Source organism: Vipera berus (genome assembly GCF_964194415.1).
Source record: "Vipera berus genome assembly, chromosome: 1".
Lineage (NCBI taxonomy): Eukaryota > Metazoa > Chordata > Lepidosauria > Squamata > Viperidae > Vipera > Vipera berus.
This window is the reverse complement of record NC_138202.1, coordinates 28,918,995-28,991,083: the sequence shown is the minus strand read 5'-3', so window position 1 is coordinate 28,991,083 and position 72,089 is coordinate 28,918,995. Positions and strand designations below refer to the sequence as shown.

General features: G+C 39.5%; 2 protein-coding genes across 3 annotated transcripts in view; both read right to left on the bottom strand.

The window, feature by feature from the left end:
* The window catches only part of SNAPC1 (small nuclear RNA activating complex polypeptide 1), a 14,072-nt gene extending 8,058 nt beyond the window's left edge, over positions 1 to 6,014 (bottom strand). Inside the window, exons 1-7 of the mRNA XM_081314257.1 lie at positions 5,847 to 6,014; positions 4,088 to 4,247; positions 2,927 to 3,067; positions 2,196 to 2,303; positions 1,475 to 1,633; positions 922 to 975; positions 509 to 571 (exon numbers count right to left, since the gene is read on the bottom strand). Of these exons, the coding sequence (XP_081170383.1) occupies positions 509 to 571; positions 922 to 975; positions 1,475 to 1,633; positions 2,196 to 2,303; positions 2,927 to 3,067; positions 4,088 to 4,247; positions 5,847 to 5,974 (813 nt within the window). The 5' untranslated portion in view covers positions 5,975 to 6,014. The remainder of the gene's footprint in view (positions 1 to 508; positions 572 to 921; positions 976 to 1,474; positions 1,634 to 2,195; positions 2,304 to 2,926; positions 3,068 to 4,087; positions 4,248 to 5,846) is intronic.
* A 6,144-nt stretch (positions 6,015 to 12,158) lies between these two features.
* Positions 12,159 to 66,094, bottom strand: HIF1A (hypoxia inducible factor 1 subunit alpha). Of its 2 annotated transcripts, XM_081317687.1 has the most exons (16): positions 65,887 to 66,091; positions 49,326 to 49,402; positions 40,505 to 40,695; positions 40,025 to 40,170; positions 39,290 to 39,374; positions 37,077 to 37,189; positions 34,071 to 34,273; positions 32,318 to 32,424; positions 31,087 to 31,234; positions 28,477 to 28,697; positions 28,024 to 28,301; positions 26,920 to 27,042; positions 22,802 to 23,211; positions 21,323 to 21,431; positions 16,949 to 17,075; positions 12,159 to 14,210 (listed from the first exon to the last, which is right to left on the bottom strand). In XM_081317687.1, the coding sequence occupies exons 2-16, from the start codon at positions 49,379 to 49,381 to the stop codon at positions 14,059 to 14,061; spliced, it is 2,469 nt and encodes an 822-aa protein (XP_081173813.1). In that variant the 5' UTR covers positions 49,382 to 49,402; positions 65,887 to 66,091; the 3' UTR covers positions 12,159 to 14,058. The 2 variants fall into 2 exon arrangements, with proteins under 2 accessions (XP_081173813.1, XP_081173814.1); XM_081317688.1 differs by lacking the exon at positions 49,326 to 49,402 and having other exon boundaries at positions 65,887 to 66,094.
* Between the last annotated feature and the right edge of the window lie 5,995 nt (positions 66,095 to 72,089).

The window sequence follows — 72,089 nt, the reverse complement described above, 5'->3', positions numbered from 1 at the left end:
TCCCATCAGGACAAGATTCAGCAGTCCATCTGCATTTAAAAGACAAAGGCCACATTTTGGGAAGAGAGGACCGTTGGTTTGAAAGAGGGGTCAAAGAGGCCATGTCAAAATTGGAACAGCTTTCTTTCAGCAGAGGGGGAGGGATACGACATCATCTATCTTCAATCTACAACACAGTCCTTTCAACAGTTCCGAGAAGGCTCCACACCCATTTGCACTACTGAGATGACCCTGACAACACAGATAAGCCTCCAGGTGGCATCAATGACTCTCTAAAAGAATACAAATGACCAGCTGTCTGCAAGGAACATAAATCCTTCCATTCCCACCATCCACTCAGAGCTGAAGAAGCTGCTTGGACGAGAAGCGAAATGTCTTCAAAGAGTAAAAAAGAAAGTCCAGTTGCCTCGTTAAAAAGCACTTCCGGGACTTGCAAAGAAAACTACAGGGATATGTCCAGGGACACAACACACACCCCCCCAAAAAAACCAAGCCTTTACTTACTTACCTGAGCAACTGAAGAATATGACCTGGATTTGATGTCATCTAATGTTTTAGCTCTGCCAGATCCCTGAAAAGAGAAGAATGCCAATACAATTTGCATTACCTTTTTTCTTTCTTGACTTTAATGTTTTATAATTAACCATATCATGCACAAAAAAATTGAAATAAATGGTAGAAATTTATCATTTTTCTTTGTAAATAAATTGCTGTTTCAAATATCTAAGCTCTGGGGGCAACAAGGATAGTAACCCAGTGATAATCCATCTCCACCCCACCCATCCGTCTCTTCTTGTATTTTTGGTTCTGTACTAAAGAGCTGAATTAGAAATGACTGCAAAGGACTTTTATAATTATATCCTACTAGGAATTCCTATAAAGAAATTAAATATTCCACCATGATGATGATGATTTCCTTACTTCAGACTCTTTTCCATTCCTCATTTCGTCACCCACAGTAGATAAGGGTGATTCCTGGAAAAATATAAATACTATTTAGATTCCAGAATGCATTGATACACATCAAATTTGTACATTTAAATCATCATACAGATGAAAGGTGGCTTTCCTCTCCCAGCAATATGACAACAGGACACACGCATGTGCTCTAAAAGCTAGTGAATTGTTACTCCATTTAAATGGAAAACTAGTTCCAACATCATCCACCAGAAATTTCTTGCCTTATGAAGCAAGATTATGTCTGCCTCTTTCAACATGTCTTTGCAACAAGTCTTTAAATATTAACAGTTTTGAGTTGCATCTATCTCAAAATCCTTCAGAGACCTTGAAGACAGATTTTTTTCACAGCACAGTACCTGTGCATTTGGTTTTTCTTACCTAAATGTAGAACCTGACTTTTTTCACCGTTGAATGTCATTTTGTTAGATAACATCCACTGTTCGAGTCTGTCAAGATCCTTCTGTATTTAAGCCTATTTATAGACCAATTTATAAAGAAAAATGAAATTATGTACCATTTTCTTTTTCTGCCACTGCTGATAATCCAGAATGATATCTTGGAACTTGGTTATGAAGTCATCTTTAATCAAACTGATAGCCTTATCTGGCTGACTTTGGTCCATAGAGATCAGACATTTCATTCTTTGGTAGTGCTCATGAATGTTTTTTGTTTCCTTATAAGTAAAGCAGATAAAAAACAAAATTTCTTAATAACTCCATCAGTAAAAATTGAGACTGTTGTACTTCCTGCTCTTAATGTTTCATCCAAACAGAAAACATGATCAGTTCTGCATTCATATTGGAAATATATGCTGGTAAGACTAAGTTAAAGATTTGGATATGTCAGATCACAGCAGAATTGTTAGAAAAGAACTTGTTAACCAGAAGGTGTAGGTTATGAAATGTGCCTTTAGGAATTAAAAGAGATTGTAATATCTTTTTATATAAAAAGGGATCTCTTGTTTTTATGTTCTTTGGCTTTTGATCTCCTGGGGAAAATCAGATGGAGTTGGAGGTCTCCCAAAATTCAGCAAACAACTTGAGGGTCAATCACCAGATATAATCCATACAAACTCTGGATTACATCCACAGGAAGATATTCGGATTATAAGTGGTGTGTTTTTGAAAAAAAAGTTACATTTCTCTGTCATGTTGAATATAGATAACATTGTTACAGTGATCCTGAATAGGACATAAACCAAAAATTATCATATTAGAGCAAGCTGTTAAGTATACCTCCAAGAAATTTTCATGGCAAAGCATAGCAACACGATCAGTAGGATCTCTGAATTCCCTTTTCATCTCAGTATTTTGATGCATGTTCTTTTTAGTCCTAAATGAGAGCTAAGAAAGAGACAGTCATATCAGAATCAAAACAATAGGAAAAGCATTATCTGAATCACCCAGCGTGCATTAATTGAAATTTCAAGCCTTGTTTATGCCACAATAGCAGTAATTCTCAACAAATAACAGCATTAACCAAGGAGCTTCTTAATGAGGAGAAAACCGAGTGGAGCCAAGAAAAATTATCACATTCAAAGCAACATCCAAACTCTGTTACAATTACCTATAATCCAAAGAACCATAGAAGACTTTTCTATCAGAATTAGATCTCACCAACAGAGCACCAAATATTTAGGTTCAGTTTTGCAGCAAGCAAGCATTATGAGAAAAGCCAATCACTGTGGAAACAAGCATTATAAACCAGCTTGTCAACTCAACCTTTCTAATACAGTATATTAACTGAAGAAACATTTCTATCAGAAAGGAAACAGGATATGTGCTAGAAAATCTGCATTTTTCTCATTCTCCTGTGATGCTTTGATATTTCAGGATAGAGAATAGCAAGTAGGATACCATACTGAAACAAACACAAGTTTGTTAGCTGAATGATAAGATCACCCATTCAGCAAGATAAGAGAGAGGGTACAATGAGTACTTCTGTTAATATGGTTTTAATAACTCACAAATTTGGGCATTGCTGTGAAATAGAATGCTTTGTCCATCCGAAGGTTTCTGAAGATATACGCTGCATCATAGTGCTGTGCATCTAAAAGTTCCTGCTTGAATTTACTGACTTCAGCCCAATCTTTAAGTGCAACCCTAATCTGAAATGCAAAAACAAACAAAAGTGTCTTCAAACAAGTCAGCAACATACCCTGAAGTGTGAAGTAATTAAACAGCCTATGTGGCTAACTAAATAGATATTACAAAAGATGTTAGCACAATTGGATACCTAAATCACCTAGCTCTAACTGAAGCAAGAAACTGGAATGCTTTAGTTTATTCAGAATGCAGGGAGTGGGGATTTACATATGGCCTTCTTACAATTAATTCCCAGAATATTTAACAGTAGGAGATAGAAAATTATTTCTAGACTTCATTGTTAACATGATAGTTTTCAGGTTAAAAGGAAAAAAATATCTCCCTTGAGTTTGACTCCTGACAATTACAAAAACACATCCATGTTATTTTCTTGGCAACCATACAGAAGTAATTTGCAGTGCCTTCTTATGGGATTTTTAAAAAGTCTCATACACTAGGCTAGCCTATGGCCTCGGGTGGTTTGCTGGTGGTTTCCTGTCAGTAACAGCTCTAAAGTATCTCAATAGCTTTTAAATTAATGATAGTTTGTATGTACACATTTCTACATGCTGCTTTTGAAGCTTATCTAATATGTTTAATGTATATTGCCACTCTTTAACACATAAAGAAGCCCATTTTTAATCCTATATAACACAGACAGCTCTGAGATACTATTTACTAGGCTACTGTTCACCGTTCACCTTCATACCTTTTATATTAAATAAAATTTCAACTCCCCAATACTGAAGAACAAGGTTGACTCAGCCTTCCATCCTTCCGAGGTAGGTAAAATGAGGACCCAGATTGTTGGGGGCAATGAGCTGACTTTGTAATAATGCCGCTTGGGGGTGTGTGTGTGAAAGCCCTAATAAGCAGGCATATACATAGAATGAAGGCTACTGCTAAGCTTGTAAGCCGCCCTGAGTCTTCGGAGAAGGGCGGGATATAAATGGAATTAAAATAAAAAATAAAATAAAATCAGTTACAGCATAAGATCACTGGACAATGTAGAGGACAATGAATTAAAAGCAGTATAAGTTTACCTTTTGTTTTGGTTTACATAGTTGTGTGTTGTACAAACCATACAGAAGATAAAGAGCACCAACTCGGATCTGGAAAGTGTAAGGAGGCAAAAAGTAGGGCCATACCAAAGCTAAAGCTTCCTTAGTGAACTTGATTTGTTCTGGAGTCCTTATTTTACCACTAGACAAAAGATCAACACAAAAATATAAAAATACAATATTTATCAACCTCAACCAAAATGTCAGATCTTAGTCCCAGAAGAAATTAATTATTCATCTACATCAAGGGGAAAAGATTGAAATATTTTTTTCTATCAAATCTGCACAAGTTCTGTTATAACTGTTATTCACTTGTTTATTGCATTCACAACTGGACCATTTATAGAATAAGAAGTAGCACAGATTACATTTCTCTATACAAGATGCTTGGAACAGGTAATCACTTTATTTGAACTTCTTAATCAAGCATTATTTAAAGCAGGAGTGTACTTTTTAAGAATAATTGTTTTTTCTTCAGTCATAACTATCTGTAGAAGTCTGTATCTGTCCTGTTTAGTTGTACCAAACCAGGAACCAAACTATCCACCTATTCTCTCCTGTTTTCTATATGCAATACTCTAACATATCTAAATAATAGAATATTAAAAATTTAAGTATATAAATATAATTCTATTAAAATAAAATTGTATCAAGACATGATAGCAATATTTGAGGGGCTGTCACAGAGAGGAGGGGGATGAACCTATTTTCAAAGCACCTGAAGGCCAGATAAGTAATAACAGATGGAAAGTGATCAAGGAGAGATTCAAACTGGAAATAAGGAGAAATTTTATGACAGTGAGAACAATCAATAAATGGAACAGTTTGCTTCCAGATGTAGTGGGAGTTTCATCATTGGAGGCTTCCAAGAAGACACTGGACTGCCATCTGTCAGAAATGGTGTAGGGCAGAGATCCCCAACCTTTTGGGCACCGGGGATCGGTTCCGTGGAGACAGGTTTTTCTGCGGACCAGAGGGGTGGTGGTGGTTTTGTGTGCTGCCTTTGCTTGTTTGTGCAGACGGGTTGTTGGCATACCGTGGCCAGTACCAGTCCATGGACCGGAGGTTGGGGACCCCTGGTGTAGGGTCCCCTGCTTTGGCAGGGGGGGGGTTGGACTAGATCAAGGGTCCCCAACCCCCGGGTCCGTGGACCAGTACTGGTCCATGGCATGCCAGCAACCGGTCTGCACAAACAAGCGAAGTTCCATCTGCGGGATGCAGGCAGCATACAAAACCATGCACCCTCTAGTCTACGGAAAAACCTATCTCCATGGATCTGGTCCCTGGTGCCCAAAAGGTTGGGGAACTCTGGACTTGATGACGGTTTTGTGTGCTGCCTACAAGGTCCCTTCCAACTTTGATATTCTATTCTAAGATATATATTAACACACAAAAAAAGAAAAAAATGTGGAAATATGGAAAAAAATAAACCTGCAGAGGACTAAACTGCCAGAATGCCAAACCAACATCCAACATTTCAGGAAGTTTTCCAAATTTGCATCCCAATGCATCTAAATGGAGGGCTGCTCCAAACATATAACCTTTTCCATCCCTCCAAACATATAACAACTTTTCTCATCCCTAACCAGCATTTTCAGTGACCAGGGAATGTGCAACTAAAACCATATTTTAAAAAGTGCAGGAAGATTTCCCAAATATTTTCCTACAGTGAATAAGAAGAACACAAAGGCGGAGCGAGGGACCTGAAACCACGAAGGGGTGACAACCAGCAGTTACTCACTAAAAAATGGTGTGAAAACGGTTCTGCCTCCAGAGCAAAGCGAAATCTTCAAAGCGGACGCTCTCGGCTTGCTGGAACCGAGTAAGCAACGCCTCGCAGTCCGTCCTCAGCCCGGGCCACCCGTTCATGATCCACGACGATCTGCCGCGGCGAAGAACCCCGCGTACGACCACCGCGTACGACTGCGCACGCGCAAACAACTATGCCTTGCCGAATGGGCGGGATTCTACTTAACCCGTTCTCCGGCCGAGGTAAGAAAACTTCGAATCTGCTCGACACGGACTCGCAACGCGCCGCCTTCGAAAGACTTCCTACAATTTGGGGGCGGAGGAAAAGAATCAGACCAATCCCAGGCTACTTTGGGTTCTTCGCCCCGCTTTTTTCAAAGGCTGACGTCACCATCCGGGAAGGCGGAGCGAGCGTCGTTTTATTTATTTATTTTTGTCTTGGAATCGGAAAGAACGAAGGGTCCCGGGGAGATATCAATTGCTGGTTTTTCCTGCTGCAATGTTATTCATTTATTTAAGATTTATTTATTTTACCGATAAAAGAATATTTATAGCTCAGGGTTGAAATGAGGGGGGGGTCCTTGATGCTTTGAGCTTGGTCCGTCTTCTTGCAGACGTTTCATTACCCACAGCAACAACCAAGCTCAGAGCACCAAGGACCCCTCCTATATTTATATCTTCGTACCGCTGTAATGGTGGTCTTCTAATATTGTGTGAAAGCATCGGGCTCTCTCCTTCCTGCTTCTCGCGCATCGGTAATTATTTGTCTGGTCCAGGCTGTACATGTAGCAAAGCTGAATAACCAATGTCCAATGATAAGAAATCCACCCACCCACCCAGTAATAAAAGAGAAACAAGAGAGAAGCACTACCTGAACATTACTCGTGTTTCTCCAGTCCTCTGACTGGTCTGTGTTTTGCCAAACTAGAATTTGAACTGTCAGCGGAGGGAGGGGAAGTGCATTTGTGTTTGGGCGTGTGCATGCACACAAAACCACTGGTAAGTTATTTTCTGAAGGGGTGGGAAAACAACCTAAGTAGGGCAATACCGGGGGTGGGTGGGTTGTTAAGCGTCTAAACGCAAAAGGAATAATTATTTCTCTTTCCACTCTGTTTGGAAATCTATTTTGATTGGATTTGTAGTCATTAGAAAATTGTTATGGTCTTTTTTTAATTATATGCCACAAAGACGTGGGCAATTTCTCATCAAGTGTAATAAATCAGGTTGGAAGTCCTCACATATTATTTAATCGACCGCTTAATGATTTCCTTAATAAGTGTCGAACCACCTATTAAAAAAACTGTAATTCTACATCTTCACAATAATTTCATTCACATAACTTGCTATAACCAAACAGTATATAATAAATATTAATTAAATATATTGATTATCTGTTCTCTTACTAGTATGGAATGAGTAATAGTTATACTTTGCTCTCATTTGTTCAGAATAGTATTTACAAACTTATCACAGAATGATTTAACAGTAACCTTAAATAAAAGTTACATAACAACATTACTTTTCATAAGCTCACCTTTTACTTCTTTATATCCTAAATATCCCTCTCCCCCCCCCTTCTCTGTCTTTCTTCTTCTTATATCTCTTCAGGTTATTAGCTTTTTGTCTTTCTTTTTTGTAAAATTATCCATAAATACCTTACCTCCTAACATCTAATCACATATTGTTTCTATGACAGTCCTTCAAAAATTAATGTAAAGCATTCTGCCTAATAGAAAATTATAGATTGGGTTCAGTCTGCAATACCAATAAATCCTGAACAAGCTCAGTTAGTAAGAGAATACTCTGTCCTTCTTCATTCTATACAGCGCAGCTTGCCGAAAAATAAAATAGCTTAGGCAAGAACTGTCTTTTCTGATACAAAGTGGGAGGGTGGGAAATACCTCCTGGCTCTGTCTAGAGTGCTGAGCTGCACGTAGAGTGGGCGTGGCCCCGCTGAGCGGATTGGCTGGGAGCATCCGGAACATTCTCTCATTTGCATTTCCTTTCCGCATCTGGGAGAAGCATCCTCAGCTGAAACTAGACCAGCACAGCACAGCAATTTCCAATAGACATTGTGATGTGAATTATTTAAGAGAACGTTTTGGGCAAACTGGTAAGTATAATGGATTATTGGAGATTGGAAATGCTTCGACAATAGTGAAGTACTGAAAATTGGAAAGTTTGTGGTTTTTTTAATAACTACATATAAGTGGCTTTAGGAAGTCTAGCATTGATAAAAAGCGGGAGATAATTGCATGAGGCATAAAGCTATTGATTGTTAATCATTATGAAAGTTGAAGGAAACCTTCAAGAGATAAATCCAGTTGGCCTCCCCATCCCCCTCTTCTTCTTCCTCCTCTTCTTCCTCTTCCTCCTCGCACTTTTATCCATCTATTTTTCCCAAGAACCTGAGATAGGCAGATGTTGTTAAAGATATTATTGCAAGATGTAAGCTGTTCTGAGTAAAACTGCCTTCTGCAATTGATTGATTTTTTTAATGTCTATGGTATTCAAATGGTGCTCTAATTGTTTTGGGGTGCACCCAAAACAATTTGGTTTGTTACTTTGTTTTCTTTTGTCACTCTCATTCTGTTGGCTCCATGTACTGCCATATCCACAATCCAGACTTTTTGTCTTTATCAACATTCCTTAACTTCGGGATGTTATGTGGCAGGTGCTTGTCTGTTTGAATTCTAAAGTCCCAGAGCACTTTAGTGTCTTCATTATCCATTATTTTGTCTATTTTGTGATCTCGCCAATTCTCACTTGCAGGCAAATGGTATATCTTTGCAGATATTCCAATGCACTATTATTACTACTTTGTCATTCTGTTGTTTGTAGTCAATCTGTGCAATCTTGCATCAGCTAACTAGGTGGTTCTGTTTTTTGAGCTTCTTTGCAGAGGTGGCATTTGCTATCTTCTCAATTCTGACTTTGTACGCATTTGTTCTTAAGCTTGGTCTTGTATTATTATTTTCAACTCAAGATGGGAAACATACCTAGTATTCCTGCATCTTGCTTTCCTGGGTTTGATTGGCAAGATGTAGAACCAAATTGCTATATTAAATTTCCTTTTGTCTGACCAAGCATGTCTTATAATTTGCCTCCCCTCCATCCCCATCCTAATTCAGCTTTTGTACATACTACAAGGATCCTATTCAGTGCTTTTTTTGTAAAAGAAAAAGGTGCCGGAACTCACACATGTCATACAACCCACCTTGCCTACCCTACAAGGTTCCATCCAAAAAAGGTGCTGGAACTCCGTTCTGAGCATTCTATGAGAAAAAAGCCCTGATCCTATTACATTGCCCCTCTACCACTGAAGCACTATGCACAGAGGAACAGGTATTTGTAGGGATTAGTAGCAGTAGAATGTACTGAAAAGCACCAATACTTCTGTTCTCTTTTACATCTGGACATCTTCTCTAGGTGAGGGAACCAATCTTTTTTCATTTCAACAGTTTTAAATTTTAGCTATTATTATTGCCTTTGATGGTAGCATTAGACAAGTTCCTCTGCTGTCTTGAATTAAAACTGCAGTTTTCATGTAGTGTTTCTCAAAGTTTAATAGAAAATCTGTATTTGGAGATGAAGGGAATAATAAAATACTGTGTCAATTGATGGTTTGTGAGTTCATTAAAGAATAAAGATGGCATTTCTAGATAAAATCATTTTAAAAAGAAATATGTTCCATATTGTTTACAAATTACACAGGGTAAGACATTCCTATGATATCAAACTGTATACTTTTCAGAAGGGAAAAAAAACATTTAAAATATGTTAACATTTAAAAGCAGCCGCCGCTGCCAAAAGCAGCAGCAGCAGCAGCAGCCTCACAAATACTGGAATGCTGCTATCCTTCCCCCCTATTTCTTCTTTTCTTTAGACTGGCCATATCCAAGTCCTGAAGCCGTTCTTCACGTTTTAGTCTCCAGGCCTTGGATCATCTTAGTTGCTCTTCTCTGAACTTTTTCCAAGGCCTCATGTAGTTCAGGTTTGACCTGTAGAATCCTTGGCGCTCTCTGAACTTGGTTGTTTGTTGCAGATGTTTCATTACCCAACTAGGTAACATAATCAGTGCAAATGAGTGTGGGGTTTGCTCCCCACTTAAATACAGTAGCTTGCTCTGCCAGTGTTGGGACTGGGATTGATTGATTGGGTTTTCTCCTTCATACTTCCTTGATTAGAATATTATTTTTGTTTGTCTGTTTATCTGGGTGTAGGTATTAAAGACAATGTGTTCTAGTCTGTTTCCTTTCTAGGTTTTTTTAGTGTCATTTGAATGGTGTGTAAATGTGGTTTATTTCTATGTGTGTATTGACGGCTGATAGATCTGAATATCAAGCTTCCAGGGATTACCTAGCATTTTGGATTTAACTTGTCTATGATACTCAGTTTCCAGTTGAAACTATGGTTGGGTCTGTTTATGTGTTGTGAGATTAAGTTTTCATCTAGTTGGTGTTCAACTCCTGCTTCAGCTTCTATGATTCAAATAGATGGCTGTCCAACCTGGTTGAAGATTTCCAGTATTCTCCATGGCTACTTCATATGTCAGCCTATACTGATTTATAGCTCTTACCATCAGGAAATTCTTCTAAATGCTTATCCTTAATTGATTTCCCTGTAGTTTCAACACAGCAATTCTGGTTCTATCCTCCAGGGTGACAAAACAAGTCCACTTCTTTCTCTATTTGACAGCCCTTTATCATATTTCCTCTAAGTCACCTCTTTTACAAATGAAGCATAACCAGTTCCTTTAACTGCTCCTCTTAGAACATGGTTACTGCCTTCCTCACTATCGTGATAACCACATTGATGTCATTTTTAGACTATAGCACAGAAAACTGAATGTAATACTCTAAACAGGGCCTGACCAAGTAGAATAGAACAAGTACTTCCTGTAATCTGGATACTAAATCCCTTTTAATACACCCCCAAAAGAGTTTTTGTTTTGGCAACTAACCCTATTAGTTGATGTTCAGCTTGTGATTCACTAGAACATCCAGCTATTTTTTCACTTATACTACTTCAAGCCAAAACTTCCCCATTCCAAAATGTGCCTGCCTTTTTTCTGCAGAGGTATAATTTTTAGTTTTCCCTACCAAATTCCGTCTTGTTCCTTTTGGCTCATTGTTTGTTTGTTTTTTAATCTTCCCTTTTAACCATTCCTTCTAGTTCTGCATAACCTGCAAATTTTACAATCTCCTCCAGCCCCTTAAGAGTATTAATAAAAACATTGAACAGTATAGTGCCTGAGGAAGAGCCTTGTGACACTGTACTCAATACTATCTTCAAAGTGATATAGAGTAATTTATGAGTATTTGGGGGGGGCATTCAACCAATTATGAATCCATCTATCAATCTCATCCTATGGCCATTATTCTACCATTTTATTAATAGATAAGTAAGGATACTTTGTTGAGGTCATGATACGCTATGCCTGAGGAAAAGAAATCGTTTCCCTCTTAGGAAAGCACCCTCAAGCTTCAAAAACTACAAGAGAGATTGTATTCAAAAGACAGACCTTTATAACAAGATTGTAAGGGACTAATGGTTATAGCCCTGGACATAGTACCATTGGGCCATTTTTCACTTCAGATCAACTCCATGGCCTCATCTAACATTCAAGTACCAGATTATCACAAGATCCATTCATGTGCACCTGTTCCACCAAAGTAAAGAGATCCTCACATAGATGATTAGTTTTGGCTAATCTGGCTAGGGAAAAGCTACTCAGAGAACTGATCAGGTGATCACAGGTATCAGGTTTATACTTTGGAGACCAGATTTGCTTGTCTAAGGATGACTTAACACTGCCTATCAATCAGCTAGGGTTAAGAGCAGTGCACCAGCTGTAACTGCACTAGAGCTCCTGGTGAAGCGTTGGTATATATTAATATGAATGGACAAAGTTTACATCAACAATCAGGGTGAGTAAGATTGAAAGGCCATCAAAAGGCTACAATATGTTCACGTTATTAATTTTAAAATATTTTTTTCAAGTTCTGATTAACAAGACACTACTTCATAGAAAAGACTATGACATAGGGATGTTCAACATCAGATCTGAAACTGAAAAGATGCTTCAGAGTGGGAATGGACACATATTTGTCAGCATGCTGTTGAAATAGACATGTTCAGGATTGCACTATAAAAAACATACATGCCTTGTATCTTCTGGGGAGAACATGTGCATATCAGAGCTGTACCACCCATCCTTACAGTACTGCTCGACATACTATCAAAAATTTCATGGCATGATGAATTTGATTTCTGAGCAAAAAATTACAGTAGACACTAGAAATTCACTATCATCTGCAGATATAATCCTCTGTTACAGGCCTGGTCCACATAGTTTATTGATGTTATAAAACAATACAGTTAGTGTCATATCCAATCACAAAAAGAAAAAGAAAAACAAGTTAGGTGGAATTTATTGTACAGCATGTAGAAAGAAAGAAAGATGCTTTGTGACTTATTTCCTAAATTAAAAAAATCTAAAGTATATTCAGCATTACTGAAAGCTATGTTTAATGGGAAAATGTTAATAGCAACAAGGTACTTAAAATCCAAAACACTGAATTATTAGCCAGCAACTTAATGATGAAACTAGATACTAAAAAAGCAAAATGGTTTATGATTTTGTCTGAAATATTACCTCTACCAAACAGAGAAATGGAAACATTTAAGTTAAGTATATACTATTAGCATATACTTTCACAGCTATGAGCTAGGGAGAATTTTGACTTGGCCAAAAACTTCAACATCGAAAATGGACTGTCTTTCAAATGAAAGAAAATTTCTTCATATAAATAACAAGTTGCCCTGCTGGATCAGACCAAAGGTCTATCCCAGGGGTAGGCAACTTTGGCTCTTTTATGACTCGTGGACTTCAACTCCCAGAATTCCTGAGCCAGCTATGTCCATGAATCATAAAAGAGCCAAGATTGCCTACCCCTGGTCTATCCAATCCAATCAGATGCTTCTAGAAAGTTCATAAACAAGGCATGAAAATAAAACCCTCCCCCAGCAAACTGTTAGGAGACATATTGCCTTCAAACACAGCTGACCCTAAGACCATAGCTACTTTTTTAAAGAAAAAGACATCTTTTGGAGAGCCATGTTGTGGCAGTGAATTCATTCATTTGCAGAAAAAGAAGAAATTAAAAAAGGAAGACAACTAATTTTCAACTTGCCTGAAGATCAACCTTATTTAGTGGGCCCAATTTAAAAAAATCTAAAAGAGAGGGGAAAAAAACTTTCTATCCACCCATTCCACAAATATTTGCATGAGATTCCCATTATCTACCCCAATAATCTTTTTTCCTGACCTGAAAAATCTCCAGATGTTGCTAGCCTCTTATACTAAAATTGTTTTCCCTTAATCCTGCTTTAATATTAAAACACAGTGTTTAGGAGCATCTTGAAATACAATAAAACAAAAATATAGCACTACTCCAAAATTTCTACATAACTTCACATGTAAATAACATAAAAGAGAAACAAAAAATGTTTATATTAAAAACTAGTTTTATAAACGCACAATATTGCATAAGGAACTGCTGGTATTTTGTTTATTTTCATAAGAAAATAGATTGTGCGACTGGCTACAAATGCGCTGCTGCAAAGCAATATTTATTTTTTTAAAAAAAAGTAAAGTAAAAATTTATTCAAACATTAAGAGATAACAGCACAATGTGCTTTCAAGTATGCCTACAACCACATGATAGAAAGCTTAGACAAATTTATTGTGGCAATGTATCATCAGATAGAAATTCTTCAGTGACAAACTCCTAGTCAAAATAAAAAATAAAATATTTTTTGAAAAGGTGCCTACTTCAAAGCTGTCATTATGAGCATGTTCTAAATTTAACTGACTTGAACTGTTTATATACCAAAAATGCATTCATTAGCTGAGTTACTGAGAAAGAAAGAAAGAGAAAGAAGAAAGAAAGAAAGAAAGAAAGAAAGAAAGAAAGAAAGAAAGAAAGAAAGAAAGAAAGAAAGAAAGAAAGACTCATTATGTAAGAAATTATTCAAAGTAGAAAGGGGATCAGATACAAACTAACTGAATTAGTGCAGTATTTGTATCCAGGCTTCTAAAATCAGATATAGAAAATATAAATACACTGCTTTTAGGTGGTAAATCACCAATGTCCAAACAAACAGAACAATTATGAACAGGGAGGTGCATGAAGAGAAGCTCAGTTGATCTGATCCAGGGCTCTGAACAACTCTTCACCTTGTAACAAGTTTCGGTTGCCTTGTATAGGAGCATTGACTTCACAATCATAGCTGGTAAGCTGTGGGAGTCCCTTCTCATCCATTGACTGCCCTAGAAGTTTACTTGCTATATCTACAAGGAAAAAGAAACTGAATGTATAGCATTCTGGAGCAATTAATTGAACAAATAAATAGACAAGTCACTTGTCATCTGTTAGAGAATTTAGCTATGACTATCTGATAACAGCTAAATGTAATGTTTCCATTTTATGGGGCAGCAGAGAATAGGTAGAACCTGGGGCCTTCGGTATTGGACAAAGCCTTTCTCCTGACTGGGTGAATTATGAGTTAGATCAGTGGTGGCGAACCTATGGCACTTGTGCCAGAGATGGCACTCAGAGCCCTCTCTATGGGCACGCGCACCATGCCCTGGAGATGGCAACTGTCCGTCTTCAACCAACCGCCTGCTAACTCGCCAAGGTCCCACGTGGCCAGATGCATCCCGGCACGGCTGGCTTCTCTCCCCCCATGTCCCATCCCTCCTGGCCTCGCATGCTCTCCTTTTCCCGGGCACAACCCACCGCATGGCCTCCTCAGCTGTCGGCTGCCCATCCAGCTCAGACGCTGCTACTTTGAACTGCTGGCGGGCTGCGGAGCCCCAGGTTGAGGGGCCAGCAGGCTGTGCCTGCTGACGGACACTGTCAGCCCCCATGCGCTCGCTGGCTTCTGTGTGTGGGGGCCGATGGTGTCAGGCAGCAGCCGCCCCACCCCTTGCCTTCCCTCATGGCAATGGTACCCCTGCCCTGCCTCACTTAACCTCACAGGATGAGTCTCCTGCCTACCGCCCCACCTGCCAGAGATCTCCTGGATCTCCCCCAATCCTGCCCACCCCCCACAGGTGTCCCACGAGCAACATTGAGGTGACCACGCCCACCTTGGCCACACCACTCAATCTGCCATGACCACCACAGCCACGCCCACCCAGTGGGCCACGCCCACCTGGCACCCGGCGATAAATAAGTGGGTGTTGGGTTGCAGTTCGGGCACTCCGTCTCTAAAAGGTTCGCCATCGCTGGGTTAGATAATGCCCAGCTGATATGCATTTCATTTTTATACTGTATTTTATTTATTGTAAATTGCCTATAGTCATGCAAAAAGTGCAATGGGAGAGTGTGTGTGTGTATGTGTGTGTGTATTGAATACATAAATATAAGGTGAAGTATTCTTAAAAAATAAAACAGAATTATGGAAATATATCCTGAAAAAAACAATAGTTAACAGAAATCTAAATTAAAGGAGTAACTGAAATAAGATTTGCCCTTGCTCAGAAGAGAAACAGTGAAAGGAAATATTAAGTTATACAACTACACATATTTTATACAGGCTATAGAATTACTCTGAATTCTCAACTTTTTCTTTAACCTAAGGCACAGACTAATCCACTGATGCCAAGCAAACAGAAAAGGCAAAGATAAGCAACCTGTCTGTATAATAAACATGTTTGGAAATCTGAAAATAGGATGAGAGAAGGTAAATTGGTGAGAGTGCTTCCTGCTGCTTCTTTATAGCCCTAAGGAAGTGTCTTATTTACATCTTCTTTCCTTTTTTCCCCTTGCCTGACATTCTTCCCAACTAAGTAATGGGAGAGTCCTACCCACCATTTTTATTATTTAAGAATGCTTCTGACAGGTTCATAGACATTGCTGGAAATAAGTAACAATGCACAAGAATATGCTATACAGCACGGGTGTCAAACTCGATCGCAGCACGTGACATATTGTGACATATCGTGACATTTTTGGCCTTTATGGAGCCTGGGTGGGCATGGCCTGCATGTGACGTATCCGGCCCGCAGGCCACCAGTTTAACTCTCCTGCTATACAGCATGGGAGGAGGGTGTCTCCAATTATTTTTAAGAAACACAGTTGCTGTGTTCTCAAATCCTATGGAAGGATATTAGTTAGTGTTAATTTCACAATTCAAAGTTCCCCTTACCCTCAAGCATCTATGATCTTATCCATTTCATTCCTTTCCCCAATATATGTATTAAAATAGAATTTCTCTAATAGACAGCCCAATATAGCTTGGGCCTTCATATCATTTCCAATTTTTATTAATATTAATTAAATATTTAATATATTATTTATTTATTTATTTATTTTTAAATCCCATTTATATCCCGCCCTTCTCCAAAGACTCAGGGCGGCTTACAATCTAAGAAGCACAAATCAATGTGCTTAGCAATAGCCTTCATTCTATGTATATGCCTGCTTATTAGGGCTTTCGGGGGCCCCCAAGCGGCATTATTACAAAGTCAGCTTATTGCCCCCAACATAATGAAGCTAAGGTAAAGGTTCCCCCGCACATGCATGCTAGTCGTTTCCGACTCTAGGGGCCGGTGCTCATCTCCGTTTCAAAGCCGAAGAGCCAGCGCTTGTCCGAGGACGTCTCTGTGGTCATGTAGCCGGCATGACTAGACGCCAAAGGCGCACGGAACGCTGTTACCTTCCCACCGTAGTGGTCCCTATTTTTCTACTTGCATTTTTACGTGCTTTCAAACTGCTAGGTTGGCAGAAGCTGGGACGAGTAACAGGTGCTCACTCTGTTACGTGGCACTCGGGATTCGAACCGCCAAACTGCCGACCTTCTAATCGACAAGCTCAGTGTCCTAACCCACTGAGCCACCGCGTCCCTCATAATGAAGCTACTATTACTTAATATTTCATAAAAGAGAACCTCCCGTTCCTCAGATTAGTAGGTATACTAATATACTAGGTAACTAATCTGGAGCATTTGTGCAACTACAGATGTTTACATGAGAAAAGGAGAAGGGATCATATCTGATTACATTAGCATTACACCAACACTAACCTGATGGTAATAAAATTACAGTCTTCTCCGCCACCTCATTCTGTCCGTTTGATCTGCATCCTTTTACACGTTTCCAAGCCAGTGATATATTTGTTCCAGGAGGCCCTGGTTGTGCCAATAATGTGCCCTTAAAAATACATACACACTTTTGTTAATGTAACCTCAGAGCTTCTACTCAAAACTACTAAAGAGATGAAAAAAAAATGTACTCATTTAAAAGCAGATATCCTGAAGAGCATGTGATCTCTGATAGCAGATCAGAATCCTGCGTATGCTTGTGCCTGCCCACGTTTTCCCTCATCCTTGAGTCACTTCATGCTCTACCTAACAACCTGCACATTCGTTTAACGAATGCATTGAGGAAAGCAGGGATGGGAAAGTTGTTAATTATGCACTTCACTTGCCATTCATGGACTACTTAACTCTAGATACTATCTACCGTAGATGTATCTAGAACCATATCTACACGGGTAGGCCACCACTTTTCTGAGCAATTAATGAATTGCTCTTGCAATTTTTTAAACAACATTCAATCAGAATCTATTTTCTAGTACCGTATTTTCCGGCGTATAAGATGACTTTTTAACCCATGAAAATCACCTCAAAAGTTGGGAGGTCGTCTTATACGCCCAGTCGTCTTATACGCCGGAAAATCAGCGGCTGGCGTCTGGCGGGAGCCGGCAGGGCAGTCCTGCGCACGCGCGCACTCCCCGGCTGCTCCTTAGCAGCTGGGGAGTGCGCGCGTGTGCAGGACTGACCTGCCGGCTCCCGTTCGACGCTCTTCCCTCTTGAGGCAGCTGCTGCCTCAAGAGGGAAGAGCCGGCTCCCGTCCGACGCTCTTCCCTCTTGAGGCAGCAGCTGCCTCAAGAGGGAAGAGCGTCGGACGGGAGCCGGCAGGGAAGTCCTGCACACGCTCTTCCCTCTTGAGGCAGCAGTCCTAAGTAAGAGGTAGAAGGAAAATGATTTTTTTTCTCCCTGCTGGGTATATGCTTTTCTGACATGCATGCCTGCAACTTCAAGGGATGTGGATTGCCTCCATCTATGTTCCATTCATTAAGGAAAACACTCATATTGTATGTTCATTGTGGAAAGATTTGAAGCCAAGAAAGAGGGGAATAACCAATGTTTCGCTTGGGTGAGCAGCTGACTTGAATTTACAAGTGTGTCAGGAAAGAGGAAGTATAAGAAAGTGCAAGCAGCCAGAAATGGAACTCTTCTTCTGGATGCTGAGATTCAAACACCTTTGATTTTCCTTGTAGTTGTTGAAGTTAACCTTGTATCTGTGAAAACCTGATTGTGTATCTGTACGTATGTTGATTATATGTGTAGTAACATAAAACATTTTTCAAACTTTACTTCCATGCAAATAAGAATAAAGCTGTTGATCTGCATCTTGTTGGGTTTAGGGAGGGGGGGAGATACCTCTTAGAACCAACTTCTAGTTAGATAATTAGCATCAAGCTTGGTTGAAGTGTTTGGTGTTGGAATCATATCTGTAAGTCTATGAATCAGTTTTCCTTGAGATGATTTGTATTAACTCCTGAAACATTATTCTTCTACCCTCAGCTTCCAGGAAGCATGATAAAGATCTACCACAGTCGTTGTGATGAGAAGTTTGCTTAATCAAAAAACAAAATATTTCATCAAGGCTCTAATTTCATTTTTTATTAGATCTGCCTCCAAGTGGAGTTGTAAATATGGAATGCTAGATGCCCCTTGAAATCCTTTCATTAGAAACCTGGATCAAATAATCTCAGATAGAGGTATCAGACTTCCTATAATTCTATAAAGGAAGTGCTGCAGGAGTTCTTCCCTCTTGAGGCAGCATCCCCGAGGACTCTTTAGGAGCCGGGGAGCGATGCTGCCTCAAGAGGGAAGAGCGTCGGGCGGGAGCCGGCAGGGCAGTCCTGCACACGCGCGCACTCCCCAGCTGCTAAGGAGCAGCCGGGGAGTGCGCGTGTGCGCAGGACTGCCCTGTGGGCTCCCGCCAGGCGTCAGCCTGCCCTGCTTCCTCCACAGTGAGAGGGGAGGGCGTGCCTTCCCGGGCTCGCTGATTTTCCGGCGTATAAGACGAAAAATCTTGAAAATCATCTCAAAAGTTGGGTCGTCTTATGCGCCCAGTCATCTTATACGCCGGAAAATACGGTAGCTTCAAAGCATTCATCCATGTTGTATATCTTGCCTTTTCTTAAAGCTAGTCAAATCCAGCTTCTTCCATTTCTTTCCCCTGAGCTGTTTCTAGCTGCTTGTTCAACTTACCGTATATACTTGAGTATAAGCCGAATTTTTCAGCCCACTTTTTGGGCTGAAAAATTCCACTTCGGCTTATACTCCAGTGAACAAAAAAACTTACCGAGGACTTGTGCGCGGCCGAGGCTTTGGTGCTTCCGGGATCGCGCGCACCTCTCCCAAGCCACCGCCGTCCGGAGACCTGCCGAAGTTTGGGGAGGTGCGCGCGCACCTCCCCAAACCTCCCCAAACGTCGGCAGGTCTCCGGACCTCCGCGCCCTGCCTGCCTGCTTCTTTCCGCTGCCTAGCTGCCCTACGATGTAACCCGCTTCATGATCGAGTGCGACGCCTGCAAGGACTGGTTTCACGGCAGGTAACACAAAGCGATCGGGCCTTTCCTCCCCCCCCTTTCCCTCCCCCCTCCCGCTCTAGGGCAGAGATCCCCTTCCTGCCGTGAAACCAGTCCTTGCAGGCGTCGCACTCGATCATGAAGCGGGTTACATCGTAGGGCAGCCAGGCAGCGGAAAGAAGCAGGCAGGCAGGGCACGGAGGTCCGGAGACCTGCCGACGTTTGGGGAGGTTTGGGGAGGTGCGTGCGCACCTCCCCAAACCTCCCCAAACTTCGGCAGGTCTCCGGACGGCGGCGGCTTGGGAGAGGTGCGCGCGATCCTGGAAGCACCGAAGCCTCGGCCGCGCGCAAGTCCTCGGTAAGCTCCGGGCGGTCACTTGCTTCGCGTCTCCTGAGGGAAGGGGGGGCGACTGGAGCGGGCGTGTTTCCTCGCCTGCTGGGCGCCGCGATTTGCCCGGGGAACGCGCGGGCCCCAAATGGCAGCGTGGAGCGAGGAAGCGGACAGCCAGGGCTTCCCCGAGAGCCGCGGCCACACAGGGTATTCCTGTGTATTCAGGCTTGCAAAATGGCGGATCGAGCCTCTGCTGGCGGCAGAGGCTTGCAGAGTGCGGATCCAGCCTCCGCCGGCGGCGGAGGCTTGCAGAACGGCGGATCCCAGCCTCGGCTTATACTTGAGTCAAGAACTTTTTCCAGTTTTTGGGGGTAAAATTAGGGGTCTCGGCTTATACTCGAGTCGGCTTATACTCAAGTATATACGGTAGTTTACCTTCTCAAATCTGTTTCACTTTCACTGAGTTATTTTTAAAACTGTTCTGCTCAGAAATGAGCACAGTATCCAAGGTGAGTTCTGACGAAACAATAGGAGAGTATTTTCTTTCATGAATTTAAATTATACTATTGTTATTTTTTTATTTTATTTTTTTTATTTAATCCCATTTATATCCCGCCCTTCTCCGAAGACTCAGGACAGCTTACAATCTAAGAAGCACAAATCAATGTGCTCAGCACACTGTTGATTATGATTTGTAAGATTTCTATAATAGTTCAATCCAAGACTCCAATACTTGCTTTCTTTGCAGCCATAACACACCACTGGCTCATTATCTTAATTTCTGTACAGCCCACACTTAACTAACCATAGTCAGCATGCAATGGGTGAAATGCTTTGCTGAAGTTAGTACAGGTTAGTACAAGTTAGTCCTCAAGTTATGACCACAATTAAGCCCAAAATTTATGTTGCTAAGTGAGAAATTTGTTGTGAGTTTTGCCCCATTTTATGACTTTTCTTGCCACATTTGATAAGCGCAACTACAGTTGTTATGTGAATCTGGTTTCCCCATTGACTTGGCTTGTCAGAAGTTTGCAAAAGGCGTTCACATGACCCCAGGACATTGCAACCGTCATAAATGTGAGTCGGTTATCAAGCAGCCAAATGTAAGTCACATAACCATGGGGATGCTACAACAAAACAAGACGCCCTGCCTTCTTCCACTTTGACATCCTTACAGGTCTGGTGGTCTCCTAACCCACAACTAAACAAGACCCACTCTGTTTAGCTGAAGCATCAAGGTCACAGTTGTAGTATTACAACTCTGAAAGAGCGTGAGTAATGAAAGATAATGTTAAAGGACACAGAAGTGAGAATACTAGAGCTCAGCTGACCTTTCATTTAGCTGACAACTGAGCTAAAAATTGTAATGTTCTTGTAAAATAACCTGATGACTCAAGAAAAATACATTTTTAAAGATGCAATACCCAACGTTAAAAGGGAGGGGAGAATCCTTAAAAAAACATACAATTCCTACTGCCTGGAAAAGCAAGCCATCCTGCTCCATTTTCCGTTTCCTCTGAATATTATGGAGAGCTATTATCCTTGGACTGATGTCTTCATTTGCTTCATTCGATCTAGTGTGGAATATAAAGCCAGGGTGTTAACAACTGTTCCATATCAATTAAAACTAAATTTATGAATAATTACACAGAATAAAATCTGGAATGTTTTCTTTTATAATAATGTCAGCTCATCAGGGTGTAGACCAGTTGTGAGAAATTCTTTTCAGCATGGAATTGTACCATTTCTGTGCCTTGAACACACTGCTGATGATATCCTTAAATGAAAAGGACTGAAATGTTCAGACCAAGGTATATGTATGTGCATTTTACGTGGGTAATTGGGGTGGACTTAGGAAGAAAAATAGATATTTTCAGATTTTAAAATGTAAATATGCTCCCAGCATATTGCCCCTCATTTTATCCATCTCGGAAGGCTGAATCAACCTTGAGCCAGTCAGGATCAAACTCCTGGCAGTGGGCAGTTTGCCTGCAATACTGCATTATAACCACTGCACCAACCACAGCCCCTATAATATGTTTGTATCCTGATGTATTTCATCTAATGATCAGAAGACATACCAATAAGTGGTATGGTCATGTAATGTTTTGTCTAATGAGTAAATAACAGAATAACAGAGTCGGAAGGGACCTTAGAGGTTTTCTAGTCCAACTCCTGCTCAAGCAGGAAACCCTATATACCATGTCAGACAAATGGTGGTCCAATCTCTTCTTAAAAACCTCCAGTGTTGGAGCACCCATAACTTCCTTCTGAAGGCAAGTTGGTCCTACTGATTAATTGTCAGGAAATTTCTCCTTAGTTCTAGGTAGCTTCTCTCCTTGATTAGTTTCCATCCATTGCTTCATGTCCTACCTTCAGATGCTTTGGAGAATGGGTTGACCCCCCTCTTTGTAGCAGCTTCTTAGATATTGGCACAGTGCTATTATATCATCCCTAGTCCTTCTTTTCAGACTAGACATACCAAATTCCTGCAATCGTTCTTCATATGTTTTAGCCTCCGGTCCCCTAATGATCTTTGTTGCTCTTCTCTGCACGCTTTCTAGAGTCTCAACATCGCTTAGCAATGGAGATTCCTGTCCCAATTAGGATCCTTAACTGAGGACTACCTGTATCAGAGGAGATTTCCCTGTTTACAAATTAGTTGTCACAGCCAATAGCAAAATACCTTTTTAACAAAAATAAATTAATCTCCTCCCCAGTGATCTTTCACGCTCACAAAGGCTTTTCTGGAAATAGATTCCAGCCCAAATGCTAGCATTTTGCCCTTATTTTTTAATAAGACAAATTCTAAAAGAAAGACAAATAGGATCAGTGGATTTAATAGTGCTTGCAAGCACTACTATTCACAAGTTCATTCGCCTTTCTGTGTTTAGGCGTATAGATCACATATTGGTTTTAAGATCTGACAGATAACTCTATTTACCTGTTACCAAAAGTAACTGTCAACAAGTCTGGTGCTCCTGGACTCATTTGGTCCCTCTGGTCTATTGTGCCATTTCCTGTTCTGACTGGAGATGAAGTCCGACTTTGATTCTTAGGATAAGGTGATGCCGGGGCACTGATTATGGGAGCAGGATCTGTGAGTCCTTTGGGGTTAATAGGAGCAGATGTTACAAGCATCTTCGGATCAGTTTCATATTTGATTGTCGTGGATTTTACCGTGTCAGTGGCAGGTGACTGCTTTGGAGTTTGCTGAAACCCTGTTACAGGAGTCACATTAGAAGAATTTGCAGTACTGCCCTCCAGTGGAGAAAGCTGATCGAAGGTGCGCAACTGGAAATCATCATCCATGGGGATATAAGGTGCTAACATTTCCAAATCTAAATCTGTTTCCTGAAAGAAGAAGAGGACATAATTGTGTAATCTGACACAGGATTGTGATTAAACTGCTATCAGGCCTGTCATCTTCCAAGAATCTATCAACCCCGTTCCTCTTTCAGGCTTATCAGGGAAAGCTACCGAAATGGAAATGGCAAGCAAAATAGTTTTCAGGCATTTATGGGGTTCAGCTCTATTAGTCTGATAAAATGGCCTTATCCTTATTTTATATATATATGAGGATTTCAAAAATAACCTTTATTAACATTATCTAGAACAGTGGCCCTCAACCTTTTGGGCACCAGGGACCGGTTCTGTGGAGAAAGGTTTTTCTGTGGACCAGAGGCGGCATGGTTTTGCATGCTGCCTACATCCCACAAATGGGGGCCCACTTGGTTGTGTGGTCCCGTTGCTGGCATGCCGTGGACCAGTGTCGGTCCACAGACTACACTAGTATTCTGCAGCATTTCAAATTCTTTTCCCAGCAGGAGCTCCAGAACACACAGTTGCACAAATATACCACCTGTGTCAAGTTTCCAACGTATGGGCTTTTCAAGTGACTCTGAGGCATTGTTTACCTTAAAAGTTCTTTATTAGCCTAATACACCGGCAAATGCTTGCTCGAAGGAAGCTGGAATCTGAAATCTCTGCCCCTTGCACAATATATTAAAACACAATTCTCCATCTTTCTAATTTTGTCATTAATCATATTCTCCAATTAATTTAAAGAATCAGCTTCCCTTCCGTTAGAAGACCTGCCAAAGCCTTATCTTCTTTAGAGAGACAAATGGCCCTGAAAGTGCATTCCTACTCTTCCCTCCTCCCAACTTTAAACTAAAACAATACACAAGTCTTAAAGCAATACACAAGTTTAACATATGAAATAGCTACTTCTTCATCTCTTGTCAAGCAATAACATTTGATGTTAGCAGCGTTGACAACCTGTCTATGACAGTTTATAGCAGCCATGCAGCCATACCCTTTCCATGTGCAGTCAAGTACATGATGACACTGCCATGCGCTCAGAAGCATCTTTTTAGAGAATAAATCTGAAGTGCTACACAGACCTACTACATACCCTTTTGAGATTTTCTGACTACAGTCACTTTAGTCAAAATCTTCAGAAGTGGATATTGCTTGTGGTCTTTGACTTATGACAATTCAGTCAGCAACCACTTGAAGTTTACAGCAAAGCTAAATGAAAGGATTTACAACTGGCCCACAAAGTTATACAGTCATGGCCGAAATTGTTGGCACCCCAGAAGTTTTTCCAGAAAATCAAGTATTTCTCACAGAAAAGTATTGCAGGAACACATGTTTTGCTATACACAGGTTTATTCCCTTTGTGTGTATTGGAACACAACAAAAAAGGGAGGAAAAAAAGCAAATTGGACATAATGTCAAACAAAACTCCAAAAATGGGCTGGACAAAATTATTGGCACCCTTAACTTAATATTTGGTTGCACACCCTTTGGAAAAAATAACTGAAATCAGTCACTTCCTATAACCATCAATAAGCTTCTTACACCTCTCACCCGGAATTTTGGACCACTCTTCCTTTGCAAACTGCTCCAGGTCTCTCTTATTGGAAGGGCACCTTTTCCCAATAGCAATTTTAAGAACTCTCCACAGGTGTTCAATGGGATTCAGATCTGGACTCATTGCTGGCCACTTCAGAACTCTCCAGCGCTTTCTTGCCATCCATTTCTGGGTGCTTTTTGACGTATGTTTGGGGTCATTGTCCTGCTGGAAGACCCAAGATCTCAGATGCAAACCCAGTTTTTTGACAATGGGCTCTACAGTGTGACCCAAAATCCTTTGGTAATCCTCAGATGTCATGATGCCTGATGCTCCCTGAGCTTGCAGGACAGCTTGCATTCCTTTGGAACTTGTTTGGGACTGCTTATCCACCATCCGGACTATCCTGCGTTGCAACCTTTCATCAATTTTTCTCTTCTGTCCACGACCAGGGAGATTAGCTACAGTGCCACGGGTTGCAAACTTCTTGTTAATGTTGCGCACTGTGGACAAAGGCAAATCTAGATCTCTGGAGATGGACTTGTAACCTTGAGATTGTTGATATTTGTCCACAATTTTGGTTCTCAAGTCCTCAGACAGTTCTCTTCTCTTTCTGTTGTCCATGCTTAGTGTGGCACACACAGACACACAATGCAAAGACTAAGTGAACTTCTCTCCTTTTTATCTGCTTTCAGGTGTGATTTTTTTTTAAAAAAAAATCCCATTTATATCCCGCCCTTCTCCAAAGACTCAGGGCGGTTTACAATTTAAAGCACAAATCAATGTGCTTAGCAATAGCCTTCATTCTATGTATATGCCTGCTTATTAGGCAATTTTTATATTGCCCACACCTGTTACTTGCCCCAGGTGAGTTTAAAGGAGCATCACATGCTTGAAACAATCTTGTTTATCCACAATTTTGAAAGGGTGCCAATAATTTTGTCCAGTCCATTTTTGGAGTTTTGTTTGACATTATGTCCAATTTGCTTTTTTCCCTCCCTTTTTTATATACACAAAGGGAATAAACCTGTGTATAGCAAAACATGTGTTCCTGCAATACTTTTCTGTGAGAAATACTTGATTTTCTGGAAAAATTTCTGGGGTGCCAACAATTTCGGCCATGACTGTAACTGTTCCATGATTATGTAATCAAAATTTGGGTGCTTGGCAACCCACCTATATCTACAATCACAAGAGTGGCTTCAATTTCCCACCTGCCTATCTCCTACCATTGAGCTGTGGTGGCGCGGTGGTTAGAATGCAGTACACACCAACCTATTTAACTGTGTAGGGCAGCAGGGGACTGAGAGCACAACATGACAAGGGTGACTGCATCTGGGACTCAGCTAGGGGGGGGGGCTGTAACTTCCCCAAATAGCCATTGCTCTGCATTGTAGTGCTGAGCCAAGCTAGGAGTATTTGTAGTCTTAGAGCTACAGTGTGCCAAGAAGTGCCTTTATATCACACTGCTGGGCCAGGCTGGGCTTCATGCTTCACTAGGTTTTTTTGCAACCCCAGAGCCATGGGGCATCAATAAACCCATTTGTATTATCCTTTGAGCTGCTCTGTGGGACTGAGGCCACACAGTTCTGGGCTGCTTGACATCTCACAGGATGAAGACAGGGTGAAGGGTAGCCAAAAGGACAGAGATGGCAGGGAATAAGCAGTTGGGGGGGGGTTGAAGTGGAGGCAGTCCCTTACTCGGAAGAGCTGAGGTTTGGACTTTGGAATGCCTTAGATCGAGGTGGGTCCTCGGCTAACAACAGGTAGAATTCAGTTAATGTTTGTAATGGGAAGTGCCAGGAATGCTGTTGCTGTTGCCAAGTAATGCAGTCACCTAACACCAAAGCACTGTATTGCTTAACAACAGAAATTTCGATCCTGACTGTGATCAGAGATCAAAGACTATCTATACAGTACACCAGCATCTGGATCATAGTATCTATCTATCTATCTATCTATCTATCTATCTATCTATCTATCTATCTATCTATCTATCTATCTATCTATCTATCTATCATCTGACCTGTGTGCCACCCATCTTGCCAATTCCCTCACCTATTAACCTATATCCAATCAGATAGTAATGAACTTAGTATTTTACTTTGGTATTTGAAAAATTACACCAAGCACTGTTAGTAACACATCATGAATATAGACATATTAAAATAGAATAAACCAAAAGTTTCAATTAATGTGCTCACCTGCATTGAAAATGGGTTTTTTGAATCTGGATCTATTGCAAAGAGCTTTTCCACCAATTCCAGCTTGAACTCACTTGATATCTCATTATCCACATTGAAGCAATAATCATTAGGACTATTGGGCTGTAAAAATAATCAGCAACTTTGTTCAGTAAAATGAGACCAAATTTCAAACGCACTTTCATAATAAATAAAATGCCAGAGGTCTATTTACTGAAATTTTAAACCATTAAGTTTCTACAATTAGGATGAGGCACAATTAAGATATATAAGAATCAATATTGGAATAATAAAGCTCACATAATCATTTTGACACATAGCTCCTCATATTTTAAAGTTGTATTTAAAAACTTTCTTAAGGCTTAGGAAACAAGACTGTACTACTTTATGCCTAACAAGTTATGACATAGAGGATTTCTAACAGCACATTTCATTTTATTTTTTATTTATTTATTTTAATTCCATTTATATCCCGCCCTTCTCCGAAGACTCAGGGCGGCTTACAAGCTTAGCAGTAGCCTTCATTCTATGTATATGCCTGCTTGTTAGGGCTTTCACACACACACCCAAGCGGCATTATTACAAAGTCAGCTTATTGCCCCCAACAATCTGGGTCCTCATTTTACCTACCTCGGAAGGATGGAAGGCTGAGTCAACCTTGAGCCTGGTGGCATGCGAACCTGCACTAATTGCAGGCAGCTGGTGTTACTCAAGGAGGCATTAGCCCACTGCTCCACCAAGGCTCTTGATTAATAATGAAGCAAATTGTCATATGCAATAAATCTTAACTACCAACAGAGATGAATCAAATGAAGGGAAGTGAATTGTGTCAATCTTTAGTTTCCATGCTGAGCAAAAGAGTAAAAAACTGTTACTGTTTGGAAAAGAAAAATGTGAACATTTTTATTATTTCTAATACAAGATTTCAAATTGGAATCCTCACTCAGCACAGAGTTCACTAGAAAAGATTCAGTTGGTTTTTCTTTTCTCCCTACTATCCTATTCTGGTGTTTCCCAGAAAAATGACGTAATACAAAGGTGATAAGTGTATAAAATTTAATACAGAAACAATGGAAAGTTGCAAAAGATTATTAAATAACAAACCTCAGGTGAACTTTGGCTAGTGCTTCTATCAGGAGTAGCTGGTTGATCTTGGGTCTGCCGGCTGGAGAAAGTAAGATCTAAAGGCTCCGTGCTGGGCTCCAGTTTGGTCACCACCTCTTTATTGAGTGCTGGATCAGCACTGCTACAGAGTGGCTTTGTTGTTTCAGAAGCAGATAGCGGAGACATTGCCAAATTTATATTCTGCAGCTTCTCATTGGATGAGGGGAGCATTACATCATTATACAAAGGAACATCATCAGACGGTTGTTCTTCTGACTCTACAAAAATTTTTAAAAAGACATCATCAAACAAAGGAAAAATATTGCGTCACAATTTAAGAGCCTTATTATGATTCAGCATATGCCAAGGACATCTCTTTAAGAAATTCTAAAGGTCAGCATTTATGGATAATTAGCCTTTTTCCTTTAAATGTTTCATTAAATATACACACACCATCGTTGTCGAAATCTAACGCTATTATGGTATCTCCAGCAGCAGGAGCAAGATAAGCTAATGCTTCGGGTTCCTTTTTAAGCTTCTCAAAGAGGCTGCTGCTATCTTCCAGATCACTCTTGCTGAGGCCTTTCATCATTTCCATCTCGGGAGAATCCACTGGTTTCAACATACGCTCCGTTTGCTGAAGTGAAAAGACCAAGTCCCTCTGAACAATTCCACTGCAAAAGAATAAAGAAAGTAAGGATAAGAGAGATATTGAGAGCTGCATAATGCATATTTATAATGTTCATCTATTGTACAAGAAACATATATGTAATATATTCTAGCCTTATCCTGCTCTATCATGGCAAAGAGCCTCTGAGCTTTTATCACAGTTTCTGCTTACTGAAGAAAACTATCGGTATTCTCTAGGTCAGGGGTGTCAAACTCAATTTCATTGAGGGCCGCATTGCGGTTGCCCTCAAGGGTCCGGGTGGGTGTGGCCAGGGTGGGCGTGGCCTACTGGATGGGCGTGGCTAGAGTGCGTATGGCCTACTGGGTGGGCGTGGCCAGCTCTACATCACATCAAGGGTGCCTATGGGGACCCGGGCAGGAGAGATCTGAGGGTCTCTGGCAGAAGGAGGGTCTCTGGGCCAGGGCCAAGGCAGTGGGGGCTGTTCCCTCACTGTTTCCAGGATGGCTTCGCGGGCCGCATGAAACCACTTCGCGGGCCGGATCCGGCCCCCGGGCCTTGTGTTTGAAATGTCTGCTCTAGGTGTAAATATAGATGGTGGAATGTCCAAAACTATTAGATTTTACCCCCACTTTGCACCCTAAAATAACTTCTAATAATATTTCATAATCATATATTGTAGGAAAATATTAGTGATGAACAAACTATCCACTAGAAAAAGAATCTGTTGTGGTGGTGTTTTGTTTATTTTTTGGGAGACGCTAACCACATAACTCTCTAGATACAAGTTTAAAAGAACCACATAACATTCCTTTGGAAATAGGCCTGAATTCAATTGTATATATGCATGCACACACACTTATAAAAAAGGGAAATATGCATCATCAACAGTCTGAAAAATCTGTAACTAAATATAAATATAAATGTGAGAATGTAGTTGAAAAATGCATTAATCAGAAAATTCAACATTTCAGGCAAAGGTTCTAACCCTCAAAAACTGGAAGAGGTCAATTCATACACAAGTACCAAAGAAAGGGAACTTAACGTAATGCAGAAAACATTAAAACAATCTTCTTAACTTTGCACACAAGCAAATGTTTAGAATATTTAATATTTCCAACATGGAAAGGGAGATGTCCAAGGTTCAAGCTGACTTTAGAAAAAGCCAAGAAACATGAGACATAATTGCTGATTCACACTGCATAATCAAGAAAGCCCAAGAATATTCAATTCATTGATTATAGGAAGACCTTCAATTGGGTCAATCATGTCAAAGTGTGGAAAGTGCTTATGCAAGTATAAAAATGAGAATCCCTACTGTCCTAATGTGAAATTTAGACCAAAGTCAGAAAGACACAGTAGAGACAGGAAATGGAGAAACAGATTCTCCAGGTTGGCAAAAAAGTGAGAAAAGAATATATACTCTCACCTTATTAATTCAACCTATATGCAGTAGCTGGACTGGAAGATGAGCATAGTTTAAAACTGGAGGAAGCAACATCAATAACTGGTGCTATAGTGATGAAACTAAGCTGAAAATACAAATGAACTACAAGTCCTAGTAATGAAAGTCAGGGAGCATATTAAAAACAGGACTAAGATTAAACATACAGCAGACTATGTGAATTACCTCAAACACAGCAACCAGCCTTAGAAAAGGCAAGATACTGAAGTGATGGATACCTTTTGCATTTTTTAATTGATTATCAACAGTGAGGAAACCAGCAGAGATTAAATACTTCCCATAGAGTAGCCATAAGACCTTGGAAAAGATATTCAGATGCTGGGATATGTCTATATCTACGAAGATCAGAATAATCTGAGTAACTGTTTTTCCTCTGACATTCAATGGAAACAAGAGTTGAACTTTGAAGATGATGGATAGAAGGAGTATTGACACCTCTGAACTTTGGTGTTGGAGAAGACCCCTGAGAATACCATGGATAGCCAAGAAAAGAGTTGACACTAATTTGATGGCACATGATCTATCAATAATATCTGCATTGAAGATTAGTAAGTATAGTATGTATTTCTATCTGAAGGCAGAATATTCCAACAGAATTTTATACATGGAGTGAAGAAAACCTACGGTGGCACACATGCAGACTCTTATTTGTAGCAATAACTACATGCATTATCAAATCCTGATGCAGGTTCCCAAAGTATAAATAACACTGCAACAACAGCAGATATGAAAACCTATGGGCAATCAGTAGGAAGGCAAACTAAAAATTTCATGCAGAAATCTCGTCAACATAACAAAGAAATGAATAAATGTGCTTACAAAAAAATACATAGTGAAGAAGTAAACTTTGTTACCAAGGACATTACATCAAATGGACAAAATACCCACAATTTCTCTTCAAAAAGCCAGCTTAGTACTTGGCTAATTATTTGCACTTCCCCTCCCAATAGCATTTACAGACAAAACTCACCTCAAGACATAGTTCACACACACTATACATTGTGGTTGAGAATTCTTAGTATTGTATATAACAGTTGCTTGAGTCTCTACCCAGACATAGCCCCCTTGCTTGGCAAGCATTCGATACTGTCCGGTGGTGACTTGCCCTTTAGCAAACACTGGAAGAGGAAAGAGACCAAATTATTTATATACCGAAGACTGGGTTGCCCAGTAGGTTGCCAGACATTCACTCAACTCTAATTGGCCTTGCCATTTTTAAAAGCAATTATTTTGCTTTAGTTCTTAAATAAGTTCTTAAATAAAGCCTCTTAAAACATCTGTCTTCCCAACAATGCTTTCAACATTAATATTTGCAATACTAAAATGGGGGTTGGAGTTTTATTGGGTTTTATATTGGAGTATCATTTTTGCAAGCTGGCTGGATTCACCCTGAGTTGGGTGATCGTAACGTTTTTCTAAATAAATAAATGAATAAATAATACTTGTAAAATATTTAAATGGTGATGGAAGTTAGAATCAGTGTAGGAGATCTGGGTAAGCTAATGGAGAAGACAAAGAATAATGGAATACATGTGCATATATACTGTGTTCTTGATTATTTTTGAGAATAATTAGATGGCTTGTTTCTAGTGCTGACTTTTCTTAGGTATGTGTATTTATGAATCAGAGTAATATGCTGAGGATCATTTCTGTGAGCATTACCAGTTTGCATTTAATGAAGTAGACATCCAGGGATATAAATAAATAGTTTAGTATTTGGGACTCAGACACTTCCTCTGCCTCTTCAGTTATTGGGCAAGTTACATCCATTTAGCACCAGAATGATTTTTACTGCATGGCTGTTTTAAAATTAGTTACTTTTAAATTTGTCATTTCTTTATGGCAGAAAATCTGTTCCCATAATTAGCTCTCAACATTCGAAATATACTCATCAGCCTCAAAAGTTTCAGAACTTTTGAAATGCTTAGAATTTCACAATAGCATTTAGCAGGGGTCTTCAAACGTGGCCCTTTTATGACTTGTGGGATTCAGCTCCCAGAATTCTTTAGCCAGCATGCCTGGCTGAGGAATTCTGGAAGCTGAAGTCCACAAATCATAAAAAGTCCACGTTTAAAGACCCCCTGGCATATACAGTATCTGACAAAACACTGGTGTGATATTTACAAGATTTATCATAAATCATACAGAATATGTTAATGAAACCTGAATAGCATGCAGCTGTCTTGCCTTCATCAACTTACTGTCATGATGTGTTTTGGTCAGATGATCAGAGTCCAGTGCATGATAATATTCATATACAGAATGCCCCAGGAGTTCTTCAGGTTCATACCCTATTAGTTCTGTAATCCTTTATGCAAAAGGAAAGACAAAGTAAATTTGTGATATCGCTAAAGCTTACAGGTAAAGTTTATTTGAAAAGTATTGAAAGTTTATTGAAAAGAAAACTATTGCAATTTATTATCTGTTTAAAATAAAACAAAAAGCATAATACAAGCTTTGCTAATAACTATAACATCACCTCGGCTTGGAGCCAAAATGAACTAGAAAGATTAAGGGTTCGGGATTTTGCTTGATTCAAAGCAACTTAGAAAATAAATCAAAATTGAAAAATATTTACATACTGGATTTATTTTGCATTTTGGGGATCAATAGGATGTTGTAAATGTTTTTAAATGTTTTTAAAGATACTTCTTCCCAAGTGCATGGGGATATATTATAAATAAAATTCCAATGGAAATAACGCAAAATAAAATGGAAGTAAACATTGCATTAATTAAACAAACAGACCACAATGCAAGCTTTACTAGTAGCTGCAATATGATCTGTGCTCGGAGACAAAATGAAGAGATAAAGATAAAGAGGATTGTTGTTTATCTCAAAGAAAAAAATCGTAAGCACAAAATGAAATATAGTTCAGCCTTATACCAATTACTCTTTTCCTATATAAGAATACTATCTTTGTCTTATTAGTTCATTTCCCGAATCAGATGCCTCCAGATGTGCTGAACTGTAAGTCCTGTTGTTCCAACCTAGCATGGCTAATAATTGGAGGCTGGAGAAGTGGTCCAACACATCTAAAGCAGGGGTCCCCAACCCCTGGTCTATGGACCAGCACCGGGCGACGGCATGCCAGAAACCAGTCCACGCAAACAAGCAAAGACCCAGGGTGCAGACAATACATGAAACCACGCCCCCTCCAGTCCCCGGAAAAACCTCTCTTCGCAGAACCGGTCCCTGGTGCCCAAAAGGTTGGGGACCTCTGATCTAAAGAACACCAGACTTGGGAATGCCAAATTTAAAATTATTTCAGCCACTTGATGGCAGTGTTACACAGAACACCAGTACAAGGAAAAGAAATGCTACAAAACTCAGAAAAAGCAGAAGTGTTTCTTTCTAAAATGAATATATATATATATATATATATATATATATATATATATATATATATATACTGTGTATATATATATATATACTGTGTATATATATATATATATATATATATACTGTATATATATATATATATACTGTGTATATATATATATATATATATATATATACTGTATATATATATATATATATATATATATATATATTACCATTAATGTAACTATTGCTTTAGCTTTAGTATATGCTAGCTAATTAAAAACATTATTTCCAATAGTTTGCTTAAAAACATTGAAAAATTTTAAAAATGATTTTTAATTTTTTTATCATTTAAAAAACATTTTGGAAAATGGAAAACAGAATAGAAAACATTTTGCACCCTCATTGTTCAGAATTGAAAATTATGAAACTGAAATTATAAAACTGGAAGATGCACATAAATTTACAGCATCGTTTAACTAATTCTCTCCCTCAATTTTAACAAATAAACGCACGTACAGTAAAGGGCACAGAATGCTATCAGCAATCAGGTGAGTATCATAATTAACAGGGAATCTATTTTGGAAGTAGAGGAGAGTGAAGTATGCAATAGATGTGCAGAGGCTTTACCTTTCATCACAATAGGAAAATTTCATGTCAAGGCTATGGCGGCTGAGGAACGTTTTGCTATCCAATGGGACTTCAATATTTGATGGATGAGGTATAGGCTCACAAATTAATACCAAACATGTCATGGGAGGCTTTTTATAGCCGCACACAGTCTGATTGTTGCAATTCTCATAAACACGAATATGACCTGTACAATGAAGTACCTGAGTGTTGAAAAGAAAGAAACATATTTTATCCCTGACCTCATATATAACCACAAAAGCAATCTCAAGCACCATTTGTTTATATTACAAAGTCATTTTCTTTAACTCGCAGTTGAATTGGGAATTAATTTGGGCAAACGTAGCCAAAAGGAGCTTGTTTCTCACTACTGCCAACGGAGCACAACTACCCGTTGTTGCTGGACCTACATTCACATCATTAGTCTGCAGCACGAAAGGATAATTGTTTCATCTTTAAGTATTAAATAAGTTAAGTGGAATTAACCACTATGTCCAACAGCAGTAGCAAGTAGGTTTCACTGAAAACTATTTTAATTATTTAAAACAAATGTCGAAAATAAAGTTCAGAGCTATATAGTTTTGGTCTGGTTGCCTATTTATTGCCCAGAGAACTCAAATCAACAGAAAAAGATCCATATTGCTCCCGTCTTCTCTCTTGAAATAGTCCCCGAGTAGAGATATGATTGAGCAATTATCACTGAAAGGAAGACATTTTTTGCAGAGGGAGGAAGGGGAGGTTGTGGTTTGTAATATACTTAAAGCATACCAATGTCTATGTCTGTTTCATCCCAAGTTAATTAATTTGCTAATGAGATTTATCAGCACCTGAAACCTAAGATTCTAGTTGGCTAATCAATATTATAATTAATTAAAACAACAAAATCCAAAATCTATTTACACAACTTAATACTAAAATTAATGAGTTAATATTTGTTTGGTATGGTGCCAATAGTTATAATTAATTTTCAAAGGTCTTTCGGAAGAGCCAGATTTTCATCTGCTTCTCGAAGGCCTTGAGGGTGGGGGCAAACTAAAGGGGAGCTCTTACAGAGAACACCCTCCTCCTCCTCCTACCTCCTTAGTAGTTAGGGATCCTTAGGAGATGCTTCTTATCTTTCCATGCAGAATGTGCAGAAACTTTTGGGGAACAGTGGTGTCTTAAGACTTCTGGGCCCTGTGCCATACAGTACTTTATATGCAGTTACAAGCAGCTTGAATTGCACCAATGCTGTTCCCACAGCTCAAGTGCAACATTTAACAAGAGTTCAGGAAAAGCTCCTGATTGTGGCCCTGCTCTTTTGTGAGAAACAGAACATCAGGAACCAAAAGATAGTCTATTCAATCATGCCCAGATTGGGTCGAGTCTGCCTTTTTTCTCCAATCAAAATCTAGACTGTCATGGGTCTAGATAATTCATATTCTCCAGGGTCCTCTGCAACTATAACCTCATCATTTCAATCCCTGAGAAAGAACAAGGTGAACGATAAGGTTGTGGTTGTTGTCCAATCCTGCTGGATCCAGGCCTGCCTGGCCTCTTCACTAGAGGACAGACCAGTGTATCTTCTGTTATTTCTCCCTCCCTTAACAAACTGCTGTCCCGCAGCCAGGATCCAAATTCCAGGCTGCAGAGGACTTTACTTCCTCAGAATCAAAATCTCTCAGGCACCGCACAAGGCATCACCTCTATCATCTCAGTGGATTCTGTCCATCCAGGTTGTGATTCAGAGTGAATGTGAGAGATTTTATCCACGAAATGCTTGGCCAGACGATCACAACTTACATAAACTGGATCTTCCTTTCCTTCCTTTCCCAAGGGGTCCAGGACACTCTGAACAGTGTAGTTGGCCAACATTCCGCAGACGCAATAAGGGAGGAAAAGTAATTATGCTTCACTGCCCTTATCGCCACAGAGTAGGCTCGAATCTGGGCTCCTACTCGTGTCCGGTCACATTCGCTTCTTGTTTTCACCAGCATCGTTCTAGACGTTTCTTCACTTCCTTCATTTCCTGGAGCTCCTCAATGAATCAAGGAGCTGTGAGGGGTTGATTGGGGGGGGAGGGAGAGGGGGCAAGAGGCTGCTCAGGGGTAAATGCTGTCGAGTGCCCTGGCCGCCACCGTATTCCAGAGGTCAATAAAGCGCTCAACAGAGTCGCCCTCCAGATCGCTGGGCAACTCCCCAAGCGTCATCAGGAAACCTTTAATGTAAAACACATAGGATTTTTCTCACAGATTTGACACTGTGTCTATCTCACCATCCTTCAAATTATTTTAATATGCTAAAATATTAGATTTAAGTTCTTGAACAACACAATAAAACCAGTCCCAAAACTTTTATGTACTATTGTTTTTAAAAACATATTTCACACAAAGCTACTTTTCAGTGAAACATCTCATCACTCATATCCATCATGATTGCTTAACTGCTTAAAGTTATCGAAGAAAAAGCTACTCTATTTAATCTTTATAGATAACATCAACTATTCTATTTTTACTCAAGCTGGGCGAGCACTGGATTGGAAATCTTACCACTTCAGACTACATAAATGAAATGAAATAATATGCTTAACAACTGCAGAAAGTGTAATTTCTGCAGCCATGTCATTCTGGATTTTTTTCTGTAGACTGGACTACTGGTAGCTCCATGGGTTATCATCCCCATATTTCTGGGGCCTAACATGAAAATTGAGAAAAAGTTTGTTTCAAGTACCATTGTTGTCTGTGGATGAACATTTGTAGCAACATGGAAGAGTTTGCTCCATTTATTGCCAGCATTGAACAAAATTCTAGACTATAAGAAATTTTGTTCTTAACTTAGAGCACTTTAAAACGCCATTATAATCTTAGAAGAGATGAATGCAGTTTAGAATGTGACTTTAAAAAGGTAAAAATATGGAGCATCCAAACAATGTGAGATGCCAAGGGAGCATCTTATAAAACATATGTTCTTCAAATGCTCTTTGAAGCATTTATTTATATACTTCTTTCAAAGCATAAGAAAAATTACCTTCCATGTGGCTGATTTTATATTCACAGTTCTTCCTCTGCTGGTCAGTGTACATTTCATTCTGAGGAAAAAACTCCGTTCTGTATTTTGATCCTTTCCCTTTTTAACAGATCCTAATATAAGAATTGAAATACAGAAACAGACTAACACAATAGAAAATACTATGTGTAATTTATATTCAATTTCACCTATGAATCTCTTTAAACAGCGACTGTAAAGGTATCCTCAACATACAACCATTTGCAGTCACAATAGCATTGCCCATGGCCCCTAAAGCACTTACAGCTGTCATAAAATGTTGCATGATTCCATTTTGGGTGCTTGGCAACCTATTTGCATTTGTAACCAGTTGCGAAGTGCCCTGAAATCATTTGAGCACCAACTGCAATCTTCTCTGCTGGCTTCCCTAGAAAGTCAATGGAGAAGCTGTCAGGGAAGATTGCAAGCAGAAGGGATGTTGGATTTTAAATCCATTCTACCAGCATGACAAAGAATTTCCCTTCCCCTCCCCTTGCAGGGAGGAAAAAATCCTCTGATACATGGGAGAAACGGTCTTTAAATGAATGCCAATATTTCCACCCCTTTTAAGGGGAAAAAATGCCAGAACCCCAGCATTGTGCAGCTCCCACAACAATGGTGTTTACCAACACTTTCCCCATGCCCAGGAGGTTGAGGACCTCTCCCAGTGCTCTAGTTAACAACTGCAACTGTGAGAGCCAGGATTGGAGTTGTTGAGTGAAATAGTTCCACGGTGATTTGCATAATGACCGCTTCATTCGATGATCAAGATACCAGGCCCAAATGTGTTCTTAAATGGAGGAGTACCTGTATTTGCATAGAATTACTTATTACTTTCTTGCTTTTCCCCAAAATCTTGTCCCTACTGCTGTTGGTTAGAGGTTTGGGGTGAGGTGAGATTAGAGTGTTGGGAGGAAATCAGCAATTTGCTTCCAACTGTATGTCTCTAAGTACTGTGTAGTTACTTACTGTTTTGTTTTTAAATGCTTTGTTATGAGGCAATTCTAGATCATGTACATTGTTGCATGTGTTGTATACATAAAAAATCAGGACGGGAAACAGGGTATCAACCTTATCAATCACCTCAAAATCACCTATATCACATCAAGAAAGTCTTGAGAAGGGTATATACAGGTAGTCCTCAACTTACGGCCACAGTTGAGCTCAAAGTTTTTGTTCCTGAGACATTGGTTAAGTGAATTTTGCTTCACTTTACATGCTTTCTTGCCACAGTTATTAAGTGAACCACTGTAGCTGTTAAGTTACTAACATGGTTGTTAATTGAATCTGTGTTCCCTATTGACTTTGCTTATCAGGTCACAAAAGGTGATCACATGACCCTGGGACACTGCAACCGTCATAAATGAGTCGGTTGCCAAGTGTCTGGATTTTGATCACATGACCACAGGGTTGTTGCAATGATCCATAAGTGTGATAAAATAGTCGTAAGTCACTTTTTTCAGTGTAGTTGTAACTTTGAACAGTTACTAAATGAACTACTGTAAGTCGAGGACTTAAAGTAAATGAATCGGGTGAAAATTTCTGCTTAATCCAAAGCATTCAAGACAAGTTTCAGATGTCAACCGAAAAACCTAAAATGTTTAAAATTTAATTTTTAAATCCCAACTTTTTAATTTTTAAATACCAATTCAAATTCAAGTTACAATAATCACCTCAAAATAGAAGTTACAATTTTTACAAATTTAAAATTTCACAAGATTATATTTGGCAGGACCTGTTATAAATTAATTAACATAAATCTATGGTATTGCTTAACAGCATTAATCAAGCACATATTTAAGGAGAAGCCATCTGGCCTCAAAGCAGAACTCTGAATGTTTGTCTCTTCTTTTGTTCTCGGTGTTCTCTGAGCTTGCTTTTTTTCTTTCAGATGTTTCATTACAAGGATAGAAATCATCATCATGCCTAAGGAAGTGAAGTTTGTGGACTGATTTCTCTTACCAGCATTGATTTTCATCAAAACATCAGATAAATAAAATCAAGAAATAATAATACCCCAATCAAGGCCAGTACGACAAACATATATAAAAAGCCAGCAAATTTCAGTCTCTGATGCACTGAAGTTACCCAATCGGATAATGAAATGTCTGCAAGAAAACAACCTCAGAGAACACCAATAAACCAACAATTCCACTTCAAGCTACGTATATTTTCCACTATCTTTTCTTTCTTACCATTTCGATGGATGAGCATTTCTCTCAACTCTTCATGATCACATGGGTGTGTGAAATCGAACACACTGTGTCCTGTCAAGTCAAACTGCCAAAGGGGGAAAAAAACTCCATTTAGCATTGTATATTTATAGCAGGGGGGAAAAACCACTGGTTATAATCCTAGTTCACTATCTTGTTCATAGTCACTAGGAATTCACTATGCCAATGATGCAGCCACACTGTCTCTAATTCATATTGACTTCAGAAGGAATCTACAGCCCTTGCCGATCGCTATATAGGAAAGGCTCACAAGAAACTATTTTAAATCCTACATGTTTGGATACTAATGAAAGACAAGAATCTATCTCATAGACCAGGTTTCAGTCTTCAAATATTATGGCCTAGTGAGCAAATCCACTATCAGCCACAGAAGTTAACTAGGCAATGTCAGACTAGTTATTTTCCCCCAGGATTGCTATAGTGGGGGGAAAAAACTGATGGCAGGCGGCCTATGCACACAGTCTTGAACTCCTAGAGCAGGGGTGTCAAACTCGCCACATCATGTGACTTGTCACAACAAATCGCAACTTTTCCCCATTGCCGGAGCTGGGGTGGGCATGGTTTCGATACGACGCATCCGGCCCATGGGCTGGCAGTTTGACACCCCTGTCCTAGAGGAATGGTTACAGATCTAGTCGATAAATGAATAAAAACAAATAACACTCTACACAATCAAAAGAATGGGTCATTTCATACCTGACTGAGTCCCACACACTTGTTCACATTTTCAGAAGTATAGATCATGTCACCATCTTCACAGAGGACCATAACAAATCCATCAAGAGCTTTTAAGTAAAAACAATTCAACTGTGTCTCCATTTCAGTTTCTGCCTCTAAGTCATCTAGAAGAATCAGTACAAATTGAATGCCTGCAACCTATCACTTTAAAAAACAATGTATCAACTGCCATAAAAGTGGACATAAAACTGAATGACAGTTTACTAAAAAAAAACCCGACAGATCTTATATGTACTTTTTAATATATTTTGTCCTGTTATAGATTGTATTTTAGGTTTTTGTTATTTGTTTTCTGTAACATAAGATAATACTAATAGTAGTGTTATAGCTAGGGAAGTTGAATCATGTCCACTTTTGTTTTTAAATGTATATTTAATAAAATTTTCTAAAAAAAAGTGGACATAAAAATTTTCACCCATCTGCAAGAATAATGCTTACCTGCATCAAGCAGCTTTCTCATACGCAGGTAGCTGATTGTAAGCCTCATAACAGAGGCTTTATCAAGATGTGCGCTCACATGATGGGGAAGAGGCAACTGGTGAGCAAGTTCATAGAACACTTCTGATTCCTTACTCCTCCGACATCTGGCTGCATCTCTAGACTTCTCTTTTCTACGTTCTGAGCTAATCCTAGAAAAATAAACACAATATCCAAATCCATATACGCGGCTGAAAAATATCATGTATTGGCTGGCTGAAAATAAACTTAGACTATTTAATCAAGACTCACAAACAAATGCATGTTTTTGTATCTATTTATCATGCCCTTACAATCCACAAAAAAGTATGGTATAGATTATCAAATCTATCAATAGTTTACAATTTAAAAATATTTAACACCTGAAATATTAAAACCAGCAACAAAAACCTTGTTTTGAAATGTGCATTTTAGAACCCTTTTAAAAAAGCCAAGTTCTAATAGCTCATTGTAACAGGAAGTGAGTCTTATCAGATTGCTTCAGTGAGCAGGATGATCCAAACCACACAGAATTTTAAAGATAATAACCAATAGTTCCCATACTAATTAAAGTTTCTAAATACAGTCCCTTGTGGAGATCTTTTTTGTAGTCAAATCTTAAGGTTATTAGTAGCACTCATAGTGTCATTTTCTTTCAGAAAGTGGAAAGAGTTGGCCTATAAAAACCTTAAGTGATATAAAGGGTCTTGGCTATAGTTTTAATCTCGGAAATTACAGCATGATCACGTTCAAAGCATCCATAAATCATGCACCAACCCCTTTTGGAAAAACATAATCATCTAGCATATACCCTGGAATTGTAAATCACTACAGTAAGCACCTATACCAATGATGGCGAACCTTTTAGAGACCAAGTGCCCAAACTGCAATCCAAAACCCACTTATGTATCGTCGGGTGCCGGGTGGACGTGGCCCATTGGGTGGGCATGGCTGTGGTGGTAACGGCAGACTGGGTGGGACTGAAAAGTTCAATCAATCAATTCCAACTTTGCGAGATCTTTTTTTTTCCCCCGCAAGAAGTTGAAATTGATTGATTGAACCTTTTTTTTTCCACATGGCGACAGAGGCCTAAAGCGAAAAAAAATTATAAAAACCAGCTGAAGGCCTAGGACTGGGGCGACGGCGCGCGTGCCCACAGAGAGGGCTCTGCATGCCACCTGTGGCACCTGGTTCGCCACCACAGACCTATACCCTTTCTGAAATTAATTTTTTTGTATAAATATTTTATTAGAATTTTTTAACATAACATAAATCATTCAGTAATTTGTTAACAGAATGTTGTCTGGGTAACATTTATAAGACAGTCCTTAACAATTAATTTCTATGATCTATATTCCATATGTTAATTTCATTTGATTTCCCCTTTCCCCAAAGTATCTTTCTTTGCAAAACATTAGATTAAGACAATTCTCATTATTTTAATTAACAACAGTTACGTATAGTAGTTTCAGTAATCCTATTTGTCATTTTAGTTGCCTTATTATAAATCCTGTTACCTTGTTTATTTCAGCTTATTTCTCCCCCCAAATTCTAAATATTCTTACAAGTGACAATCTTTTCAACATTTAACTATATTTACATTGGTAGATTTAATTCTGTTTTTTCCATACAGACCCTCTCATTCTTTTACATTTCTTAATCAATAAATAAAAAAGTAGAAAGAGAAAAGAAAAGAGAGACAAACAAGAAGAAAAAGAAGAAAGAAAAGGGAGACAAGAAAAAGAGACAACAGCACTGAGATACAAAAAATAACATATAACTTAAAATATGTATCCCTCCTAATTTAATATACAGTATTTATTCCCTCAATTTCTTATTCTTTTTGACCATTTCTTATTCTTTTAGCTAAGAATGTATTTAATCTGTGTTAAACTTTAAGCATTCCATTCCATTCATTCCATTCCATTCAATAGTTCTAATCATCTAATCCTTTAACTCTCATTCAAAACACATTTTTATGCTTTTCTTATCGTCACATTTAAATAACTAAAACATTTGCTTTTGTTTAAATCATTTCAACTTTTTTCAGAAGGAAAAAAACATATTATGTTAAGGAAAAAAAATTCATCCCTCTAAGAGTAGTACATTTCAAAGTTTTTCCATTTCTTTAGCCATATTCAAACAAATGTTTCTTTCTGATAAACTCCATCTTCTTTTTTCTGAATTTCTATTTTTTTCTCTGGCCGTTGCCTTTCTTAATCAATATGTTTTGCTGCATCATTTGTTTCCCTGTAAGAAATTTTTTCTCATTCTTTTCCTTATCTTCAAAGTTGCTTAGACGTGTTGAAATATTTCCCATTTGGATTAAATTAGAAATTTTTATTTTATATGGTTCCATCTTCAAGTCTCTATCCTCAGAATTATATTTAGTCATCTCTACTGTATTTTCTTGGGAAACTTCTTGGAGTGAAATTAAATTGGAAATAAGTTGATTCATGCTCTCAAAGTTATTCTGGATTTCTATTAGTTTAAAATCATTGTCCTTTGAAATTGTCTCTTATCATATGTTTCCTTTTGTGAAGTATTCATTGCTTCAACTTTGTTACTCTCACTTTGTTTACACAGCTGCATTTTCTAAAAACTTTGAGGGTCAGAGAAAAAAAATCCTCATCCACCAGCAGGTGTCAGCATTTGCTCATTTTTCAGGTCTTTCTAGTCTTTTTTTCTCTCTCTAAAGAGTAAATTTCACCGCTAACCAAAAGGAAGGAAGCAGAGTCCCCCTCCCCCTTTCCTTCTTCGGAAATATCTTATTTTGGGGACTTTCTTCTTCAGGAAAATAGGTAGGATGGAGAAAATCAATATTGTTACCCATATTCAAGCATGCTGTTTAAGATCCGCTTAGTTTAAAAATTTATGGCTTCAGTTTTTTTTCAACTATGGGTGGACTTGGAGTTAGCCAGCCTTTTCTTCTGTTGGTTTCTGGGAGGCTTCTCCTGGACTGTTCAGAGAGACCGCCATCTCTCCTAAGTCCCTGGGATTTCCTTCCTTCATTCCACCCCTTCAGGGTGGGTTCTGCCCCTTAGGGTCCCCAACAAAAAGAAATTTCAGCTGAAGGATTTGGCATTCCAAATCTTCTAACCGCTCCGCTGAAAAACAGCAACCGGAAGCCCTGAATTTAATTTTAAGTTATCCTTTATTCAATCACCATTTGCAGAGAAGAAAGTATATACATTATATACTCACATGACGTCTCTTAAAAAGTAATTGAATGCAAAAGTGAAGTTTACACAAATCTTGAATTACTCTCTATCAATAGTATAACATCTATTACATATAACAATTCAAAATTCAGGCTAATAGTTTTCCTTCACATAAGTCCAATGTCTTTGAAAGGATCATATTAGTCAATTTTCTTTGATTTCTGAAGAAACTGTCAAACAATTATAAATATCCTCCTGAGTCTAGAGCCTGAAAGCAACTGGACCAGGAGAAACAAGCTCAGACAAAACCTCAAGAAGATAGAGTGCTGTTTGCAAACATTTTAAGTGAAATATTCATCTTGATGGCCACTGTAGGTAAGGTTACACTTCTTCTGAAGGAGATGGATTACAACAGAGACTCTACCTATAGTAGACAGAGGTTGTAAATAGTGGGATCTTCATGCAGCTTTGGCTGGTATGTCGGTTACATCCCTGTAGAATAGCTTTAGTGATCACCAAATAACTGGATTACTGCAACATACATTATATGGGATTGCCTTTGAAGAATTCTCAGAAGCTCACTGTATAGAACACAGTTCCCAAACTCCTAATGGATAAATCCATTTTGGCACAGTTATCTTCATATTATGTAGGTTTCCAGAACCAATTCAAACCTCTGCTTATTACCTAGCAAGAACTATAGAATATAGTAACAGCTTTTATCACTCCAAAGTGACTGTACCTGTCCAGTCTAATCCTCAGAGAGGGTGTACTGAAGCTCCCATCTTCACATTAAGAGTGTGGACCTGAAGATGGGTCCTTTTAGAGTAATTCCCACACTATGAAATGTGTTGCCTCCAGAAATACATACAGACCCTAACCCTCTGACATTTTGTAAGGCATTTAAGACTATTCTTCTCCATCCACCTTTTGTCCAAGATCCTGAGCAGCAATCTAGGTCTTTTTTAAATCCTTATGTTCTTTTCTTGAATTCTTGTTTGTACACTGTGCAGAGTTTGAAAATTAGGGAGGCATATAAATATTGCAAAATAAAGAGCACAGCACAGCACAGCAACCAATGCAAAATACCAAAATCTCCTAGGGCTAGCACTTCATGTGTTGATATCTAAGCACTACCTCTTCATAAGAAGCACATACCATGCTGCAATTTGTTGGCCAATACCCAATTTCTACCTGCCAGCCTTATCAGGTATCAGATAGGAAACACAGCCAGATATGCTAATTCTAATTTATTGTAAAGGTATATTAACAGATTCTTGCAAGTCTGAAAGTACAATTCTCTGCTGCCACCACATTTATAGCCTGATAACTTATGGAGTCTCTCCTGAGCCCCTTGATCCATCAATTATACAGCTGTGGGGTGTGCTCCCTCTTATCTGACCGTTCCCAGCCATCTCTTTGCCCAGCCTCCCCTTTTGAGCTATTTGCAATGTTCTCTATGTAGAATATTGCCTAGCTTTCTATTGGGTTTGAAACTAAATCAAATCATATACTAAGGGCATCCAACTCATAAACTATTATTTCAATTAAACATTGTGATCTGAGCCTAGGAACTGTGACATCTGTGTCATGGTGTCTGCCTTCTGGAATTACATCTCCCTGGAAATCTATATAGCTCCCAATCCAGCATAAGGACAAAATCATGCAAATTAACTTGAATAAACCAGATCAGAAGCATTCTGAGGTAAATCAAACTATTTTTAATTGTAGAAAAGTTTTAAAAAACTAAATCAGAATTGAATTGGTTTTAAATAAAAATATTATGATACTTCCCATTTATCCCCCCAAACCAGTCGAGGTTCACACAAAAGCCCTCAAACTTGACACCATTCAGCCGAGCATCTGGTTACTGCCCTTCTGACACAAATAAGTAATTATTGCAGCCATCTCCCCAACTTTCCTTCCCCTCTTTGTTCTCTCATCCCAGAAAAGACCCAGATGATCAAATCCTGTTCTTCAAATTTCCAAGCCTAGCTCAGTTCCATCCGAAATCTCAAGGGATTTGTGCTACTGTTTCATTCACAGCTACCCTACTGTTCCTACTTGCTATCTTTATATTCAGCATAAGCAGCGATCTCTGCTATCCTGCCAAACCCTCCTAGATCTTCTAAAAGCCAGCCCAGCTTCTCTTCACAGGTCCTGGAGCTAAATCATCACAAGCCAATGTGTTCCCCTCTGTTGCTTGAGTACAAATTAAGGCTGTCACAATTTAATTTAATTTAATTTATTAATATTTCTATACCGCCCTTCTCCCGAAGGACTCAGGGCGGTGTACAGGGCAAGAATAAAACACAAAGCTACAAAAATTAAAAAGTAATTAAATACATGCCCATAAAAAACAATAAATACATTAATAAAACCCCAATAAAATGATAGTAAAAACCCCACCAATCCCCCCTCAGGCCAGGCCGGCTTGTTCGAACAGGTATGTTTTCAGATCGCGGCGAAAGGAGCGAAGATCGGGCGCCGTCCGGAGCTCAACCGGTAACTGGTTCCATAGCTCCGGGGCGCCCACAGAGAAAGACCTCCCCCTGGGGGCCACCAATCTACATTCTCTGACCGGTGGCACCCTGAGGAGGCCCTCTCTGTGGGAACGCACAGGGCGGAGGGAAGTTGACGCCGGCAGCAGGTGTTCCCTGAGGTACTCCGGACCCCTGCCATGTAGGGCTTTAAACACCATGACTAGTACCTTGAATCTCACCCGGAAGACAACTGGCAACCAATGCAGCTCACGGAGCAGAGGTGTGACATGGGAGTATCGGGAAACTCCCAACACTACTCTCGCGGCTGCATTCTGTGCCAGTTGGAGCCTCCGGGTGGTCCTCAAGGGCAGCCCCATGTAGAGAGCGTTGCAGTAGTCTAGTCGAGAGGTCACGAGCGCGTGAGTGACTGTGCATAGATCATCCCGGCTTAGATAGGGCCGCAACTGGCGCACCAGGCGAACCTGGGCGAAAGCCCCCCTAGTCACAGCTCCTATGTGGTCTTCCAGGGTGAGCCGTGAATCTAGGAGGACTCCCAAGTTGCGAGCCCTATCTACGGGGGGTAATAATTCGCCCCCCATAGTAAGAGGTGGAATGTCCGAATAAACCCGGGATGAAGGTATGCAAAGCCACTCAGTCTTGTCGGGGTTGAGTTGAAGTCTGTTCCTCCCCATCCAGACCCGAACCGCCTCCAGGCAACGGGACATCACGGTGAGGGCATCACTGGGGTGGTTTGGGGTCGAAAAGAAAAGCTGGGTATCATCAGCATACTGATGATACCCAACTCCAAAACCACGAATGATCTCACCCAGCGGTTTCATATAGATGTTGAACAGGAGAGGCGAGAGGACCGACCCCTGAGGAACTCCACAAATGAGAGACCTCGCGGTCGACCTCTGCCCTCCTGCCAACACCGACTGCGAGCGTCCCTGGAGATAGGAGGAGAACCACTGTAAAACCGTGCCTCCCACTCCCAATCCCCCAAGACGCCGCAGCAAGATACCATGGTCGATGGTATCGAAAGCCGCTGAGAGGTCTAATAGGACCAGAACAGAGGAATGCCCCCTGTCCCGGGCCCTCCAGAGATCATTCAACAGCGCGACCAATGCCGTCTCCGTGCTGTACCCGGGCCTGAAACCCGATTGGTACGGGTCTAGATAATCCGCTTCATCCAGGACCAGAGGGAGCTGATGTGCCACCACACTCTCAACAACCTTCGCAAGAAAGCGAAGGTTGGAGACAGGACGAAAGTTGTTCAATACAGCTGGGTCCAAGGCAGGCTTCTTGAGGAGAGGCCTCACCACCGCCTCTTTCAAGACAATGTTCTTTGGACTATGTCAGCTGCATATTTGACTTTTCTTAGACCCTTCTACACTTGACTTTTCTTAGACCCTTCTACACTTCCCTCAAGTTTCATTTAGTTGCCTTTCTTTTCTTGAGGTCCTTTTTATTTCCCCCCCCCTTCTTTATAAATTCTTTTTTTGCTTTCCAATTCAATTGGTATTTCTATTGATTCCTTCAATGATTCTTTTCCTTCTATTGCTTTGCCTCTTTTTAATTTCAATCACACTTAACAAGCTGAGTATTTTACTATCAGATTAACTCTGACCTCCAGGTCTTTTTCAAGAAATCTTTCAGGGCACTTCCACATGGCGCAGTTTCTGCTCTGTAATCCTTATTATGTGGTCCAGATTTTTTTTAAAAAAAATGTAATTGTATGATAAAATCATCTAGAAAGGCCAAAAGAGGACTTACAACACAATTTATTACATTGCATTTGATGATGTACAGCAGACATGTCAGACACAAGGCCCGGGGGCCGGATCCGGCCCGCGAAGTGGTTTCATGCGGCCCGCGAAGCCATCCTGGAAACAGTGAGGGAACGGCCTCCACTGCCTTGGCCCTGGCCCAGAGACCCTCCTCCTGCCAGAGACCCTCAGATCTGTCCCACTCCTGCCCAGGCCCCCATAGGCACCCTTGATGCGAACTATGTAGAGCTGGCCACGCCCACCCAGTAGGCCATACACACTGTAGCCACGCCCACCCAGTAGGCCACACCCACCCAGGCCACACCCACCCGGCCCCTTGAGGGCAACCGCAATGCTGATGTGGCCCTCAATGAAATTGAGTTTGACACCCCTGATGTACAGTATAAACCTTTATTTTACTTGCCAAGACTAAAATTCACTAAGAAGAATAAAAGAATGTCTGGAATTTGAAAGTTTAAGAATGCAACATATTTAAGAAATGATTACTGATCATCTATATCCATTATATTCTTTCGAAGATTATGTATACTTTCTATTACCTGACCCTAACCCTTAACCTACAGTTGTTGACAAGAAAGTTTACTTCATTATGTAAAGAGGGATTTTTTAAAGTCTTGAAGTCAACATTGTTAAGTCTTCAAGAGGCTGAAATAAATACCTTTTGCTGCTATTTTGTGTACTATTAATCCCAAGTCTAAGAAGATAAGAATACAGCAGACATGGAGACACTTACTAGAGATACTGATTTTATAGACTTTAGCTAAACTACAGCAAGGATTTATAGATGAATAGTGAATTAAGAGTCTGGTTAAAGCCACTATCAGTTGTTCAATAGAATTTGTCACCAAATAATCAAATTTTTTTACTATATTTATTTTTAAAATAAACATATTCAGGTATTTCTTTTTTTCAAGAAACCTATTCTGTTGATAAGTTTAACAACTAGACACTGACATAAATGTTTTAGATCGGGGTGCCCAACCCCTGGTCCGTGTACCAGTACCAGGCCGTGGCATGCCAGCAACCGGTCCACACAAAGCCCCATCCGTGGGATGCAGGCAGCACACAAAACCATGCACCTTCCAGTCTGCGGAAAAAACACCTCTGCATGGAACCATCCCTGGTGCCCAAAAGGTTGGGGACCTCTGTTTTAGATATAATCACCAGGAAGTTAAAAAATATATTTTTCAGTGTTTCCATACGTAGGGCTAATTACTATGGTAGCTAGATATTTTAAAACACTCTTAAATACTTGTTTCATGTGTTGATTCATGTGCTTACTAAATGTGGTTTCTAAATGTGATAGTCTGTATAAATAAATATTTATACATATAAATATAAATATTAATAAACTATTTTGAAATCAACTTACACAGCATAGCATTTATGATTTTGAATCCAATATAAATTTATACTTGTGGCCTCCATCGACTTGTGGCCTTTCTGAATCTGTGAATTCAGAAAGCAAATAAAGTAACATGCAGTTGAAATGAAATGTTAAATGTTAATTTAACTAAAAATATTTTATCCATTTTTTAAAAAAAGAGTTTTAATCCATTTTAATATGCATTTTAAATATTTTCTGTTAACTATTGTAAAATTGATCTTAATCACTGGGAGTAGTCCACCACATTTCCAATATAGCTTCAAATACCTTTGGCATGTCCCATATATCCTAAAACCATTCTTCCATTGTCAGATCGAGATGAAAAACATTACAAACAATGCTATGGGAGAGTGAAAGAGTACTCAGAATTGTTACCATTAACAGATGTGAGTGTGTGTGTTCACACACCACACTAAATCATAAATAATATAAACTTAGTATTTTCTGTGAACTCACCCACAAAGGTTTATAAATCATGATTTATGGCCTAGGTTGTATGAACCAATTTATTTAAACGTGACTGAGCATTTTCAATTTTACTGAGAAGTGTGACCTGTGTGTGCAAGTACAGAATTAACTCTTCTCAGGAAACACTATTTCAGGGTTGATCTGGTTATGAACTTACTTTTAAACTTCTGAGCAAGTTCTATCAACTGCCCAAAAAGGTCTAATAAAAGAAGGCTTGCATAGTTTTGTTCCAAGAATACTTCCTCTGTTTACTTGCTAGCTTCCCTTTTATTATACTGCAACCAGTGCTAACTCTTAGATGAATTATATTAAAGCCACAGGAGCTTTTAGGTACTGCTCAAAAGGCAGATTGTTTTTACAGGCAATTTAGTCCCCTTTCCCTTAAGAAAATGATCAAGACCAAAGGAAATACACAGAGAGAAAAAATACAAATGTAAGTTGTAAACTCTCCAAGTTTGAACAGGCTATTAAATGTCCTCTGTGTTTCTGGTAAGCAACTGTAGACATGCCAATTCTTCTTGACCTCTCAATGACTTTTGTTACTATAATATAATCCTTGGTATTTTGATGGAATGGAAGCAAGCAAAGACACAGTGATTTCTTTTTCCCTTCAGAGTTCATTTCAAAAATAAGCATGGGGGAGTTTCTGTACAACTGAAGGCACCAATACCCTGTCTTCATCTTCATAATTTTAAACAGAAAGCTGCCAGTCGAACAAATCAGGAAGGCTGGAGTGAAATGACAATAGTAATTCTCTCACTCATTGGAGTCAGCCAATGTTGTTTAAGAATTGCATGGAAGTATTATACATTTTTAAGCACTACATTTGGGTCCATTAGATTCTAAATGCTCAAGGACTGAAAGGAGCATATCTCCTTGAACCAGTCTTCACCCCTCTACCAAGAAAGATTCTGTTGGAAAAAAGGCAGATAATATTCAATATGGCAGCAACCTGTCTACAGAATATCTTTTTTATTGAACTTCTACTGCCACTGCCACTACTATGATTTTGACTTCAGTTTAAAACCACATCTGATCTTAACTTGAAAACTAAGAAGCATATAGTCCAATTACCATTTGGATGGGAGACCACTAAGAAATTCCAAGATTGTAGCTTAGACTGGCAAGTTAAAACAAACACTACTTTATGATAGACCATTTCCATAAGGTTGCTCAGAAAACTCAGTTACAGACATGTAATTGTAAGAGTCAAACTAAACAGATCAACTTACTTTTTTATATCTGTATTATATTTCAACAAATTGTTTTTCATGCGGATTACAAATTACCATGATAGTAGTAGTTGGACTTGGCAACCATTTGTAGTGGTGGATAATGATATGCCTCTAGACGAGATGGGTGGCACACAAATCAAATCAAAACAATCAATCAATCAATCCACACATATTTTCATGTAATTGTGGAGGCATCACTGTTGTTACAGTCTATTTTTTAAAAAAAATTGACAATTTCATCAACATGATGGTAAATATAAGTCTGGTATTCTTCCCTAAAATCTACCAAAAACCCATGCAAGAACTTCATAGTAACATGAGAACTAGGCCAGTTCTTTTTTAAAATATTGTTTTTATTTAGGTTAGGTTTTATGGAAACAATCTAAGCACTCTATTCTAGGCTACAATTATTCATTTAATATATAGATAACCACAGAAAGATAGCGCAACAGTTTTCATTTTTATTTGTAAATTAATTGTATTACTTCTTCCCCATAGTTTCAAAAAAACTATTTCAATACCGTAATTCAGCACTTGCCTATTCTCTCTTATGTATAATTGCTTCCAGATAACCATCTACATCCATCTAAAAGTCTGGATTTAAAAGAATAAATACATAATATTTATATTTCTCTCTGAACCCAGAAATTACTACTGATTTTCAGCTGACAAAGGCAAAAAGGCACCAAATTCAGGCTTCTTAAAGTAGGCATGCTGTTTGTATTACAGTATATTATCCAACTTCTTGCAACTAGAGACTCATACTCACTGTAATTTAAGACTATAACAAGTATTTTATTCAAACTATATATTAGTTTGACTTCCAACTAATTCACCCATGAATAAAAGTAATAATGTTGTCCTTTGTAATATTAAATGTATCAAGTTAGCATCAAATAGGTTCTTTACCTCTTCTTTCTATTCAAAGCTTGTCCCAGCTCGAACAAACAGAACAGAATTAAATTGTTACAGCTATATGGCTTTACATCCCCACAAATTTGCTACCACTTTCATTTTTGATCATGACCTTCCAAAGTGTAGTGATTCACATTTAAAGTCACCAACACACAACAGTACTAGAGAACCTGAGTCTCCAAATGTTGTGATTATTATTTATTAAATTTACTCCAGCAACTTTGTGAAGTTGAAAATCATTTGAATTGTTTCAAATCTGAAACTTCTTTTAGGCTAAAATGAACATTTTAGTTGTGTTTTGTAGAACACTTCCCAAATCTTGAAAACAAACCTTTTTTGCACTTGAAAACAGTAGTTTCACAGTTGAGATGGGGAGGAAGGGTTAGTTTGAATTTAAACAAAGTTACCTACACATTTTGCAACAATTAAACATGTTAAGAACTGCCTAACAATCCCCATAAAATTACTTAATTCCTGTGGATTTGCACAAATAATTATAAAAAAAAGAAAGCAGAACTGAATGTGATAGTATACTCATCGTTCTGTCATACCAGAGATAAAGTTGGGCATTTTGTAATTCATTTCTGAGAACAGTTATAAGCTGAAAAAACTGGAAGGGAACGTCCAAAGTTTCTGCAGGGAAAAAAAACCTAGTTCAAATTTAAGAGTTTCAAAGTTGTATGATGTTTGTTTTACTGATGAATGTTTTTAAAAATACCCGAGAAGCAGATATTTGAAGGCTGGTTCCAAGATAGGAAATAAGAGAAGGGAGAGGCTTAATTTGCAAAATAAGGAAGAAGGCATCCTTGTTCTTTCCTTCAGCCCCCCATGTGGCCAGTGCTGCATGGCAGACTTCCTGCTGTGAAGCAAACAGAGAGGAAGTGGCCAGAAGTTAGTTCCACAATGCTCAATCCTGACTTTGAGAGATGCAATGGCCATCTCTGATGACCTGATTGTAAAAAGGACTTGATCTGCTTAATGCCTAATCTGGGGGGAGGAGAGAAAGCATATCTTATCTTATTTCATTATCTTATGAAGAAGCCACTGATGACAACAACAAAAAAACCCTGTAAAGTACTGCAAGCAAGAATACACTAACAGCACTGTGAGAATGAAGAAGCATTTAATGTTTCACAGAACTTGTTTTGAAAAATTACAAACCAGAAAAATCAAAAGGAAGAAGCAAAGTGACAAAGCTCAATAGAGAAACCTACCTCTAGAAACCTATATTATACCATTTTCTACTAAATTTGTAATTTTTAAAAATATCTTCCTGCCTTCACAAAGAAATGGCCAGAGGCACCCTAAGTTACTTTCAAAAATAGTAAAAGCAAATGAGAAAATACATTCCAATGCAAATATTTCCCCAAACATCAAACTTTTTATTTCAATTTATGTAGCTGCTCATCTAACATGCAAGTGATTCTGGGCAGCATACCACACTTAATTTAAAAACCAATAAATACATAAAAACAGTCACATTTTTAAAAAAAACTATAAAAATATACTATCCAAAACAGCAAAAAATTGACTATGATTAATTTAATCATATATTAAATTATTCTATCTGTAATTTGTTTTAGTTGTCATTTCAAATTACTACTATATAGTAAATCATACAGCAGATCCCCATGGATCTATTGTATGATGGCAGTCATTTTGTAAAAATGCCCACAAAATATTCTTAAAATTTCAGATATATCAGGAATGTAAAAATAAAAATGACTAGGAGATTCTTCCATTAGTTTGCATATCTCAATTCTAGTTTTAACAAAAAGTGTGATTAAAGTCTTCTAGAAACCCATCCAGAAGATTAACACCAAATATATGAATGCAAGTATAGCTGTTGGAAGCCAAATATTTGCACAAACTTGCAGCAAGTGAAATATAAACCCACAGAACTGGCAAACAATTTACTAAATCACCTGCACACTTACTCTCTGATGTATTCTCCTTGAAATTATCATTTACAGACTAATGTACTGACTCTTAAATCTATCACAATCTTCTAAAGGCAAAAATTAAGGCAGTATTTTGCAGAAAGGGATGTAGAGGGAGTGACTAAGAACTAGTACTTAGAACTGTTGAATATACTTGGGCAGCTATTTGATAAGTGAGTAAGTAAGCTCGCCATTTTCCAAAATTATCAGCAACATATTAGTATGAAGAGCTTGGAAACCTTTGTTTTGAACTACAATGTAGTTTATTTCATTTTGACGTAGTATGTTGTACATGCTTGACCATTATATTTGTAAATGATAAATTTTATACATTTGAGTAAAGTATCAATCCAACAACTTATTCTATAAACTGTGGTTGAAATAAACAAGATCCAATAATTGAAAATATGGGAAAAGTGGTAAAAACAAAGGCATATGCAAATATCCAGACTCCTAAACTAAATCAACCCTGACTGTTCTTTGGAAGGGTAGATAGTGAAGCTGAAGCTCAAATACTTAGGCCACCAAAAGAGAAGAGAGAGGACTCACTGGAAAGACCCTGATGTTGGGAAAGATAGTATGAATTTGGGCAAACTCTGGGAGTCATTTAATATTCAGTCACACAATACCCAACTGCAAAGCCACTAAATAGAGTATGAATCACCTCTTCTCTTGTGTTCTTTAATAGTTTCAGAGAAGTATTTATAATGCCAGAAATAAAACATAGCTTAAAACTGAAGTAACTCAATTACTATTACTATTATTTGCTTGTCAAGGTTTACTTTTACTTTGTTAAATATTAATGTAAACATACATTAAGCAAATTACACTCTGGAAGCCTTCCAAAATTTTATTTAAAAAAATTTAATTCAAAATTCTACACATTTGGATTTTAAACAGGCTATTCCACACTCATTGGATATGTTCCACATTTATGCATAAAATATTATCCATTATTCTTTCACTCCACACACACACACACACACACACACACACACACACACAAATCAATGTCCAATGGAAAGAAGACAGATGTGCCAGAACATTGAAAGCAGTCAATCTGCAGTGTCTTCTTTAATTTTTCTAAAAAGTTTAAATAGGCACGTTTAAAAGTTTAAACTTCCATTATTGTTATTCTGAGTAGATTTATAAATCTGAGTGTTTTTTTTAATCCTAACACTATACCAGAATCAAATAAATCATGGTTTATAGAATAAACCAATGAGAGTTGAGACATACCACGTATAAATAAAAATCAAATTGACTACTGTGGATTTGTGGCTGTATGAATCCTACATTTAGGTTTGGATCCCACAAACATTTGTTCCAAAACAGCCTCACTGAGGTCAGCCACAGGGACAAAGTGATCTTATGATAATGAAAGTTGTATAACAAGTTTCAATTATTGTAGGCAAATGCATTCTTCATAGTTACTTCACAGTACTGCTGGAGAATGCTTCAAAACAAATAGTTCAGACAACCAGCCAACTGGCTAATACAAAAAGGCTTTCCTACTTTCATAAAATCAAGCGGTCTTGAGAGTAGTATTATCTGGACTGAGTTTGATCCTGTGACTCCCGAGGAGGTGGACAGGATTATGGGGAGGCTGAACTCTACCACCTGTTTATTGGACCCGTGCCCCTCCTGGCTGGTTTATTCAGCTCGGGAGGAGACACGAGGCTGTTTCCAGGCAGTGATATCTGCTTCTTTGAGTGAGGGTGTCTTCCCTTCTCAAGAAGCCTGCCCTGGACCCAGCTATTTTGAATAACTATCGTCCGGTCTCCAACCTTTGCTTTTTGGCGAAGGTTGTTGAGAGTGTGGTAGCACATCAGCTTCCTCTGTTCCTGGAGGAAAATGATTATCTTGACCCGTACCAATCGGGCTTCAGGCCCGGGTACAGCACGGAGACGGCGTTGGTCGCGCTGATGAATGATCTCTGGCGGGCTCGGGACAGGGGTTGCTCCTCTGTCCTAGACCTATTAGATCTCTCAGCGGCTTTTGATACCATCGACCATGGTATCTTGCTGCGACATCTCAGGGGGTTGGGAGTGGGGGGCACTGTTTTACAGTGGTTCTCCTCCTACCTCCTGGGCCGTTCGCAGTCGGTGTTGACGGGAAAGCAGAGGTCCAGCCCGAGGCCTCTCGTTTGTGGAGTTCCTCAGGGGTCGGTCCTCTCTCCCCTCCTGTTCAACATCTATATGAAGCTGCTGGGCGAGATCATTCGTGGTTTTGGTGTGGGGTATCATGATGATACATACCCAACTTTTTCTTTCCACCCCAAACCAACTCAGTGATGCCCTCAATGTGATGTCCCGTTGCCAGGAGGCGGTTCGAGTTTGGATGGGGAGAAACAGGCTCCGACTCAATCCCGCCAAGACTGAGTGGCTGTGCGTACTGGCATCTCGAGTGAACCATTCTTCTCCATCTTTAATGATGGGGGGTGAGGTGTTACCCCCCCGTCGATAGGGCTCGCAACTTGGGCGTCCTCCTGGATTCACGGCTCAGTTTGGAAGATCATATAGGAGCCATGACCAGGGGGGCTTTTGCCCAGGTTCACCTGATGCGCCAGTTGCGGCCCTATCTGGACCGGGATGCCCTGCGTACAGTCACTCATGCGCTCGTGACCTCCCGGTTAGACTACTGCAATGCTCTCTACATGGGGCTGCCCTTGAGGACCACTCGGAGGCTTCAGCTGGTGCAGAATGCAGCTGCGCAAGTAGTAATGGGAGTTTCCCGATAGTCTCATGTAACACCTCTCCTCCGCGAGCTGCATTGGCTTCCAGTTGCCCTCCGGGTGAGATTCAAGGTGCTGGTGATGACCTATAAAGCCCTAAATGACATGGGTCCGGATTACCTTAGGGAGCACCTGCTGCCAGCATCAGCTTCCCATCATCCTGTGAGCGCCCATAGGGAGGGCCTCTTTAGGGTTCCGCCAGTTAGAGATTGCCGGCGGGTGATCCCCAGGGGGAGGGCGTTCTCTGTGAGTGCACCTGCCCTTTGGAACGAACTGCCGATGGAGCTTCGGACTGCCCCCGACCTTCGCTCGTTTTGCCAAGATTTAAAAACTTGGTTGTTTGAATTGTCTGGCCTGGACTGAGGGTTTTTAAATTATATTAATTAAATTAAATTAAATTAAATTTTAATTTTAATTTTTAATGTTATCTTAATTGTGGGTTGTATTAATTTTATTTTATTTTATTCTCTCTTTGTATTGTTTTTGACTTGCCCTGTGAACCGCCCTGAGTCCTTCGGGAATAGGGCGGTATATAAATTCAACTAATAAATAAAATAAATAACTAAAAGTAGCAAATACCTTTTGCAATCAATTATTTTTTTCTGTAGTCCAAAGGAGTTTATGCTATAAATCTAGCACAACAAAATTATATGATTTTCCCAAAAGCCTGTCCTGTAAAAAAAAAGTGCTATTTAAAACATATTTCTAGTTCATTTCCTCACATCCAAATTGGTATCCAAATTTATAGAACTGCTAGGTCCATAGAAGTGAAGGTACCACATAGGTCATCTAGTAGTTGAACCCTCTGTTCAGTGCAGTTTCCACTAGCATAGAGAAAAGTCTAGTCTGGTTGATTATAGGCCAAACAGTGTCCTTTGGGAGAAACATGAAATCCAATTGATTTCCAATTGGAAGTTCTAGAGATTTATCAATAACTACATCTAGTGTTTCTTTCAAGTCTTGGCCTCAGTATGGACAGCAAGATAGGAACAATTTATCAATTTAGTAATCCCCAAGTGTCCAGGATGTACAGGATGCCTCCTTGTTCAGTTGACCAGATTTTACACAGTGAAACTTTACTGAGCTATATATGATATCTTCCAGGAAATGCTGTTTTACAACCCTTAGAGGCCTGATATGATAAACTTATCTAAATGCAATTCCAAATGACATGTCCATTGTGGCAATTATATGAGATCAGATTTAGTTTTTGTAGTCTAACAGTGTGTGCAAGACTTTTGTGATGGTATGTTCTACCACAATGGCTAATTCAGCTAGTCATGGATAAATAAATAAATGGCTCCAGTGAATTATGAACATGTTGTTACATAAATATATTATTGAATAATATGTTGTTAAAGAGTCAATGATGTGAACACCTGAAAGTGGTTCTTAGAATAATGTCATAACTATATCCTTAGTTGGTAGATAGAATTTTATCATAAGTATATTCAATGGGAAATATTTTTTTTCCTCTTGGGCAATGTGATGAAGAGAGTGAAAGTAATCCAACTGCAAAGATTCTTAGAAAAAACGTTTTCTAGATCCATTTCTATGTGGGCTTCTGCCTTGCTATGGACAGAATTATTTTGTCAACATAGTAAGTCAAGACACCATGTGACTGGATCCGATTTGATTTTTTTTTCAGCATTCATTAAGTGAAAAAATTCATTAAGGTAAAAAATGGTGGCCATGGGGTGCTGCAAATGTTCACAAAGACAAGTGCCCAAATGTGATCATGTGACTGCAAGAATGCAGTATTGCAGACTAATTCTGCTGACTACCAACTGCCAGCAGTTCGATTCTCACCAGCTCAAGGTTGACTCAGACTTGCATCCTTCTGAGGTCAGTAAAATGAAGAACCAGATTGTTGGGGGCAATATGCTGACTCTGTAAACCACTTAGAAGGGCTGTAAAGCACTGTGAAATGGTACATAAGTCTAAGTCAGGCATATCAAACTGCCGGCCAGAGGGCCGGATGCATCACAACGAAACTGCGCCCTCCCCATTGCCGGTAACGGGGAAAAAGTTGTGATACATCACGTGACGCTGCGAGTTTGACATGCCTGGTCTAAGTGCTATTCCTATTGCTATTACAACTTCAAAATTGGGTAGTAGGGTTTGTCGTAATTTCAAATAGTTGCTAAGTAAGTTATGGACTATCTGTAGTTTGGCACCTTAGTAACCTTGATTTATTTATATTTATTTACTTTACTAAATTTAAACAAGTCAGGACAACTAACAAATTAAATACTTTGTCTTCCCTCAAATTACCTTCGTCTCCTGGTCAGCTGCTTAATATCTGCCTGAAGTTCTGTTATGCTGAAGACATCCAGCAGTATTTTTTTACAATATTGTAATCAAGAGAGGCCAATCTAAACTAATACTTAACACTTAAATAATGTAATTGCTGCTTTAGGTAAATAAGCTGAATTTGAAAAGATGGCCATAGCATAAGTAGTTCTTCCATTCAAATAGTATAGGAATTGCTCATTCTGAATAAGGTTGCATTGGAAGAATGAGCTTGCAGTACAGGGACACTTCCAGATTTATCACAATTATAAGGTTTTATGACATCTACTGAAACAATCATCCACTATCATTTAGAGTTTATGTGAACTGTCCTATTTCTGGAAAGGATATCTTCAACACACTGAAGGTCAAAAATGTATCATACAAGTTCACATTTTTGATGTATTCTTAGTATAAGTTTTTGGGTTCGCAATCATGGCCCAGTCTCACAACTAGTACAGATCAATTCAGTTGCTAGCATAACAGCATATCCAAAAAGCATTCTAATTTGACAGATATCAAAGTGAATATTCCTATTAGTTAACAAAAATCCTCAACAAAAGTTATACATTCTCACGCTCTAAAATGCATAACTGCAGAATACAGGAGAGCAATGTATCACAATTCTTTTCTGTGCATAAACAGCTAGCTCCTCTCAAGAACTAGGAGTGAGATCTTAGTAGAATTATTATTTTCACAAGTCACATTTGTAACCAAAACCTAAAAATGTTTAATGCATTATGAAACTGAATATAAGAACAAATGCGCAGTGCCTAAAAATGTATTTCAATTGGTGTACCATCTAGATCAGTGGCTCCTAAACTTTTCTACATCCCGTACCCCTAGAATGCTTCTGATATATTCTCACACCCCTTATAAAAGTTCGAAATAAGGGCAATGAATTATGCATATACACTATAATTTTGAAAACCCAAGTTTTTGCACCCCCTGGAATATCATCTCGCACCCCCAGTTGGGAATCTGTGATCTAGAGCGCAGAAATAAAAATTTAAAACAAAACTTCATATCCAATCGGTATTCTAAAACAAAACGGAACACGCTTACCATTAAAGTTCATGCCTAAGGAAAAAAGGTATGCAACAAAAGCTCTGGATCACTTCAACTGGTAGATATTAAAAGAGTAATTTTATTTTTTTAAATATACTCAAATTATTTAAATCTATTTTTCCGTTTAGAGATAATACTGAAGTGGATAATTTCCAGAGAGATATACATTTTAGAGTTTTCAGCAAAAATAAATATTTTTGTGCCCCTTTAAAGTTCAATTTATTATTAAAATAATCACTCATAGGAAATAACATATTTAATCTTGTTTTCCCCATGGACACAATCCAATTCATAGTTAGTCTCTAAATGGTTAACATAGTATTAATTAAGCACTTTCTAATTGTTTTTATGTATCTGTTTCAAAAGAAAGTCTTGATTACTCATTATTCAGCAAAAAGTATTGATAGACAGCTTGCATTCATATACATATTTATTACTATGTATTGATTAAGTTTCATTAATGTCATTAATTTCATTAATGGTGATGACCTATAAAGCCCTAAATGGCTTGGGTCCGGGATATCTGAGGGAACACCTGCTGCCGGCATCAAGCTCCCTTCGTCCAGTGCGCTCCCACAGGGAGGGTTTTCTCAGGGTGCCACCGGTAAGAGATTGCCGGCGGACGACACCCAGGGATAGGGCCTTCTCAGTGGGTGCGCCTGCCCTTTGGAACCAGCTGCCCGTGGAGCTTAGGACTGCCCCCGACCTCTGTTCATTCTGCCGGGACCTGAAGACCTGGCTCTTCGAGCTCTCTGGCCCAGGCTGAGAATTTTAATTTTAATTTTAATTTTAACTGGGGTTTTATTTGTTCAGGGACGGATATAATTTTTAAAATTGTTTTTAACTTTTGTATTTTTGTTTTTAATCACCCTGTAAACTGCCCTGAGTCCTTCGGGAAAGGGTGGTATATAAATGGAATAAAATAAATAAATAAATACATTTTTTAAAAAATAACAGTAAAAATATAAAACAACCATGGTATGAATCAGCAACAGTACAGGACTCCAACAAATTGCATTTAATGCTCAATCAGTATTAAAATATCCACAATGGATTTAACAAAACATTTAAAACTCTTGAGACACGTAACAAAAAAATATTTATATACATACCTTCTCTATCCTAAATCTCCAAGACGTTACAACTCCAATATATAACTAAGAAGTGGTTTTACTTAATATTGGACTACTGAATAAACCACAAATGTCTGGATCCACATAACTTACTAAATTAAAAACAAATGAATCACACTATGGCTTATGCACAATATGGTGAACAAAGTATCCATTTTTAATTCTTGTTCCAAATTAGCTAGCTATGGTTAGCAGAGCGTTATTATTATATCAAGTCCAATAAAAACATAAACTTGTGTTTAAATGGTTGATCTGAATATCATGCTCTAGTTAGAATGTCACTAATCTTTCACCTTCAAACAAATGTAAGACTGAGCTGGGCAGCACAGCTTGTTTTGAATTCAAAAAGTTCTATCACTATCCCTGTTTGTCTGTTACTGTAAGTTCAAACAAAACAATAGGGACCAACCTGCATTTTGCTATCCTATTCAAGAGAACTAAGCCTAAAGCAATTGTTTTTTGAAAAAAAGGAGAGATAATTTTAACAGCTGCATAAAGTTTCCAGAAGTATATGCCTGTTTATTTCCATTCATTAAGGAAAACATGAAACTTAAGTGTGGAGCATTATGGAAATTTTTACATTTCCAGGCAGTAGAGTAGCAGAATGGTTTAAAGTCAGCTGGCAAGCCAGAATCCAACTTATCCATCTTTTCAATGGTTAATTCCTACACTCCAATGAAAAAAATATTAAATAGCATAAAGATTGGTGCAAACAAAAACTAGTCTTGGGCAGAAAGCAAACAAGTATTTTGGAGTAAACCACTATTTAACCCACCGCCCCTGTTTATTAATATTATCAAACATTACTGTACATAACTCCCTTCATCTTTGATTTTAATTTTTTTTTTATTTTTCAACCAAAAAAGACCTGGGCTAATGAAAGCAATGGGGCATTGTTTGAATCAGAATTAAACCGGGGGAGGGGAGGACCAAAACAGGTTTTATATAACTACAGGTACAATATGGTAAAATATGACCTCTGCAAAGCAGAAAGGAGCTTAAGATTCTTTCTAATTTTCCCTTTGGAAGGTAAAACTGCTATGAGGAAAGCAAACCTTTCTTGACTTCATGATTTTTAAAGAATCATGTTTCAGTTTCTCTGACAGGCAGCTTCTTTTACTAAGTTTAACAGAAGTATTCACCCCAAATCATGAATCATTCCATCACATGTTGTTTCTTTGTAATTTAGAATTGATGTAAGTGAAATAGGGGGTGAAAGGAAAAACCTGTCATATTACCTATTAATCACACAGCTCTACAAAATTCTATTAAGTCTTTTGGAAGAGTTCCCGGGATATCAGGTGAGTAAAGAAATGATCAATACATAAAATATTTACAATGCAAAAATTTAAGAATCCAGATTTTATTCAAGTTCTGAAAGATTAAAGATAAAGACAAATCAATAATCTTTGCAAGTCACTTTCCCCAAACTCTGAAAAATGTAATATTGTAAATCATGAATGGTTAAAAAATCACATTTCAGGTGATGTAATAAGGTGGCTCCGTGGGTTAGGACGCTGAGCTTGTCGATCAGTGCCGCATAACAGAGTGAGCGCCTGTTACTCGTCCCAGCTTCTGCCAACCTAGCAGTTTGAAAGCACGTAAAAATGCAAGTAGAAAAATAGGGACCACTATGGTGGGAAGGTAACAGCGTTCCGTGCGCCTTTGGAGTCTAGTCATGCTGGCCACATGACCACGGAGACGTCCTTGGACAAGCGCTGGCTCTTCGGCTTTGAAACGGAGATGAGCACCGGCCCCTAGAGTCGGAAACAACTAGCATGCATGTGCGGGGGAACTTTTACCTTTACCTTTTTAATAAGGTCCACCTGTTTTCTATGCAAGGCCTATAAATGTATGAAGCAATTCAGTCCCCGTTGAAGAATTTTTAATTGCTTTATAACTTAGGGGTGGGGATAAGACTTATGGAAGCTGTTCACTAGTCCTACATATTTGGTTAAAAACTGCTAAGTATTCACATTAAGACTCAAGAGAAGGATTAACATATAAATTGATCCAAAGGGAAGTTGTATTATCTATACTGTTCCTCTTAGAGCAGGGAGACATTTTTGAAACTTAGTGGGATAATTATCTTTTTCATACAACTTAAATGTTTCTCAAGATCGAGACTGCCCTATTATTACAAAAAAATGAGACTGATCCTAGAGATGGGGATATTCAAAACTTTATATTGTCACATCAGCTGTTGTGTACCTGCCCCAGCTACCAATAAAATATACTGTTTTGTCACAGCTATACAACTGTCCACCTGGTCAATTACTGAATATTAAATGGGAATGGAAGGAGTGTATATCACAACTGGTAGCAAAAAGCCTCAATTAGTCTTACCCACAGTGCAAATTATTCTTTATTGTGAACCAATAATGCCATTTTTCCACCTAACCATATCAAGCCTTGGTGGAGCCTTGGTGGACCAGTGGGCTAATGCCTCCTTAAGTAACACCAGCTGCCTGCAATTAGTGCAGGTTCGCATCCCACCAGGCTCAAGGTTGACTCAGCCTTCCATCCTTCCGAGGTAGGTAAAATGAGGACCCATATTGTTGGGGGCAATTAAGCTGACTTTGTAATAATGCCGCTTGGGGTGTGTGTGAAAGCCCTAATAAGCAGGCATATACATAGAATGAAGGCTACTGCTAAGCTTGTAAGCCGCCCTGAGTCTTCGGAGAAGGGCGGGATATAAATGGAATTAAAATAAAAATAAATAATAAAATAAAATAAATCAAGAAGCCCCATGATATTAAAACACTCTATTTTAACATAGTAGAGAGTGGTCATCCTATTGTTTACATATCCTGTATAAGCTATTTCAGCCATGATGTGATGAAAAGTTTATATTCTATGCACAATTACCATCAATGGTACTTTAAGTCAATATATGATGCATACTTTTACCAAATACAATGCATCCTCTATATCCATAAATAATGCATACCCAGAAACATTAGTAGGAATACTTTACATTAATAGCATTAATTCAGTTCAAAACTAGGATTCTCACAGATCACTAATATCTATCACTGCTGTGAGCATTTTGTTCATATTCAATAATACCAAATAAAAAGCAATTATATTTTAAACTGGTTTAATGAACGAAGTAGAAAAATGGCATTCTGATTGAGACAATTGATAAAATTAACCCTACATAAAAGGTTTGGAGTTAGTGAAATATAAAACAGACCATCTAAGGACCTGCAACTTCCAAAAACACATGAATACAAATCTTACCACAAACCAAAAAAAATATTGCTAATAATTTCACTGAAGTGTAACAACCATAGTTTGGCAAGAGTAGCTTGGAGGGAACTCAAGCTGAAATTATCTCAGAAAGATTCAGGTAGGAGAAGCACAATTTGGGTACTTAGAACAACTTGTGCGGACTTTGCAGGATAATAGATACAATGAATGCCCTTTTCAGTGTCATTTTGCTAAAAAAAATCCTGGGCAATCTAATCTGTCACAGCACTGAAAGAATCTGAAAATCTCCAAATTTAAAAGTACCACTGACCCCCCCCCCACTTAAGAAATCCATCTCTATTATTAATAGTTATTCTACCTGACTTTCTATTTGATTTCTCTTATTGTCTGCCTACAAAGAATTTGAAAATGTACACAGGCAAAGTGCTGTTCTTTCCAAATCATAACCAACCAAGATAGAGCCATCCTTTTCATATTCATTTACAGTCAAGACACATTAACATAACTCTTGTGGAGGAGACTTCTAAAAACCAGACAATCATTAAAGCCATCACATTTCCTGACTCTTTTGAAATGCCAGATCTTTTTTGTTATGCCTTAATCTAAATAGGAACAAAAAAATAAAAAAGTCAAATGCAGATATTCCATGTCCTACATTAGTAACTATCTTGTAAAAAAGTTGCATATTTAGCAAGCTAAGAACATCTGCTATCAAATCTTGGTCACTGCTTTCTCTTTCTCAGGTTCTCACATTCACATACACATACCCCCCCCAGCACAAAATGGCGACGTGGACAATTGGAGGGAGGAGAAGAAATAAAAGAATGAAAACATCCTAAGAAAAAGGAGGGAGGGGGAAGGAGGGAGGGCATAAGAGGACATAAGAAAAAAAAGATGAATACAAATGTGAATGGACGGAAAGCCATTTACGGAAAATAGGAAGAAAAATGGTAGTTGAGAAGCAAAGAGGGGGGGGGGGTATCGCTACGAACAAAAGATGGGCACAAAAAAGAAGTATAAAGAGATAACAAATTCCTGGAAAAAGGTCCCCAAAGACAGATCTTCCAAATTCACTCTCCTCTAGAATCATCACGTCCACCGATTTAAAAACGGGACACAAAATTTCGAGCAAGGCGATCAGGTTAAAACTGGGTAGAAGGCGGGAGTGTACCTAATTTGGCAACCTCCAGACACACGGCGGACTACAATATCCATAATCCCGCTCGGTGTGAGCCTGTCTGCGATCACACGGTGGGGAAAAGGCTGGGGTGAATATAATCGTTCCTAGGTTGACCGGGGGGGGGGGTTTGCCCGTGAAGAGCGAGAGATTATAAAGATGGGGGAAAGGAAAAAGGTTCTTCTCCCTCGCATACAGACGCTCCGTCTTTCCTCAAACTCCACACACACAATTTACATTGTTTAGAAAACGGAAGGCGGGGAGGAGAGCTCTGTTCTCCTCCTGGACCCTAACAAGGGCAGGCAGTCCCGATCCGGAAAAAGGCTCCCAGGCCGCGACCGGCAGTGAAGGGCAAAAGATCATCTCCTTACCTTTTCTTCTCGCAGGGGCCATCCGTCGTCGGGCAAGGCTCCATGGCGACGGCGGAGGCCAGCTTTTGGCTGGCCGTAACAGGCTCTCGCAGGACGGCGGGCTTCAGCGGCCTGCAAACGCCAAGGGAAGAAGCCAACGAGTTGCGGGAGGCGGGGAAAGTCTCTCCGAGCGGATCAGAGGCGCTTCGCGAGCGAGCGGCCTCCCGACTGTGAAGCGGAGCGGGCTCTGAAGGGGGCGGCAGAGGGGGAAAAGAGGAAGGTCTGACAGGCGGAGCCGAAACCCCGCCGGCCTCGGCCTCACCTTCTCATCACCAGCGCGCTCTGCCCCAATGAGAAGCCTCCTGGCGGCCCGGCCCCCCTCACAACCCCTGCTTGGCTGAGCCCTCCGTGGGAAGGCGTGGCGCGTCTTCCGGCTTCACGTGTCAGGCAATCTGCGGAAGCGAAAGAAGAGCCGGCCCGCGTCGGCGCTGCTTTTCGTCTTTGCTTAGTTCAGTGTTTCCCAACCTTAGGAACTTGAAGATGCGTGAACTTCAACTCCCAGAATTCCCCAGCCAGCTATGCTGGCTGGGGAATTCTGGGAGTTGAAGTCCACGCATCTTCAAGTTCCTAAGGTTGGGAAACGCTGGCTTAGTTTACTGTTAAAAGAAAAACGTCGTTTGAAAGCCCCGGCGCTCAGTTCTCCTGCTCGAAGAGGCCCGAAGAGCGCATTGTAGCGTGATTACACACGCCTGGCGCATTTCACACTCGCTGACCAGCTCAGCCACGAGTGGGCCTACGCTTATCTTGGGTGGAATGTGGAATGCTGCTGCATGATCTGAATTGCTTTTATTCCACCCTTAAAATGCAGTCTAGATTGCATATATACTAAGAGAGCAATGTAACAGCAATATTGAAGGATTTTAAAAAAAATATATGAGTAACTTAAACATAAATTGATGTAAACCTGAAACTTATTTCTAAGAGACTGTGTTTGCCAAGACAATGTTATCAATTTACTCAACCCAATAAATTGACCATACTGTAAATTTAATCACAAAGGCTGGGTTCATATGACAAAACTAAATGTAGCTTAATTATTACATGCTACCTAAGCTGGGAAGTGAGTCTAGCTCAGTGCTTCCAAGCTTTTTCCTTCATTATCCAAAACTGCTTATCAGAAAGTCTTGTTTCAGATGCCCCTATTATGATTAGGTAATGGGTTATGTAGTTACCCAAAGAAAAAACAGTAGGGACACGGTGGCTCAGTGGGTTAGGATGCTGAGCTTGTCGATCAGAAGGTCGGCAGTTTTGCTGGTTGAATCCCAAGTGCTGCGTAACAGAGTGAGCGCCTGTTACCCGTCCCAGCTTCTGCCAACCTAGCAGTTCGAAAGCACGTAAAAATCCAAGTAGAAAAGTAGGGACCACTCCGGTGGGAAGGTAACAGCGTTCTGTGCGCCTTTGGCATCTAGTCATGCCGGCCACATGACCACGGAGATGTCCTCGGACAAGCGCTGGCTCTTCGGCTTTGAAACGGAGATGAGCACCGGCCCCTAGAGTCAGAAACGACTAGCACGCATGTGCGGGGGAACCTTTACCTTACCTTTATTTTAAAGAAAAAACAGTTTTACTCAATTTTAGCCAGTTTTGGGAAGTGCTGCTTTAGCTAGATTACAGGATATGATTAAAACAATGTAAAAAAAGATTAAAGGAAAAAGTCAGTAGTAAACTATAAAGTGCACAAATATATTCCCAACCAACTATCAAAAGGGAATTGATTGTGCCACACTACCCAAAGGTCTATTGAAATGTTCCCCAATTAACGGTACAAGTTTTTGTCACACTTTCCAACTATCTACATAAAAAAGTGAGCAAGGGGTTATATTTCAGTACACTAATTAGAATTTTCTTCTAATAAATATGCTGATTGTAATCCATGTGCACTTATTTGGAGCAAATCTCACCAAATTTAATAGAGCATAATTTCAAATATAAATAATGTGGATATATATTCCCAGAAAAATGAGGTATAATCGGCTAAAGTCCCTAAACAATACATTGTAATACACTGAATATATCTTAACATACCTGTCCATCTGTCCCCTTGTGTATCTTTATTTGTCAAAAGTGGGATTTATTACCACTTGCTACCTGATCCTTTTAAAGCTGTATGCTAGAGATTAAACAATCATTTTCCACCTGTAAAACTACAGACTTTTCCTTGTCTATGGGTTTATACAAAACATAAAGGGCACTGATCACTCTGTAGACAAATACAACGAAGCATAGCATGTGGTTAGGTTCCATTTGCAAATGTCCCCTTAATATTAAAAAGCAAATATTACATTGCCCATTAAGTGCTGTACTGATATGCTTGGAGCATTATGCCCCAAATCTCTTCTATGGCATAAGAGAAAACAACCACCTCTTTCCCAAAACCCACACTGATGCCAACATATAGAGAAGTTCCTGATCATGTGATATAGTATTTATATACAAGGATTTTATATAAAATCAGATAAATTATTGTTTGTTTAACTTTTTAGAGGGCATGATAGAGTAGGTTCACATAATAAACATTAACAAAAAGGCAGTCAAACTGTATAGCTGGCATGATATGTTGTAGGAAACCAGCATACAATTCCATGCAGAATTCCTCTCTGAGGGAGATGGACAGTTTAGAAATGTGATATATTAATAAATATTTGAATAGGAATTTTCCGCCTAGTGATTAAGGTTCGTGCTCTGGGACTTCAGCTGGAAGTAGCTTGGGCTAGGGGTGTCAAACTCAATTTCATTGAGGGCCGCATCAGCATTGCGGTTGCCCTCAGGGGGCCAGGTGGGCGTGGCCTGGGTGGGCGTGGCCTACTGGGTGGGCGTGGCGAAAGTGCGTATGGCCTACGGGGTGGGCATGGCCAGCTCTACATCGTTCGCATTTAGGGTGCCTATGGGGGGCTGGGCAGGAGTGGGACAGATCTGAGGATCTCTGGCAGGAGGAGGGTCTCTGGGCCAGGGCCAAGGCAGTGGGGGCCATTCCCTCACTGTTTCCAGGATGGCTTCGCAGGCCACATGAAACCACTTCACGGGCCGGATTTGGCCCCCGGGCCTTGTGTTTGACATGTCTGGGCTAGACACTGATCTCATGCTAGCCTTTCTCCTGTGGGGTTTGGAGGGCTTTCCCCAGATCAAACAAAGTGATTGCCATCACTTCATGATCAGTGGGGTGCCCCTCCTTCACAGTCACCTCTTCGGGGCGACTTCAGACCCATCTAGGGTACCCCTGGCAGGACAAAACTAGCCATGGGGAGTGGAGGTCCACTCTCGTGCGGCCATGTGCTACAGGCGCAAAACCGGAAGTCAGAATGTTCTTCCTTTTTGTTGACAGAATTATTTACATCTTTTTAAAAACCTGTTATCCAAGACAATCCTCTCTTAATAAGGCATACTTTACTCATAAACAAAACATGTTATAATATACAATTAGATGGTTCCTATAAAATAATATAGAGTACCCTGCTCTATACTTCCCATTATAAGTACTCCTGCCCATTTCTATAATCCTTTTCTTTCTACCTCTTTTTACTTCTCTGCCCCCAATCCTCCCCACGGGCACATCTACAGTATCTTATTTTACCACATTCTCTAGGGCCCATAGTCTGTTTTAAACCATATTACTTATTCTTTCTGTAGCCACTTTCTAGCCACATTTTCAAAAACCTACCCCTCCAGCAAAATTTATCAGCCCTTTACCCAACCCCTTTGAATCAATGTTATATGACAGAAACATACCGTATATACTTGAGTATAAGCCGAATTTTTCAGCCCACTTTTTGGGCTGAAAAATTCCACTTCGGCTTATACTCCAGTCAACAAAAAAACTTACCGAGGACTTGTGCGCGGCCGAGGCTTTGGTGCTTCCGGGATCGCGCGCACCTCTCCCAAGCCACCGCCGTCCGGAGACCTGCCGAAGTTTGGGGAGGTTTGGGGAGGTGCGCGCGCACCTCCCCAAACCTCCCCAAACTTCGGCAGGTCTCCGGACGACGGCGGCTTGGGAGAGGTGCGCGCGATCCTGGAAGCACCGAAGCCTCGGCCGCGCGCAAGTCCTCGGTAAGCTCCGGGCGGTCACTTGCTTCGCGTCTCCTGAGGGAAGGGGGGGCGACTGGAGAGGGCGTGTTTCCTCACCTGCTGGGCGTCGCGATTTGCCCGGGGAACGCGTGGGCCCCGAATGGCAGCGTGGAGCAAGGAAGCGGACAGCCAGGGCTTCCCCGAGAGCCGTGGCCACACAGGGTATTCCTGTGTATTCAGGCTTGCAAAATGGCGGATCGAGCCTCTGGTGGCGGCAGAGGCTTGCAGAGCGCGGATCCAGCCTCCGCCGGCGGCGGAGGCTTGCAGAACGGCGGATCGGCTTATACTCGAGTCAATAACTTTTTCCAGTTTTTGGGGGTGAAATTGGGGGTCTCGGCTTATACTCGAGTCGGCTTATACTCAAGTATATACGGTAATTCATTTTTGTTACTTTGGATTGAAGTGAAATCTGTTAATTAGTTGCTTAAGCAACAGTAAAACATATATGAACTATAAGCATAATTCTTTTGTTCACGTCAATGAAACTCCAAGGATACAAGATTATAGCAAACTTTCATCTGTAGCACCATCAATGGTATTAAGCCAGAATAACAATGTTGCAAGAAATGATAGTCTGTTTAAACTACTTCTGACATGGGGACATCAAATCTTACATGTTATGGTTACATGTTACCATTATTTACATGAATTCATGGTACTCTTTATCAATCAATACCGTAGCCTACATTTTGAAAAACATAAGAAAAGCAAATGGTATGTTTATCAAAGTTACTATTTATTTAAAAAGATACACTGGCCATCAGGAAGCAGGCACCAGATGATCATTTCCTTGTTTTTGAGATTAATCAAACATAGGAAGGCAGATGTTATGCCTTGAAGTTCCAACCCTTTACCAAAAATGGAATGCAGAGACCTTCACACTCAAGATGACTGTATACCATGCAGTAGCTTTAAGCTAACCAAATGTTGGTGCTTAGTATTTGGTGCTCTCAGAATGATAAATACAGTCCACCTTCCTTTAAAGCTTGTTTCTTAAAAAACATTCTTGACTGGAGCAAAACAGACCCTCTTAACTCCTATTTTGGATCTCTTTTCTCTCAGAAGGTAAAGGGAGACCTAACTAGTCAGTATAAAGCCATTGGGGGGAAAGAGAACTGTAGCTTAGGGCAAAAAAGGAGATGGTGAGACATAATTAGAGAGCCAGTTTGGTAAAGTAGTGAAACTCGCTGGTCTAGAAGCCAAGAGAGTGAGTGCTAATGAATCCTAGAATTCTGTGAGTTGTAGCCGCCATGAAAACATGAAAACCAGCTGAGTGGCAACCAGTTGCCTCCTCCCAGTTCTAGGAAGAAGGCCATGGGAAACAACTTGTGAAAACATTGCCAAGTCAACTAGAACACTAAAAGAGAGGAAGAAAATGGGGATTTCATTTATTTAAATGAAATCACATCTTTGGGTTCCAATGAATTATATCACAAGTTATTAAAAGAACTAGTGGGGATGACTGGGAAATTATTCTTAATAATCTTGGAGAACTCCTAAAAAACTGACAAGGACCCAGAAGAAGAAAAAATGTTCCCATCATTGAAATCGGGAAGAAAGTAGCTCTGGAAAATTATAGATCTGTCAGCTTTATAACACTTAGATGGGACCAAGTCTTCAAACAGATTTTAAAGCAGATTTTAAAGAGCCTTGGTGGAGCAGTGGGCTAATGCCTCCTTAAGTAACACCAGCTGCCTGCAATTAGTGCAGGTTCAAGTCCCACCAGGCTCAAGGTTGACTCAGCCTTCCATCCTTCCGAGGTAGGTAAAATGAGGACCCAGATTGTTGGGGGCAATAAGCTGACTTTGTAATAATGCCGCTTGGGGGGAGGGGGCGAAAGCCCTAATAAGCAGGCATATACATAGAATGAAGGCTATTGTTAAGCACATTGATTTGTGCTTTAGATTGTAAGCCGCCCTGAGTCTTCGGAGAAGGGCGGGATATAAATGGGATTTTTAAAAAAAGCAATATGTTTGTAGAAAGGCATGCAAACATTGAGAGGAGCCAGCATTAGCTGTTGTTGTAAACAGATCACACTAAACTAATTTTATCCTCTTTGTTGACAGATTACTTTAGTGTACTTGGACCATAGCAAAGCCTTC

Bases quoted from the DNA above. Each gene is read 5' to 3' on its own strand.
- HIF1A (XM_081317687.1), bottom strand. From the start codon at position 49,381: ATGGAGGCCACAAGTATAAATTTATATTGGATTCAAAATCATAAATGC. The intron at 40,696-49,325 runs GTAAGTTGATTT...TTATTTTTCTAG, and splicing joins AATCATAAATGCTATGCTGT to GATTAGCTCAGAACGTAGAA. The intron at 23,212-26,919 runs GTGAGCACATTA...TTCTTCTTTCAG, and splicing joins AAAACCCATTTTCAATGCAG to GAAACAGATTTAGATTTGGA.